This window comes from Chinchilla lanigera, unplaced genomic scaffold (assembly GCF_000276665.1).
Source record: "Chinchilla lanigera isolate Chin_1 unplaced genomic scaffold, ChiLan1.0 scaffold00056, whole genome shotgun sequence".
NCBI classification, from domain to species: Eukaryota; Metazoa; Chordata; class Mammalia; order Rodentia; family Chinchillidae; genus Chinchilla; species Chinchilla lanigera.
The window spans coordinates 10,628,451-10,700,539 of NW_004955457.1; the positions used below are offsets into that span (position 1 = coordinate 10,628,451).

Sequence of the window (72,089 nt, forward strand, 5' to 3'; positions counted from 1 at the left end):
CGGAGAACATCTGGGAGAGCTTGAGCATTTAGGTACCAAAAGAAAGTATAGATCTGCCCAACTCCGCCTCCTATGAAAGGACAGATGTGGGAGAGAAGGGTGGCCTTGGGCAGCAGGGGGGAAGCAGCACACACTAGAGTTTGGGGTCCCAGGAGCAGCATGCATCAAGAAGGGCTGTGTGAGGCCACCACGCAGCAGACAGATGCCTCCAGCCCAGGGAGCAGGTGCCTGGCCCCTGTCAGATCTGGATCTGGTTTCTACCTCAGCTGACATTTAGGAGGCATAATGGCAGTGCCAATCTTTGCCAAGGATCATGAGCTTGAGATTTATACAGCCTGTGCCCACTTACTCGCCCTATGTGGAAATCGCTCCCCTCTCACTGGCACTACCCAATTAAGAGACCAGGATTAAGGTCAGAGAGAAAGGTGGCTGTTCTTTTGCAGGTCATAAAGTTTGCTATACTGGAGCATTTGGGGTTGCCACCATCCTGGGAACCAGAACAAATCAAATATAGCTTCCTTCCAAATCTTTCCTCCAAAGTGTCATAGAGTTGGGAAGCTTCACTGACCACCACCTGCAAAATCACAGGCTTTCTAACCCCTGCATGATCAGAAATACAATCCTGTAAAAGAGTCAACAAAGGAGACAGTGTTTGGTGTTTTCTGAGACCTGGCATGAATGAATGGTGGAGGCTTGCTCTTCTTTGTTCAAAGCCACGTCAAAGTAAGCTTTCGAAGTACTTGACTTCACTCCAGACTCCAGAATGGATTGGTCCTTTCGGGCCATTCAAGACTCCTGCATGGAATTTCATTATTGGGATTCTTCAGGTCATTTCCCATGGAAGTCATTGCCTTAATGACAGCACACTTTTCATACTTGGCAGGGCTGACTCAGTGATGCCTTCCCACCCAGGGCTGAACAGTGCCTTCCAAGCTCTCCAGTGGTGACAGATCTGTTGGAAGAGAAGAGGTGCTATTTTTCGTGAAATAGAATTTGTCCCCCGGAGATATGAGTACCAGCATCCTGGAAGGGTCCTATGACTGGAACAAAATTCCTCTTAACAAAGACTCTGTGGGACATGGTGAGGAGATCCAAATGCGCCCCCTACGTCTTTGGTTTTTCACTCTGCTTAGCAAGTTCTGTGGGTCTTTTTACTGCTACAAGGAAAGCACATGGAAAACACACTGACAGAAGCACTTCCTTAGAGGCTCACTGAAACACAGTGTGACAAAATAGCAAAATACACGGCAAATTCTTCATAGTTTAAGGTTAGCACCCGCCCCAAGGCCACCTCCCTCCAAAACTTTGCACATGCAAGCCCATGAAAACGCATGCTTTCCTGACAGATGTGGCCTGGTCCATGGTCTGTGCTATTTGCCTGCCAGACACATCATTTGTTTAGCACCAGTTTTTATTGATGGGGTGAAATCTGTAGCTTGCATCTTAGCAGAACCATTAATAAGATGGACTCCAAGGGCCTGGGCAAAGGGAACTAAGGCTCCTCTCTGAGAGGTGCTGAGTGAACGTGCCCCAGAACACCTCCCTGCCAGGCCACTGCCCATTTGTTTTCTTGTACACACTGGAAAGAGTGACTGGCTGGTGCTGGTGGTTGACTTTTCAAGCTCATTTAACACCTAAGAGTCACCATGGCTTTTTAGAGGCAGAAATGTGTCCTGCCAGAGCTGGAGTTTGGGCTTGAACTGTGACTTCAAAGTTGCTTTGATCCATACAGTACCTGCCATCCCTGATTGGGGTGCTGAGTGATCAGGAGGGTGGCTTGTTCCTGGCACACACTATGCAGCTAAAGAGGCACCAGGATGGGTCCCCCTTGTGATCAGAAAGGCTCCATGTTCTGAAGGTCCCTAGCCCTTCAAGTGCATGCACTTAGGAAATTACTTTATGATTTTTCCCAAGTCTTAATGGAGAAAAACTGAAAGAAGCAAAGAAATGAACACGTCTTGAAGCCTCCAGTAAGTAATTTTTGTGCAATTTATAAAAATTATTCAGGTAGCTGTGAGTGTCCTGAGGATAAAAGTGAGGCCACCATCTCCCTGGTTTTTATCAAGGATACCCAATGATGCCAATGATAGCACCTGCTTCCTGTTCTGTGTTCACAGGGTGCTGCTTGTGTGAGGAATTCGTGCTTCAAAAGAATAACCCTGTAAAATCGTAAGCACAAGGACCTCTCAGATGTGACACATAAGACCAGCATTTTTGACTTGTTTGCGATCTGAATAAGGTACCAAATAAACCCAAACTAAAATGGCATTCTCATACTACAGATCTCTGATCCCTATTTAAAATCCCCTGAGGCCATTTGTGTTGAAATTCAGGCTTTTTTAAGTTTTAGGAATGGAATGAATCTGATGAATACATTATCCGTCACCTAACCCCCTCACAGTCAACCACCACCTCTCTGGAGCTTCTACTGCCAACCATTGATACATCTGCGGAGGCACATGTGCAGAGCTGCATTTGGCAGGGTAAACAGAGGTTCTATTTTTTTGTTTGTTTGTTTGTCTTCTGGTACCGGGAATCGAACTCATGACCTTGCGCTTGCCAGGCAGGCGCTGTGCCGCTGAGCTAAATCCCCAGTCCCAAGCAGAGGTTCTAAATAGCCTAGTGGCAGCTCAAGTCAGTGTCAAATGAGTTACAGGGAATGTTTATTACAAATTTTAGAATACTAGAATTCTGTGTAAGGAATTATAAATTAGTACAGTAGGTCCTCGACTTATGAACAAGTTCCGTTCCAGGAGAATTGTTCTTAAACTGGATTTGTTCATAAGCCCACAAAGTGACTCTTACATGGTACACCTATAAAAGTTCACGACCCAAATGCTTGTAAATCAGGGACTTGCTGTATTCTGCACAGAATGTTGTGTCTTCTACTCCAGAAGCAAGACTGTCAAAATTAGGAATGTTCTTCTATGCTGTTTTGTTTTTTTTTTTTTTTTTTTTGCTTATTTCTCCCTACTGAAATATCTTAAAGTACAATTTGAACTGAAGACTTTTTTTAAAACAAAATCTCCTCCAAGGAATTAGTTGGAACCTGAAGAAGTTATGTTTTAAGTTACATTCTTTAATCTGTAAGTTGGCTAAAGCAAGTTTCTATTTTCCAATGCAGGCCAATCCTCCTATTCATTTATTCACTCATTCGTTCATTTGGATTAAATGTTTATTTAACACTTGCTATGTGCAAACACAAGCTGGGCTCTAACATACTCTTTGAACAGAATGGAAGTGGTAGTGAGTAGAAACATCAGAATGCAAGAATTTAAACCACCAAGCAAAATATATGCCTGAGAAAGTAATTGCTTAGGAGATGGCCACTTTGAAACAAGACAGCTAGTAAAATTGACACAAAGGATCTGGCCACTTGTGTCACAAGTTCTTGGACCTCTCCAGATGCAAGAGGCTTTCACTGCACGCCATGGCCAGGAAGTCCTGATATCAGTGAGAGGTAACCTTTGCCATTCTAAGGAGAAAAGTAGGAGGTAAGAGTCACTTAGCTTCATGTCACCTTCCCACGGAGGCTCAGCACTAGAGTCCATGCAGGTTCATACCAGGGAGAAGCTGTTATTTGGGGATTTTTTAAAAATTGCCTGTCTCTGCTACTCGGAAGGCTTTGAGAGGCTCAATTAGATTAGGCAGAGCCCTCTTGTCTGTAGGAGGATATAAATTCAGCCCTCATTCCTACATGATCTTCATCGGCAGTGTGCTGCAATTAATATCTGTGTCTCCAAAACTCAGAAAGAGAAAGAGAGAGAAAAAGTAGAGAAAGGAGTCAAAGGACTTTTAAAATAGAAATAACAACTAAAAAAGGAACAGTTTAGAACTAGTATATGGGACCCAGAGCAGGCCCACATACAGAATATTAGAAAATATAGGGAGAGGGGCTGGGGTTTTAGCTCAGCAGCACAAGCCTGCCTGGCAAGCACAAGGTCGTAAGTTCGATTCCTGGTACTGGAAAAAAAAAAAAAAAAAAAAAAAAAAGAAAGAAAATGCAGGGAGAAAGCACACAGAAAAGATTAGAAATAAGACACTGACCTTAAAGGGGCACATGTACCAAATGTAACAAATTATAAATTAAACCCTCACTCTGTCCCCGTTGCAGAAATCTCCCTGGTTCTGTGAGGAATGCTGGGGTCACCGCAGTGATCCAGGATGGGTAATGACCAGGCAGCTGGTTCCCAGGCCCGGGTGCCACTCTGGCTGAGCAGATGAGCCCCAGCCGCCGCCCTCCCTTGCTGCCATGCGGTGGGCTGGCTCCATGAAGAAACCTTTGTTCTTCCTCTCAGTAACCATTATAGCTGTTCTGTGTCTTATTTCCAATTAAATTTCAACTAATCCCAACCTACAGAAAAACAGAGCTGCTGGCACTCCCCTCTCTCCCACCAGTGCTGCGGGCTGCAGAGAAACTGGTCATTGTACAAGCCCTGCCTTGGACACGCCATAAAAGACGCATATGCCACCAGTTTGCCGACAAGTGCTTTCAAAAAGGTGCTTAATGGGCCCCTGGGCCCTGGGCCGCCAAAGCAGCCTGTCAATGGTGCCTCTTGTCAGGGTGGTTGCTATAGCGAGCCCTTGTTTTTAATTCAGTCGCACAGTAAATAATACTTAATACACAGCGGGAAACAAATGGCCACTATAAATTGCCTGCTCTTCATCTGGTCGAAAGGGGGCATTTATGCTTTGAGGAATGGAGAGGAGCACCTGCTTCCTCAGCTTATTTGGATTTCAGCTCTCCCCCCACCTGGCAAGGTGCTTAGGCTTTTTGGGGTTTCAAATACTCACATCAACATGAAAATCAGATTTTTCACATTTTTTAAAATGATATTTTACTTCAACGCTTCCCAGTTTGTTTGGGCTGAGTCTAAGTGGGAAGTAGCCTTTCTACTCATCAACAGTCCTACATCCCATGACACTGAAGAGCTAGGAACCTGGGAGAAAACCGCAGTGCCAAAGGAAAGAAAGAATGTGGTTTAGTAAGCATCTATAGCACATGATAAATAGTTGAGAGCTTTGGGACTATCTGAGTGCTCTGGAAACAAGAAAAAATGGTAGTGGGCTGAAAGAAATCAAGGGGGATAAGGAAAGGAGCCCCCTCCTGGTGCGACACAGCTGGAGAGGGTGAGGAATCCAGCGCTGCTGGGGAATAGAAATACAGGAGCAGAGAGGTTAATAAAATGGGGACATATTCCTCTCTCCAGACACAGTGAGGTGAAAATTACTTATCACCTGCTGGAGTGGATGTGAGAACAGGCCAACGACCGAGTGTGTGTCGGGGAATATTTTGTAACAGATAAGCAGTCTCCAAGATGCCCTGCAACAGGCTTCCCGGCAGAACAGCATCTTGTGGCTGCTCTCTTCTCATTACAGGACAACAGCTGTTTCTGACTATAATTAGCTCACAGTTCAATAGTTAGCTCTAGTCTCTTACACCTGTACCACACACAACATGGAAATTACAGAAGCACATGTTGTTTTTTTCTTAAATCGCCTCCACTTACACACGTTGTTAAGCATCTAATAGAAAACAACCGTTCCTTCCCTAGTTCTTTTCCTCCCTGGCTCGCTTTTTAAAAGCAAGTTGGGAAACTCTTTGTTTTTATAGGCCCCAGTTCCCATTTCCAATCTCACCTCCATGCTCTACAGCCCCCCTGAATTAAAAAAAGTCTCCAGCCTTGTCAACCAACCCACCATGCATCAGGCCATAAAATCTTATTTCCAGCCACCTGCAGGATGATGGAGGGAAGAGGAGAGTGAACAGGGAAAGGGGTGGGGGAGAGCTCCAGCTGGCCGCTGAAGATGGTTTCAACAGATTCTTCAGGGGACGGAAGGGTGCAGATCTGGGGTCATTTCCTGCCGTGTCTGTGCTCTATGGGGGTGGCGGGGAGAATCCATAATCATGCTGCCTAGCAGTTCCATTAGTGTCAGAACTCATTAGGAGCCCAATGCAGCAGTGGGCACACAAAAGAAAGAACCAGCCAAAGTCTGCAGACTGGCTGCATAGCGGTTGTTAGAATTGGGGGCAGGCAGGAAGGAGGGATTGTAAAATTTCCGACTGGGTAATTAGAGTCAGCAGGGAGGCAGATAGGCAATAGCAAACCTCTCATTTCTCTCCTGGGGGTTTTAAAGGATTGGCAGGGGTGCTTTCTTCCAGGGGTGAGGTGGCCTGTGTCATCATTCACAAAGAAAAATGATCATCCATTTGCACTGTTTCTGGATGAAGCCGAGGAGATGGACTGTGGGTGCTGCTGGTGCTGGGATCTGGTTAGGGCAAGGAGAGCAGGATGATACAGGGTGGTTGCCTTGGGGGTAGTCAACCACAGCCACTTAGTCAACTAGCAGATATCTATAAGCTCATATGGATGGGTTCATTCTTTTATCACTGTGGAAGGACGCTTATGAAGGCTGTGGAGATGTGGCAAAATATGGTAGTATTGTTAGCTATACCAACTGGTTTTGGCACTATGATATGTCGTTTTGATTTTCTTCAGGTTCAACTACAGCAAAAGAGGTAATGTGATACAGGTGAAACAGGTACGAAACAGCTCACTTTACCTATTATGCTTGCTTTCATGTCACCTTTATACAATATAAAAAGTATATCCAGCCAAATAGGATTTTTTAAACTTTTATAACTGAGGTGTAATATGTGTGCAATAAAATGCACCCACCTGAAGTGTATGATTCAGTGAGTTCTAAGAAATGTATTCCTTTGTGTAATTAGCATTATGATCATGTTCAGAACATTTCTGTTTACCTAAAAATGTTTCCTCTTGCCCCTTTGTAGCCAGCCCCCTTCTCCTCTCCACCCTCATCCTGGCCCCAGCCAACAACTGGTACTGATTTCAGCCCTTGCCTTTTCTAGAATTTGTGATGGAAATGGAATCATGCAGTGTGTGGCTTTGAGTCTGGCCTCTTTCACCAAGTACAGCGCTTTCAAAATGCTCTACGTTGTGCTTTTCAATATCCTGTTCCTATTGCCTGCTGAGTAGTGTTCCCCTGCATAAATATACCTCAATTTGTTTTCCCAGTCCCCATGGGTGGGCATGTGAGCTACTTCCAGTTTGAGGTTATTGGGAATAAAGCTATCACTATGAACATTTAGGTACAACTTTGGTAGAGATGTGTCTCATTTCATTTAACGATTTCTTCCATTACCAGATAGGAAAATAAACAGAATCAATGGATGTAACTGATCATCCAACTAGAGAGAAATTGTGGCTATCAGCCTAGCTAAGATACAGGAGTAAATGTTATTTTGTGTTTTGTACAATGTGACAGTAGAGGAGAAAAAGGAGGAAAGACTGAGTTTTAAGTGCCATCTCTTATGTAGAGGCATTCAATTGGAACCTGAGTTTCAAATGGCCTTCCAGGGTTCACGATGGAGTCAGGTGATCAAATTCAAAGTCAGTGGATAGATACTTTGTGTGAACTGCAAAATAATAATATTCCATTAAACACCAAACTTGCAAACAGATTTTCTTTTGATAGTTTAGACTCTGAAAATTCTACACTTTATAATACTACACACCAAATATCAAATTAAAGTATTCCTCCACGTGAGGAAAAATACCTAAATAGATAGTACTTCCTCGGGCTTCATTAAAATAACATTTCTGAAGGGTTTGGGAAATGGACCACTGTACACTGATTAGGAAGCACTGAGATGAGGACCAACATAACAGATGAAGTACAGAAAAGTCCATCTTTGTGTCCCAAGGCTGACATTTACCTAACGAATGGGCTCAGCTTGTGTGCCAAAACACAATGGCACCCTGCCCTGGTGTGCTACACTTGACTCTTCAAAAGTCAGGTCTTGTTCTTTTGGTTTCTTGCAGCCATGTGGCCAAAGCTTTGGAACTGTGGCTATGTTGGCGTGTGAGTCCATGCACTACGGAGCAGAACGAAAGGTGCCTACTCTGGCTCCCTATGCCTGCTTGCTGGTTGATTAGCATAAAAACTACCTTTTTGCCAACATCAATAATTTCTGTCATTCCCAAAAAATTAGAAAAGTCCTGACACAAGGAACCATTTTAAGCCCCAATTTTTAAATCAACGCCACATTTTCTAGAACACCTGAAACCAAAATGATTCTGATTGCATTCTGTTTTCCTAGTTCTTTTGTTTAAGGTCCTGACCTTAACTTTGCTAGCATAAATTCTGAGATTTCTGGAGGCCAGCTTTACCCTGAGGGAAAATAATGATACAAATAAGCTTTAGAAAATATTTTTTACCTAACCCTACATCCTAGGGTCACCACTATAACACATCAGATTGAAAATCTGCAAGGTCTTAAGGCCAAGCTCACAGGAAAACTAGAAGCTGTGAAGGACATAGATCTGCTGAATATATTAAGCGTGCATATGTGTATGTGTGTTTTTTTCTAATCCTCTAAGGTAAATTTATACCAATCCATACAGATGTACTCTTTTCTGTTTATTATTCCCAATTGTGTAGTGGAGGTTAATGTCATGCAAAGGGAAAAAAATCTGGAGTTTGACAGCTCTCCACCTATTTTATTTTAAGGCAAAACAAAGAAAATGAAAGCTTGTCCTTTGGGCCAGCAATTCTCCCTCACTAATTCTACCCAGACTGGATCATCTTAAATCTGATTTGGGATTTGAGCATTATTTGGATTAGCTCATTAGAGGGGCACCGTTCTGACAAGCCACTAATCTGGGGCACTGGTGCGCAGCACCATGACAATATTATGCTAAAAATGAGAAATCTAATGAGATTAGACAGACCCTAGTTCAAATAGTCTAACGGGACTTTGTGTGGAGATCCATGAGCTGGAGAATGTAGGAGGGGACAGATTGAGGCATCAGTTGAGCCAGATCACAGCAACCTGAACACCCACCAGGAAGGGGTGATTCCATTTGGAAGGCAGCTGAGTCCCACCTTTTCTAGGCAGGTTCTGTGGAGTAGCAAACAACTATTAAAATGGATTAAAATGTAAGGATAATGAAAGGCAATTAATTACTTTGAGGGTATAGGTATGAGGGAGAGAGGCTATGAGCAGAAAGGGGCCTTTATGGTAAAACCCTGACGGATCTCACATCCGTGCAGTGGAACTGATGAAGTCGCAGGGTAAGGACCAAGTGGCAGCTGGGACCAGCAATCTCCTGTGCTCTGTAGTTACTCAGCGCATACTGGCTATCCAGGAAAACTCCACCGATGTTTCCTCCCTTCGCTTGTAATCTTAGTTGATTTTAAGCTAAGCAGAACATGCTGGTTCCCTCTTTATTTACAATGGGGCTCTCACTAAGACCAGAAAATGCTGGGCTCAACAATGCATGATTTATAATGTCCAGATGTGGATATGGGGCAGCAGACAACACATGGTGGAGGGGGACTCTGTGCTTCCCCCACCCCTTTCCCTCCTTGTTCACTCGAAGAGGAAAACAAAAGTTTCCAAGGCATTTTCTTGCTGCTAAGTGGAAAATCAAGCCATTCACAGAGCCTAGGAGTCATCCCCCCACCATGCAATTCCTTTTTCATATTGTGCTATTCTGCCACCTAGTGGTAACTTCTAGGACTCCATAAAGACCCGCTTGTCAACAGATTTCCCCTCAATTTAGTAATCTTCCTTAAACTGAGAAGAAAATTCAGTGTCAATTCATTCTATGAATCATTCTTAAATTGAGTAATTTTGTAAGACAAAATCAAATGCATTTTCAGTACATGTTAATAGGTCAAGCATGTAGTTCCTTTGTTATATCTTTCTTTGCCAGGCAACCAATAATCTAAAGCACACATTACCATTTAACTATCTAGAGTTGAATTCAAAAAACTGGTTCTACTCTTCTATCTACCTTTTCAAAAATGTTTAGGGATCTGGAGGAAAAGGACTTGCAGAAACTAATGAATGATCCATTTTTAAGGTAGTACCTTTGTTTGAAGTATCTTCAAGAGTAGAGGAGAACCTTGAAGGTATTAGAAAATAAGTCAAGAATGCTGGTGCCAATCTGAGACAAGCAGAGGATACAGACAAATTCCTGGTGTCATGGAAATATAAGAACTTTCTAAAGCAGAGAAAAGGATTCCACAGGAGAGATGAAGAAGATCTTTAGCTAAGAGATATATCTTCCAAAACATGCTTTAACCTTCACTGCCAGAAAACCAAAGGCAGGTGAAAAATAGTTTTCAGAGTCCCAAGTCTCAAAATACAGAATTCTAAGAATCACTGGGAGATGAATTTGGGCACTGTAAAATGTTACTTTTGAAAATGAAGCACAGGTGTGTCTATAGGGTTTCCCACTTTCTATTCAGGGGGAAAATAGGCTAGGAAAATGGACTATTCCCAAATTTCTCTATTATAGAGAGGAATGATTTACAACTCAAAAGATCATTTTCCTAAATGTAGTTGCTTACAAGAATCTAGGTAATGCAAGAGAGGTTTTTAACTTTCCCTTTCAACAAAATCCATTGTAGGGTTTTTCTTTTTTTGGTCTTCTTAAGATTCATGAAATCCCTTTGTCATTCAACTGTAGCTGAGCAGTAATCTATTATTTCACTTAGACACACACCAAACGAGGTGATGTTGATTAATCAAAGTAGAAGAAGCATACATGCTTTGGAAACAAAAACCCAGTGCTTTAGCAGGAACGCCCATGGCCCTCAGGAACTCTGTTGAGTTCAGTGATTCTTAGAACTCTGTTGCTAGGGAGATGGTTACCAGGCATAGGTGCTCTCCTGGCAGCTGCATTTATGGAGGGGTGACCCCTGACAGCTTGTTTGATACCCTTTGGACTCAAGGCATGAATGAAGGGTTTTCAAATATTGAATCTTTCCTGCGTGTGTTGGGAAGAAGGGACTGTGCTGTGTAACTGCTTTTTGAAAACGTGGTTAGGAGAAGAAAAAAAAATGAAAAGTGGGGAGGTGGAGAACAAGATCAGAAAGTCACGATGAAAATGGGAAATTGAGGAGACATGGACAATGATGGGAGCCCAGAGACAATGCAGCCGGATAATTTTTTCCTCTGATAATTTTGAACTGTGCTCTGAATTTGGTAGCAAGGCTGACCCACAAGGACAAAGAAACTCCTATGATGTGACTTCTATTTACAAGATTTTTGGAAGGGAGACCATGTACCAGCCACTCTGTCAGGGCTGACTTCCACATGCCGCCGTGTCATCCCCAGGCTCACCAACAGAAGGTCTTCCTCAGCATGAACTTAACATACCAAGAGTCAACATCAGAATGGTAGTGGTAGGCACACCAAATGCTCACGTCTTCTCTTTTAAACCCTTTTCTGCCTCCAAATGTGTTCTTGTAGAGGCTTTCCCAGGATTTGAAACTCTTGTGATTTAGCGTCAGATGTTTCCCAGTACCAGCTCTGCCTAGGGGACATCGTTGAATGGAGGATGGGTATATTAGCACCCTCAATGCAAGTACAGACAAGGGTCTTACATGTAGTGAATCTCAGAATTTCTGGTTGGGAAAAAGAAAATGATGAAGAAGTAATAGCACAATTTTTTTTTTTTTTTTTTTTTTTTTTTTGCCTGAAGAGTTGAGGACTGAAGAAATATTGAGGGTAGCTGCTGAGGAGAAACTTACTAAAAGCAGAAGATTGGACATACAGTCTGGAAGGTTTTCAGATACTTAAAGACAGTGTTCCTGATCTGGAGTTGGAAAGCAGATTATGCTGAATACATGAGTGAGTTGATTTTCGGCCAGTGAAAAAAATTAAGTAGTTTCACGTCTGTGCTGTCCAAGGTGGGTAGGCCAACTTCAGTGAGGGAATAAAATAGACCATTTTATCGTGGTAGAGTAGAAGGTGACATGGACAAAGGGGTAAAGGAGCAGGTAATTAATTTAGTTTTCTTCCCCTCTTCAGAGTTAATTAAGTTAATATATAATATACATATTCTTTTGTTGAAGTCTCATTTTTTAAGAAAAGAATGCCAAAGTTGTAACATAGCTACATTTGTTATTAAATTATGAAAGAAAAGAAGAATATCCCATGTAAACATGTCAGGTCACCACAAATAGAAAGAATCCATACTTTGCCAAATCCAGTAGAAGGCCAGCATCGCTCGGGGGAGTCACCTCTTCATCAGGCCGGCATCGAGTATCCACCAAGTGTTGGGTAGGTGTATGGGATTTGTAGGGTTGTAAGCACAGCAGAAGAAGATAAGAAAGCACAAGGCCATAAAGTCTCATGAGGAAAAGGTGGGACTGTGAATTAGTTTTATACACTGGGAACGACAGAGCTCACTCATTCAGTGAGTTATTTACCCTCTAGATTGAACACATGGACACATGAGCTATGCAAATACATCTTTATCTTTGAAGGAAGAGGGAAGAAGTTTATGCCACATGAAGAGAGGGAGGGAAAGGGGAAGAACAGGCTGATAAGAGATCCAAGGCTTCACTGCGTCACCAAGTGGGCGTGGTTCATGGTGGGGCTTTCACTTACCTCGGTGGTCTTAACCCCACACGTGGGGTTAGAAGCCAGACATGCTTGTCTCTGGTCTAAATACTTGCTGCATACACAAAACCCTGCAAGAGGCAGGCAGGGGTAAAGCTCATCCTACAAGGAAATTCAACCATTCTTCCATTCAAGGAAGAGAGAAGGCAGGGCAGAGACCATCTGCAGGGAATGAAATCTCTTTTGTACTTTTATTAAAATCACACCAAAATTAGACCAAGACTTTACTGAATACCATGTGAAGCCTGCCTATGTAGTGATACTATCTAGTGTCACATCTGGCTTTATAAAGCCACTATGTAAAGGAAAAAGGTACCAATAGTTTGTGTGTAAATACTTCTTTGCTGTATTTTGGTGTCTCAGTAGAAAATCAAACCTCTCTCTTCCTTCAGTCCCATTTAAATAAAAACATTCCCTTGCCTCCAACAAGTAGAATACATTTCCCAGCTGATTGATGTTTTTCCATTTATTTCATAATGTAGTTTTTCCTCAGCAAGGGGTTGTTCTTCAGAACCAGAATGTCAAGGAGGAAATATTTCCCAAATCATGTGCTGTGATTGGCTGGTTTGGGCCTAACAGATAGTGAGATGGGGAGGTGGGAAAGAGAAAGCTGTGATTTGTCACACAGTGCTCGTCCTGGATGCAGAGGTGCTTTATAATGCTAGCCTGCCAGATCTTGAACCACAATCAAATCCTCCCCCACTTCCTCCTTCTACCATATCCTTCCATCTCTCCGTCTCTGTCTCTTCCGACCCCTCCATCACTAACACACGCAAACACACACACACACACACACACACACACACACACACACACACATGCCTCACCTCTTCAGATCTATCACTGCCAGAACAGTTATTAAATAAAATCTCAGCCCAGGGAATTCATAATCTCAAAGATTTATTTCTTTATCAAATCTTGGGGCCTGAAGGAAGAGTGCTTTGTATTTGAGAACAACCAAAATACATTCATCAGCTGAGGAGAGAGGAGAGTTCTGCAATGTTTTAATATTTGTGGAATGAGCAGAGAGAAAAAGAGAGGGGTTTCGGGAAGTGTTTGTCAACATGAAGAGTTCACAAGCCTGTTTGCAGAAAGGGTCACGGTTCATGGTGCTACGGAGGTTTGGGAAGACATGGATGTGAGTAGGGGATGAAGGCGGCAATGCCATAGGCCGGTGGTGGCCAGCCATAGGTTGAAAAGCAAGGACCAAGAGTGTCACAGTGGACCGTTCCATCTGAGAGTTTGATCATTTCAGTGCCTTTGCAATCAGCAGTGAAAGGGCTGTGGACTGCATGAAGGTCGAGGATGTCAGGAAAGACAAGAGCTGCGGATGTGAGCGATCAGATACTTAACCGCATTACGAGTGTGCCGCTCAATGCTCAGCCCTGAGCTTGCGCTTATTTTGGCAGTAGCTGTCATCCCTCTGCATGCATTCACATGTGAAGGACGTGAAGTTTGGGCAGGAAATAGCTTCTCTTTGTTCCTCTTGACCTTATTCCCTGGGACACTTGTGACTTGTCACTCCTACGATACAGGAGGAAAGAGAAGTCAAGAGGCTCACGAGAGAACTAAAATCAATGCATCCTGGTAAGACGCGCGGGGCAGCCTTGCTCCAGCATTATCAGTACCACACATTTCAGTTGTCAATTTGAGCAAAACCATGATCATCATCACAAACAAAGGGCATCTTCATCTCGTGTCTGCGTTTCCTGTTCCAAATGTCTCATTATTGTGTAAAATGTGCTGCCCTAGAAGCTTCCTCCCTGTGGCTGGGCTGCAATTACAAATCAGAGCCACTTGTTCATTGTTCCTGCCATTACTATCATGCTGAGCATCAGCGAAGGCGAATGTCTGGGGGGCTTGCAGCCTGCAAGTGTTGGGGAACCCTCGCCCCAGAGATAATGCTTTACCAAGGAGGGATGGAAGCTTGTGATGAACGCTCCGGTCTCCAGCCTTTGATACATATTTCTTTACATTTCCTGGAAGTCCCAAATAAATAGAGCCTCCATGACCTCCAGCAGCAACTTTGAGAATGTACCTCTGTGTTGGTTTTATTCCCTCCCCACTCCCTTATGCATGCTTCTTGTGATTATCTCCCAAAGAAACCACCTTCATGATAGTTCTTGTTTTTGGCTTTACTTTCAGGTGAAAATAATTTCAGAAGGCAGCTGCTGAGTGCACACAAGCACGTCCACACATGCGACTGACTCCCCTTTACCAGTGCTTTCTTTCTCAAGCCTGAGACCCAGGCTGGCAATATTGGCTGTTAGCTGGTCACGTCCATTCCCAGCATGGGGAGCAAGAGGAAGCCAGCACCGGAGGTGGCACAAAATCCTGCCAGCATCCAGGGCTTGTGAGAATCTGTAAATCATGCCTGAAGTGTCATGGGAGGGAGCAAGTTAGGAACATCAGTAGCCCTCCTAGGTCCAAGCTGGCACCATTAATGGGGGTGAATTCACCCAATCATGAATTCTTCAAGTACATATTGGAGATACTGTTTTGCTCATCTTTATCTTGGGTTTTAAGTGTTTTGGGGTTTTATGTATTTAATTTAAAAATTTTAAAAATTAAATACACACATGTGGGAGTGCTTGCTCAATCTCAGTACTCATGGGATCCACAGAAAAAGAGCTTGGAGTTCACTCCAGCTATGGCTAAAGGTGCTGTTTCTGATGTGGGCTTGCTTATGTTCAAATCTTAGCCCCATAATGTACAAAGTAGATGGCTTTGGCCGCTGATTTAACCTCATTATATCTCTGAGTGCTCACTTCTTATATAGGAAGGATAAAAGTAATCAAAGGGATTGGGAGTAATAAACTAGATAAAACCTGTAAAGTATGGAGAAAATGCCTGGCATATTGTAAGTACTCAGTAGAGGTTAATAATGACTATTGATGCTGTTGGGTTTTGTTGAGCTTATGTTCAACCACATTACTAAGCTTTCTTTTTGGTTCTAAGAGTTTGTAAGTTGATTATTTTAACTTTCTTGGTAAACAAATGATTTTTCTATAAAATGATGACAATGAAAATATTTATTCAATATTTCTATGTCTTATTTCTTGTCCTGCTATTCACTTCCATACTGGGAAACAGAAGCGGCAATGGCAGGTAATCTCCAATTGATTTTTGTCCACTTATGATACTTGCTACAGAGCTAGGACGTTATCAAGCTGTAGAAGATTACTTCTATCCTTAGGTTGCTAAAAGGTTTTATTTTACCTGGTGGAGGGGAAATGTCAGTGCTCAATAACTAAAACAAGAAGCTGAAAAATAAAGAGTGTACTGACTCGCCACAGTCTCTCTAAGGCCACCAACCTCAGATAGGAATTAGGGCCAGCCGTTGCTTTGGAATAATGTTAGTTACAAAGGCAAGAGTGGGTTGACATCAAACTTCAATGTATCTTGGTTGGGGGAGTAATGCTTGTTGGTTGGTCAGGTTTCAGTAGTTCTCCTGGAGTAACTCCTCTACCACTGACTGGTTGGTACTCAGGTACTGATTCAGTGAAGTAAGTGGCCGTCAATCAACTAGGTTTTATTGAGTTGTCTCAGTTGATCAAACAGCATGTAGGGTACCGTGCCTGGAAAATATGAAAAACAAAACCAAACAGGTACTTGTGAAGACAAGAAGTTGTCTCTAGATATGTACAGATAAATATTAACAAGTGGAACACATTGGGGATGGTCTTTTAGGGGGGAAGTCCAGTGAAATAGAGAGAACATGCTATGTGGAGAGTATGATTAAACAAAACATGATTGTCCTGCTTATCTTAGCAAACCATTGTTTTTATGGATATACAATCAATAGTAACAAAACATAGCCTTCAAAAGGCAAGTACTATTTAGATATCTTGACAAGCATATTGAGAAGAAAAGTTTTCAATAGGTACTAGGCCCTTGGTAGCAGAAGGGACCCATAACATGATCCAAGCAGTACAGAAACCATTTCTTAAGGCCAACGCAAAATGATATACCAGACCAGTAACAAGAGTGACCCTATGTAGAGTTTTCTGTGTATTCAATCCTAAATCCCTGAACAAGGGTGGATGGGCCTTTTATCAGGTTGTCTTACCTGCACCTGCAGGAAACAGTTCACACAGGAGGTTCAAAGGAAGAGCTCTAATGAAGGAGCTATTTGCATAGGTCTGTGCAGAATTAAAGAGTAACTAAAGGATGGAGAGATGAGGGCAAGGCACACCTAGGGCTAACAGGGCAGGAGGAAGGAACAGTGGTATAGAACCCAAGTAAGAGCTGGAGTCTGGGAGGAGGAATTTTCTGGTGTGTTTTAGTTACCAAGGGGCACAGCTGCTCCAAGACGTGGTGCAAAGCTGAGGGGGTCTGAATGAAGAACAACCTGACCTCTCTGCCTCCTGCTACAGCCTCAGCCAATGGGCAAAAGGGATTGGCACTGCAGTCTGCAGGGGGCAGTGCTCTGGGGAACAAGGAGGGTGGGCAATGCCAGGGAATAGATGAAGGAGGTAGCTGAAGAAGGAACACCACATGCTCCCCATGTCGGGAGGAGGAGTCTAGCTATGGCAGACCATTGCTGCTTCTGAAGTGCTTTGGGGGTTCAGATGCATGGCATAGACTCCCAGGTAGATTGCATTGCCTCTGGTTTAGAGTACACACTTGTGTCAGGCTATGAGCAGAGTCTGTCCTGGAGCTCACGTGACAAGGAGAAGTAGTTGGAGAGCTGAAGCCACAATGATGGCTCTGTGTTTTTGTCACTGCATCATACCGTGGTACTCAGAGGAGGCAGGAAAGCGAGTGAACTAGGTTGTTTGGTGCTGTAGATTCCAAGGCAAGGACCCACTGCTCGTGTGACTCCAGTGGAGCCTCATTAAGACACAGCACACGCAGGCACTGCCCTCTATGCATAACCAGCTCGAGCCTCTGCCTCAGACCATAACCAGGGTTTTGTGAGCTAATGGTGTAGGACACTGAAAAGGAGTTGTGAAGGGAGCAAATCTCTTTTTAAAGTGAACATTTTATAGAAATCCCATTTTCTCAGGAGCTCAAAGCCAGACTGATTTAGTGGATTAAGCTCTGAAGTTTCACTACAGGGATGGATTTCAGGTCAACGCCAGCCCACAGATCTGTTGGGGGGATAGGAGCGACTCACAGTGAAACTAACTGGTGGCTTCTGGAGTGTCACCTAAAACATTCCCAGCCTGCATCACAGAACTGTTTTGAATTAGCGTGGGAAGTGGTGAGGAACTGAGAAAGGACGGTGCTGTCAAGCTGACACTTAACTATACCATATCTGCTGAATTTTTTCTTGGGGCAATTGCCCAGTGCCAGCACCAAGGAGGGAAGCCTCTGTGCATTGTGCCAGTCAAGTGTATTTTTTGTCAGTTCCAGACAAACTTACATAATTATTTCTGTCACCTCAGGATGATTTTTCCCTCCAAGTCACTACAAATGAGGCAAGAAGCAGGTGCTTCTTGCCCTCGCTGAATGGGTTTTGAGCATCCATAGCCCACAACATCACCAGCGGCCACATCATATGTGCGTGCATTTACACTCTATATGAGAGCATGCTTGGGAGAGCGCCCCAGGTGTTTTGAAATCAGTGGGAGTCAAGGGAAGGCTGCACAATAGGCGTGGCATAATTAAGATGGCATCCTGGCCTTGGAGCATTGCACACTACCTTAATTCTCCTTCACTTCTCAGCTCAGGGGATGTTTCTGCTCTGATGATGCGGAAATGGTATTGGGATCTACAGTTACAGGTTAAGGGTGTAATGAGTACTGAAGAGCCTTTGAGCTGTCTCCCTAACAGTGCTTCTATTTTCAGTCAGGGATCTGCAACACTTTTAACCTCATGGCAGACATACATATTAGAGCACAATCTCCAGATTAGTTTATTCTGATGTAATCAGGGACACATTCAGATTGCACAACTTATTTAAAGATATTATTTTTGTGAGTGTTTGTGGTTAAGATACTGAGCATTTTTCCCTACACCTCTTGCTTTGCCACCAGCAGCTCTGTGGGTGTGAGTAGAATCGTAGCTCATAGATACAAAAATTGAATGCTCTCTGTCCTCCGTGCTGCACTTCAAATGTATTGTGCCTGAGCTTGAATAAAATGCCTCATATTCTATCACACAAGTTGTGGAAGCTGATGGGAATTGTTTGATGTTCTTTCAGTGCTTGGATAAAGCTAAGTGATTTTTCTCCAGGGTCTGGATTTCCATCTCTTTTAGATATTATTATTCCCCTAATGATATGTTTATTCCTTCAACTAATATTTATTGAGTGCAGAGCTAGAGTTGAAGTAGGAAGACCAGTGGGGAGGTCACTGCATTAGTCAAACAGACAGATAATGGTGGCTTAGGCTAGGAAGTGGTAGTGGAGGCAGGGAAGGGAGCATGCATTTAGGGTGTGCTTCAGTGGTAGAATTGACAAGGGGAACTATGGGCTACAATAGTAAAAAACAAACATGGAAATTATATTGCAGCAGAGAAGAAAGATAATAACTATACACATATAAAACATACTATTAAATAATCTCCAGGAAAGAAAAAGGGTGATACACTGGAGGAGTGGGTGACTATTTAGATTGGGTGGTGATAGATGGCTTCCTTTAGGATGAGACTGAAGGTTGAGAAGGAGCCACACAGCCAGGGATCTGGGGAACCCGGTACAAGCAGACGGAAGAGCCTATGTGCTGGCCCCAGGGCAGGATGAGATGGGCATATCTTAGGATCTGTCATAAGGCCACTGGGCTTGGGACTGTCCATGGGATGATAAGCGGGTGACCCATGGAATCACCAAGTTCACGTAAAGTTGAATGCAGTGTTTAGGTTTTAGGCTAAATGAAACTAGACCCACTGAAAATTTTGGTATAGGGTATAAGATGAGGTATGGTTTTTTTGTTTGAAAAGATTCCCTTTAGCCAATCCATTAAGAATGGAGCATGAGGGGAGCTAAACTGAGATAGGGAGACCAACCGAGAAGCTTTTGCTGTCGTTCCAGCTATGGGCAATGGTGGCATGGACAGAGGTGCTGCCAGGGAAGACAGAAAACAGGATGCATTCAAGCCGTATTTTGGAGGTAAGTGGACAGAACTTGGTGGTTTCCTGGGTGTCGGGGGTGGGTCAAGGTATAGAAGGGGAAAGGGAAATGTTTCCACCTTATGTAATTGGGTGGAAATTGGCACCATTTAATACAATGAAAACTAAGGCAGATCAGAAGTTTAAATATTCCTTTCTACACACTCTGCATGCTCCTTTCTGATGTCATTCAGTGATGGAGTATTGGGAAGAATATTGGACTGAGAATGGAGAAAGACATGTTTCTGTCCAGCTACTAACATAACCTCAACTAATTTATTAATCAGTTGCTTCATGGCTGCTGTAGGTTTCAGCAGACCTGCTATTTCAACACTACCTCTTGTATCAAATGCAGACCAGGGGACACTAATCCTATGGCTCAGAATTAATTTTTGTAGTAATGGTGACACATGGAAGGGCAAATTCTTTGGTATCAAAACTAAAAGTAGCTGTTACTCAGCTATAAAAGCACTGGAAAAATCCTTAAAGATTCCAAATCAGACAATTTGCTGAATTTTATTGTTTTTTTAAGTACCTAAACCTGTGGCAATGTACTATGGGTCACTATTTAGAGCTAGCTATCATATACTTTTAATTGATTTGAATAAAATAAGTCTTATAAGCTCTTTGCATCTGTAGAGTGTATCTATGTAGACCCTTGTGTCTCTGGGAGCCTCTTAATAACATTTTGAAAAGTTTAAAGTGTTACACAAGTACAAGATGGTATTAATACTGACCTGGCAACTAATTAGGTGCTGCAGAACCTTGCTTCTATGGTAGGTACTATTTAAAATTCCAGGAGACATTAGAGTTTAAATCCTTACACACCGACAGCACAGGGTTGTATTGTGGCCTTAGTTTGCCCTAGATATGTCCTTTCGGTGGCTGATCTCCTCCCACTGAAGGGACAGCCCAGCGCTGGTGACAGGTGCCATTGCCCTGGCCACAGATCACTGACCGAAAAGAGGAGCCAGAACCCAAGGCTCAAATCCATGGATTGGCCGGCAACTGGTGAGGCACAAAATCAACATGAACTCCTAGAACTATTAATGCTGCTTTGAGGAACTGAGATTGAAGAATTCTGAGGAAATAGCCAAATTGCTGGTAGAGGGAATTGAAAAGTTGCACAACGAGAACCCAGAAGGTCAAATCAGTGCCGCTGCAAACTCAAGTCATGAAGTCATAGAAGTTCTGAGTAAATAGGAGCAATGTGGTAAGGAGCCCCTCCCCACAAGCCTCTTCAAATAGCTCTCATAAAAATTCCCAAGGGGCTGCTGATAACCATCTCCAACAAGATTTTGGTCCTCATCTTCTTCAGCCTCTTTGCAGGTTTGGATATTTTTGTGCTTTCTCTTTGAAACTCCCCTCTCCCTTTGCTCCTCCCCCTTTTCTGCCTCTATCTTTGTTTCTGCCTCATCTACTTCTGGTGAGTCACTAAATTGAGATGATATAAGCTATATTCTCAGGAAGAACTCAAGACCACATTCTTCTAACTCCTTAATTATCGGAATCTGCCCCTACATTTACTTTCCAGAACCTCAAGTTTTTTTCCCCATCCAAAGTGGAACTTATTTCTTTGCCACCCTTGCCTTATTTTTCTGTGGCACTCTAGTCCTAAAAAATACAGTCTTTAAATCATGACATTATCTTTGACTTAACTTTCTCTGTCTTTCTATGTAGTGCCTTTCTCAAATAATGACATCTGAAACTAATTACTTATGTAGCCAGTTAAAGACATTTATATATCTTTCTCTCTCTCTGTCATCTACCTATCTATACATCTATCTAGCTAGCTAGCTATCTACCAGTCATCTATCTATATCTACCTATCTCACATACATGTTCATAATAATATGTCTACACACATATCTCTCTATGTATCTATATTTCATACATGGATAAGGACATATGTATGTAGATGTACATTTATATACATATAGGTAGATTCTCTGCAACATATCTTGAATGTCTTTATGTCTTCTCTTTCTATTCTCACTGATAGCTCTCCTTTTCCTTAATTGTATAATGTTTTGTACTCTTCAAAATCTATCTTAAAAAGCTTCTTTGTGTTGTGTTAGAAAACCTCCTATTCATGTGGTCGTTCCATAAAGAAAGAAAGTCTTAAATATTATGGACTTTATCACTCCCCACTCCCATAACTGAGGGGTGGCACAATTTCTTCCACTAGGAAGTACTGGATAAGTATTTGTTGACATATGAAGGAACTTCACTGAATGCCTTTTGCAAATAATGGCATTTGAAACTAATTCTCTTGACTCTTTACCTGTAATTTTAAGCTAGTGAGCTATTTTTCCTTTGCCAAATACATACCTTTGTATTTGGCTCAGAAGTCTGCTCTATTAACACCTACTTGCAATCTTCAATCCTCTATTAAAACTTTTAATGTGTGCAAGTTTATTCAAGCAGGGAAAATTGTCAGTTGTAGTGAAGTAAAAACAGATCTTGTGAGGTTGTGCTACCTTGAGCATGTCATATGATTAAGAAATAAACAGGCTTCAAGAAAAGAAAAACATTTTTGGCTTAGAGCAAATAAGTTTGATAATGAAAAGAAAAAAATCTTGAAGGAGAGGGCAGGGAAGAAGGCAAGAATATTCTTTAGAAAACAGTTTGATGGAGATGAGGCCATTAGGATGACATGGAGCCTGGCCTGCTACTTGCCCTTCTTTGGATTGAGACTGTGAGCATTCTCAAAATGGTAAGATGTCAGCACTAATGAAAATAGAACTATTTTCCTGGAAACTTCTACATCAGATGTTTTTAACGTTGTTCTAGCCACAGTTCACAGGAAAAAGAAGTTACATGTTCCTGTTGGAAGGAGCAATTGAACTAGAGTTAGTTATTGATGAATATTCCCAGAGTTAACCCAAAGGAATACCACTGAACTATCTAAAGTCACTCACAATATAAACATTTCATGATTCTTCACTTTTGGTAGTAAAATTAATCTATGGAATCTGAATCTGAGTCAGATTCTCCCTGGAGAAGACCCAGAACTTCCCTGCACCAGAAGGGCTGCCCATGTCCTCTGAATGCTTAGCCTGCTCCATACCCTTCTACAGCAGCAGCTGCTTCTACACTGTTCCTACAAGGGCTCAGGGATCTACATGCTCAGACCCTGTGCTCAGGAGAGCGTGGGGAAAGGCACTAGCTATTGGGCAGGCAAGTCCCTCACCTCAACCATAGAAGCTTCATTTTCTTCTGTTTGATATAAATGTTTGTTTGAGGAGAGAGCTAAGCTACTTTAAAAGCATAAAAAAAGATAAAGGGCAAAAACTAACTTTAAAAGTCACAGATTTAGTGGCTTGTGAAGTAACCTGTGCCTTTTTACTTCCACAGCAAGCCTTCTAAGATCAGGTGGAACTACTGAGGGTTGCCCTGGAAATGTGACCCTGAGGCTCGCATTTTGAGCTATCTCTGGCCTCACCAGTAAATGAAAATCTTCTAACTCTTTTTTAAAACCTTGTGATATAGCAGTTTCTCTGCCACCAGGGTATTGGAGAGCCAGGGGAGGGTTGGCGAATTTATCACTATTTTACACAGGGCCTATGGTCATTGCAGGCATCAGTCATGAACAAAACGTTTAGGTTTGCTAAAAGAAAGATTTTCATTTTATTTATAGTTTATAAGAGTTATTTGCGTAGAATTTTATGTGTGGGAGAGTTGAGTGAGGATAGGGATAGATGTAGAGTGAGATAGTAATAATATATCTGAGATAGAGAATAAAGTTCCGTATAGGGAAGAGTGAGGGAAATAAAAATTATGCCTTCTTATCTTATTAAATGTTTTGTCTCTTTTAAGGCAATTTAATCTGTATAATTTCACTTGAATAAACAGAGATCTTATGTGCAGCAGCTGGAAGTAGGAAACAGTAGATCTTTCATTCTCTTTACTCTCTGTTAAGTCTACCTATAAACACCCTCATTGTCTGATTGGTCTCTTTTGTATGTGGGCTCTAAATCTGTTGGAGAATTATAGCCTTAATCTATGAAAAATACATATGTCCTCCTTCAATTTGACCAACTTCTCTTTTCAGTAATCATATTTGTCTTTCACTTGCGTGCTCCAAGGCTGCCTTTCCATATCAGGGCTGAACTTTTTTCCTTTCCCCATTGTAGGAAGTGAATGGTGGGTCCCCCAAAACATATGTGTACACACTCTAATTTATGGAATCTGTGAATGTTACCTTATTCAAGAAAGGATATAATTAAATTAAGTATCCAGATGATTAGCATCTGGGTAATCCAGATTATTATCTGGATAATCCAGATAATCCCAAAGTGAGAAAGAGAAAAACTTGAGACACATACATGGAGAAGTCCATGTGAAGACAAAGGCAGAGACTGAATAATGCAATCACAAGGAAAGAATGCTAGCAGTCACCAGAGACTGGAGGCAACAAGGAAAGATTCTCGCCTCAGACCTTCAGAAGTAACAAGTCCTTAAAAAGAGTTTGACTTTAGATTTCTGACCTCCAGAACAGTCAGAGAATAAAATCCTGTTTATAGTAGTCTGTTACAATAGCCCTGAGATACTGATATACTCCTTAAGTTCCTGCACTTTCCACCCTTCCCAGTAATGGATGGCCATGACTTCTGCTTTCCTGAAGGTAATAATGTCATTCTCAAAAAATAACCACTCATTCATTTTTCCTTCACTCTCATCCACCTCTTTCACACCCTACACCATTTATTCATTTATTTATTCCCCCTAGTTTACCTAAGGGTGAGACAGTAATAATATATTTCCTTACCAAAGCTGAATTCTCCATTCTGGCTCCTGAGTCCATCCCTTCTTGGATCTTGAGAGAACTGACTCTCACTTGCCAGGCCTTCTCAGGACAAGAGGAATAGAAAGGGTTCAAGGCTCTAGGCACTTCCTAGATGTGCACAGCCAAGGGGAACCATGATCAGAAGGGAAGTCGAGGTGAAGAGCTGAATCAGAAGGTAAGACAGAGTTGGAACTAGGGAGAGAATCTGGAGGGATAGTCACTGGGATCACCAAACTAGAAGAATGGAAGAGTGGAGAAATCAGAAAAGACTGAAACTAAGTAGAAAAGAAGACTGCCCCATTGTGAACATAAGCCACTCTGATTAATTTACCTTTCCTTCATTTTTCTATCTTCTCCTCAACTTCATTTCCTCTTGCCTTTACATATGCTCTTCCTTTCTTTAACCTCAAAAAGCACTTACATTTTCTAACTGCATGCAGTGAACACACCATTCTATCTGTCTCCCCCGCCCTCCTCTGTTTTAGAGGAATCAGCAATCTCTTTTCTTTGGAGAATACATTGTCTTCTTGTGCCTTCTTGACAATGGTGAGTGTCCAGTCAGTGCTGCTCTGGGATTTTTAACACTGGAACTTCTTTTATTCTTTATTTTGAAGAGGAAAAAAAATAACAAAATAACAACAAACACAAGAAAAAAACAACAAAAACAATAAAAGTGATACAGAATTACAAAACAAGATGATAGGAAGTTAACAATGCCTGCTTTATTACATATTATTATCTTCAGTGAAGTTGCTCAGATTACCAAATGTAAGAATGCAAGACTGACCAAACAATTAAAGAGAATAAAAATAATTTAAAGAATTAGAAATGATTCAGAGCTTCACTAAACAGGATGGTAGGAATTCGACAATAGTTGTTATATTGCATATTGTTATATTCAAATTAGTTGTGCAAATTACCAGATATAAGTATGCAAATTTGGTCATAAAGAGCTTAAGCATTAATGTTCCTTTCAATAAACCAATAGACATCAGCAGTACAATTATCCCAGGAATCCTTATATATTCATATATATTTTTTCTCTTCTTTCTTTCTTTCTTTCTTTCTTTCTTTCTTTCTTTCTTTCTTTCTTTCTTTCTTTCTTTTCTCCTTTCCCTCATCCCAGTTGTTCTTTCTCTTTGAGCAATTTCTTTCTCTTTTACAATGTCTATTTTACATTTTGGGTTTTATTTACTCTTTCAAGTTCTTATATTAGGGAGATGTTTGCATATGCAGGTCTGATTTATTTCACTTATGAGTATGGTCTCTGGTTGCATTCATTTACCTATAAAAGCCTTGAGTTTATTTTCTTTATAGCTGAGTAATATTCCATTGTATAAAAACACCATATCTTTTTTATCCATTCCTCCACTGATGGGCATTTGGGTTGTTTAGCTATGATAAATTGTGCTGCTATAAACATGGGTGCACATATATCGCTATGGTATGATGTTTTCAGTTTTTCTGGAAAAATACCTAGAAGAGGAATAGCTGGGTTAAGTGGGACCTCTAATCCTAGTTTTGTGAGGAATCTCCATACTGATTTCCACAATTGTTTCACCAGTCTACATTTCCACCAGCAGTGGAGAAGTGTTCCTTTTCCTCCATAGTACCCCCAGTATTTGTTATTGGTTGTTTTCTTGATGATGGCCATTCTTTCTGGGGTGAGATGGAATCTCAGTGTCATTTTAATTTACATTTCTCAAATGACTAATGATGTTCAATATTTTTTCATATATTTACTTTCCATTTGTACTTCTTTATCTGAGAAGTGTGTCTTCATCTCAGATGCCCACTTTTGGATTAGGTTTTTGAATTTTGGGGGTCTGATTTTTTAAAACTCTTTATATGTTCTAGATAGAAGTCCTTTGTCTGACAGACAATTGGCTAAAATGTTTTCCCAAATCATGAGTTTCCTTTTTACCCTGTTGGTGATTTCTTTTGATGTGCAAAAACTTTTCAATAAGATGAGATCCCAGTTGTTGATTCTTTGAAGTATTTCCCATGCAGTTTGTTTTTTGTTCATATGCTCTCTGCATACCCCTATGTCTTCAAGATTTCTATCTACTTTCTCTTCCAGTAGATTTAGTATTTTGGTTTTAATATTTAGATCTTTGATCCATTTTGACTTTGTTTAATGCATGGTGATAGACATGGGTCTAATTTTAGTCTTTAGCATGTGGAAAGTCAGTTTTTCCAGCACCATTTATTAAAGAAGCTATCTTTCTTCCAGTGAATATGTTTGGCCCCTTTGTCAAAGATAGGGTGACTAAGTGTGTTTGTAGTTGTGTCTGCCTCTTTGAATCTGTTCCATTGATCCATAGATCTATTTTTTTTACAGTACCATGCTGATTTTACCATAGTAGCTTTGTAGCACAATTTCAAGTTGGGGATTGTGGTGCCTCATGCCTTCCCTTTGTTGCCCACTATTGCTTTTGCTACTCTAGATCTCTTCTGGTTAACACTGGAACGTCTTTTAAGGAAACTTCTTTGGTGATAAGCCAAGAGGAAAGAGTGACCAACCATAATTTCTTCTGCCACACATAAGAAGGTAGTCTACAGTAAGGGAAAATAAAGCCAATACAGTAAATCTCTGATTTAGGAACATTTGAATGGTGAACTTACACAGCTAAGAACAGATCTTGCATTATGAACATTCACAGATGCAAACAAATTGTAAAAGTAGCTCATGTGTCTGCTGAACATTGTCACAATTGTGCTGCTGTGTGCTTAAGGTACAGTGTGATAGTGTACAGTACTACAGTGTTCAATCAGAGCCCAGGGCATCCAGAGGCAAAAGGTAAAGCAGCAGTGATGTGGGGGGGACTTCTAGGAAACATGAAGCAATATACATGCTATATTTGTGTCAAAGGTGTATAAAACTCACTTTGTCAGACTTTCATACACATCTGACTTACAAATGAATCTGACTTATGAACATTCTCCTGGAATGGAACTCATTCGCAAGTTGGGGCCTTACTGAACTCAAAGAGATGTAGAGATGGACCAAAGAAATGAGTCCCAGTAATAAGGTAGTCCCTGGTTAGGTCATTGCTGAAGTTACCACACCCCTAGCCTACCTATTATTTCAACAGGTGAACCAGTACAGTAATCCTATTGCCTCTGCCTGCGCAAGTCCAGTGTTTGCCAACAGGATACTAAAAAGGCTCTGACCAAAAGGCCTGCTCCAAAGCTCCCAATATTCTCTCATTCTCAATGACTACCACCTCCTATGATCTCCCATGATTACTGTCTTCATTTCAGAGTTCAAGCCACATTCAAGAGCCTTCAGTTGGTGCTCGCTTTGGCAGCACATATACTAAGAGCCTTCATTGTTCTAGACATTATTCCCAATAGTATTTTATTATCTCCTTTCAGATATGCTTGGGTCTTCATTGTCTCTTACATTGTATCTTATTCCCTCATTTCTTGGCCTCTTTTTACTGGGCTTGTCCTCTTTCTAACCTCTAAATATCAGCATCCCATAAAGGTTAGTTGATTATTTCTGACTACTCCATTTCTGCTTCCTCATTCAATCACAAGTGCATATTCAGTAACATACACTTTCTTTTGTTCAGCTCTCTGGGATTGACTGTAGTCTAAACTTGTAGCTCAAACTTTTGTTGAATATCCAAGAGCCAGAGGAGCTGAGTGACTTGCTCAAGGCTGCCCAGCTGGATAATGCTGCCTCGTTTTCTGAGAAGTCTCCCCTGGAACTCCCATAATGACTTTTTTTTAGTGCTTAGCACATTATGTACTGATCTATTTTATGCTTCCTACATTAGGGCTTTATTATTTATATTGCTGTGTTGCTATGTATGTGGCCAGACTGCAGCAAGTTGTTATTTCATCATTTTACCATAAGAATATATGGAATCCATATCAATGAACACTGTAATTTCAATCATAATTATATCACTATTCTGCCAAGAAAGTGTTTTTGAATCAAACTACATTAACTAATTTCATTATTTAATCAATTTTCAATATAAATCATTTAAACAATTTCTATTATTCTATTTTCCTTTAACCAAAATTATTTTTTCCAAAATCAATTCTTTCTCATGAATTTTAGGATGAAGATTTGATTTATTCATCAAGGTTTTCCCCCAAACATATCAAATTCTGCCCATCATACCTTCTTTTATCATGAGTTTTCCTTTATGACCCTCACTTCCCCCATGTATAATTGTCCAGGGTCAGACTTAACATGTAAAATTTTGTTTAGAAGATGTGGTTCTTCTGTCACCTTTTAGTCGAAGATAAATTTTTCCATTGGCAGTTTTAGCCATTGTCTATTCTATGTCAGTTACTTCAACCAAGTCTATTTCTCTTCAGATCCATTTTTTGAATTCTCAATGTTCCCAATAAATTTATTCTTTAGCCATTCTTTATTTGATGCTTTTAATTTTACTGCTTCCAAGTTTTAGCCATTATAAATTATGTTTTGAGGAGTTTTCTCTATGTTATTTTAATTAGAAATTACACGGAGACTAAAAATTTGCATATCACAAATTCAATCACAAGTATGGGAAGGTGTCACCACACAGTCAGTTTTCATTTAGGCACTTGGGATACATCTGTGGAAGCAGAGGAGCTTCTTCTTTTCCATGATTTCCTTCCTAGTGTGAGCTAGAAGATAGCACACAAATAAATGGGAAAAAGAATTTCATATTGAAATAAGGTCCATGCGCAATATTAGACAGCATAATATGGCTGTGACAGGTTAGAAGATTACAATAGATTTGGTTTCTCAGAAAGTTCTCTCTGCAGAGGTAATCTCTGAGTTGAGACCTGAATGATGAGATGACAGGCATAGAAGATGAACCTAAACTGTCACACTGCTAAAATTATAAAACTTTTGTGCACAATACCCTAAATACATTGCGTACCACTTTTCCATAACACACAAGGAACAAGGAGCAAGGTGTGCGGTCATAATAGCAGAATTAAAATATGCTATTTTTGCATATTGCTTTCTTGCTCATGGCCATATCTGGTAAGAATGAAATAATGTAAGTACAAATGTTTTGCCAGACTGATAAAGAGAGTAAGCATATTATTTGATCCTCAAATTATTCAATATTTTGCTTACAGCCTTTTCCATAGAAATATTTAATATATGTGCCTTGCATGCTAGTTTTTCTTTTTTTTTTCCTAGTGTGAATGTTGTCTGATCTCCTCTTTTTTTTTTTTTTTTTTTTCCGATACCAGGAATTGAACTCACGACCTTGCACTTGCCAGGCAGGTGCTGTGCCACTGAGCTAAATCCCCAACCCCTGATCTCCTCTTTAAAACTGAAAAATCAGTTGAAGAAACATGCTGCAGTTTGTTCTCCTTTGTTGAACCACTGAGTACTAGAAATTCAAAATACATGTGGATTGAGGGTTCCTAAAGATTTTCTATCATCAAATATAAATGAAATTTTAGGTATGCATTTTCCGGTGAAAAACGATATTTAAAACACTGACATATTTCTTCCAACAATCATAGGGAGATGAAGCCACTTGAATTCAAGTACATCCCTGAGATGGGCATTTGTAGGCTTTTCTCTTTCAGTGAGACTATTATATTTTTTAAGACTAGGAAATGTTTATTGGGGAATAAGAATGGGGAGTCAGGGTCTGGTATGGTCACACCTGCCTGTAATCCCAGCACTGTACAGGCTGAGGCAAGAGGATTACCATGAGTTCAAGGCCAGCCCGAACCACATAGTGAGATCCTATCTCAAAAGAAGACAAAAAATTAAAAATAGGAGTTAGGAATAGCTTCCGAGAGACAGGAGGGGTCCCCAGTAAATTGCCACTAAGGTCATTTCTCCCAGAATGTTTTATAGAGCAAAATCGTGAGGTGAATATAACACGGGTCAAACTATCATCAACCAATAAGATTAAAAACCTATAGCCACTTAGCTAATATTGATCCAATAGGGAAGCAGGGCATGTAGCAAGGGTATATGGATGATATCATTTACTTTGGTCATTAATCTATAGTCTTAGTCTTATCTTTAATCTTAGTCATTTTAGTCTTAGTCTTAGTTTTTGTCATAATGGATAAGAGAGGATGGTCCACCCCTAGTGATGTAATGGTCTGTCTCTGTAGGAAATTCAAAGGTTGGTGCCAATGACAGTATAATCTCATTCACCCCTTAGGGGGAGTATAAAAATCTGGCCATTGTGACTTTAATCTTGAGATCCTACTTCCTTCAGAAGCATCTTCAGCTACAGTTTTGATGAGTTTTCATCTTCTGCATTGAATCCCTCAAGGGCTTGTTCCTGTCTTACTGCCTATTAATTTCTATCTAACTTACCTGTCTATAATGTTCTCTCCTTTAAGGAGCTATCCCTGATTGTCATTTGTGGAGAATGGGTGAAGTTTCCATCTAGCTGCTTTGAGCTGAGAAGAATAAGAGTAGGGTAGACCATAGCCTTCTCTAAAGAGCTAATCTGAATGGCCTTGGCTAGAAGTCATGTTGTAGTTTAGCAGTTATTAACTTCCCCTACAAGGCTGATCTAGTGGATCCCAGTGAAAGGAGTCTGGCACCTTTGTCATTCATTCCATCTGTGCAATCACTTGGAACAGGGAGCAAAGGCAGTGAGAGGAGTTTGGCAGCCTCTAGGGGAGATTAAATAAATTTTCCAAGAGATTAAAGCATGTGTAGTCAAAACATGAGCACTAGAATGGAAAGTCAGATTGGGGAAAAGAGCTACATCCAGATACTGCTCTTAAAGGATTTGAATCATGATTGTAATCAGCTGGCTCTTAGACACCTCTGCTAATGGAATCTGATAATTTTTTGTCACAAGTTCCTCTAGTTTTAGCTGTGAGAAGATGGACAGTTCGGTGGTTTTGAAGGACAATTTTAGCTAAGGAATTTAAAGACTCTTGTTGAGCTTCTATTTCTGGCCTCATTGAACCATAACAGTGGTCAGCTACAGGTGCAGCTGGAAACAGGGGTCAGAGATTGGTGCCCCTTTCCATAGCTGGTCTTTATTACCATTGTATTATTCCTATAGAGCTTTTGGTTATACTTGGTTATACTTCTGATGGGTATTTAAGACCAAGTTAAATGAGAACTGTGTTAATCAAAATTAACCTCTCCCTATATATCAGGGTCAGTTAAGTCTCCGCAGGCATCACTTTTGGAACCATGTGCAGAGAGATGGTCTTTAGAATGGTGGAACTTTTCTTACAAAGTGACATTAAATCAACTCCTTTCTTTCCAAATAGGAAGGCCTTCTGGCTGAAGGGACTTGCCAAACAAGAATGAGAGAAGAGCAAGCAGCTGTTCACACACAGATTGAGGCAGTCAGGCCCATCTGCAGTTGAAATGACAGTTAGGGTTGTGCTTTCCCACAAGGACTAACGGTCAGAAATGTACCCTTTCTCCTGTCCACGGCCCAAATGGCTCCACAGTGATAACAAGGAGCCATGGAGTTTTAGCTGTATCTTCCTTTGAAAGAAATAGGGGTTGATCTTTCCCACTTCCCCTCCTCCCTTTCCATACTGTGATGTGTAATATGCATATTCACACCCACTAACACTGGTAACTTTGAGCAAAGTATAGGTTTTGTTTAGAGATCCTATTTTAAACAAACAGATGAAGTGCACATAATATTTTTACTACTCAAAATCTGGACTACTTAGCATTACCATTGAATCACTGAAAGAGCTCCAAGGAAAACTGTATAATGTGGCACATTCTGCCAATGCTGAAAATTTTTTCTTATAAAGCTACAAAAAAGTACTAAAACTAAATAAATAAAAGACAGCTACCTAGCCAGGAGTCTAGGTTTATGTAGCGTGCTCTCACCTGAAGCAATAGGCACAACCATACAGTACACCCTTTTGGTGTTTCATTCTCAGTGCAAAATAAGTCACAATAAATACCATATCCTAGAGAAATCATAGCATTAGAGTAACACTCCTATTACTGTGCAGGCCTGAGTAGACCATGTATCCCCGAAATTCTCACATTGTCTTTGTACACCAGGATACCATTTATTCATCTACTCATTCATTCAACAAATATATTTTGAGCATCTACCATATATCAATGATATTCAAAGACCTGAGAATATAAAGATAAAAATATGAACTAGCCATGGTGGTAGACACCTGTAATCCCAGTACTCTAGGAGGCTAAGGCAAAAGGATCACAGGTTTGAGCCCAGCCTGGCAACTCACCAACTTAGCAAGACCTCAGCTCAAAAATAAAACATTTTAAAAGGGACTGGAGGATACATCTCAGTGAAAAGGCCCTGCATTCAAGCCCCAATACCACAAAAAGGAAAAAAGGTTAAAATGTGCCTAAAAATCATCATTGGTTAGTAAAACGACAATCACACAAATGGTTATATTATACTATATTGAATATTATAGTCTCTGTATTGGTTTTTAATTGCTGCTATACTGAAGTACCACAACCTAGTGGCTTTAAATAACACAAGTTTATTCTTCTACAACTTGGAATTTGGAAGTTTTAAAATGAATGTATTGAAAAGGCTGTGTTCATTTTGGAGGTTTTGTGTGAGAATTCATTTCCATGACTCTCCTAGCTTTGAAGGGCTGTCTGCATTCCTTGGCTCACAGCCTCATCCTCCTACTTTAAAACATATAACACTAATCTCTGGCTTCACCATCACATCTCCTTCAGACTTAGACTCTCTTGCTTCTCTTCTAAAAAATCTTTTTTTTTTTTTTTTTTTTTTTTTTACTACATTGGCCCCTCTGAATAATGCAGGATTACCTCCCCATCTCAAGATGCTTAACTTAAGCACCTCCAGAAAGTCTATTCTGCAATGTAAGATAGCACACTCACAGGCTCTGGGGTTTAGAATATTGATGTTGTTGGAGGGCCATTAGGATGCCCACCATGGCATTTATTATATTTATTATAGTAGAAATGGCAGCCTTTGTACAAAGTAAAAATTTAAGTTTAAGGGAAGACATCCTATATCTAGTGAGACTCAAAGAAGAGATAACATTCAGCTTGAATTTGAAGGTTGAGTAAGATCGTGCATGATACAACTGCAAAATTAAGCTTGATTGGTTTTGGATCCACCTAGGAGATTAGCAAGGCACAGTTCTGGCTGTGCATGGATGGATAATGGAGGTATGACTTTGGGACCTATCCCCGGTGCCTGGCACCTTCTTCTCAGGAGCTCTCTCCAACTGGCTCTACTTTCCATGTGAATGAGCTAAACAGTTTGCTCCACTACATGCTTCTGTTGATGAGCCTTGTAGCCATCTCAGCATGGACTGAATCCTCTGAGACTGTGAGCCACATCAAGTTTTCCTCCTTTAAATTGTAGATGTCAGGTGTTTCATCTACAGACAGGAGCCTTGACTAATTCAGACATATCAGAACAAAGCTCTGTAGGAAAAGAAAAAAACAATATTTTTATCTATATGAAGAAAAGGAATTATTTAGATAACCAGAATTTATAAACTCTCAAGATAGAAGAGACCTCATAGAAAATGTAGTTGAGATGACCCCATTTCTATTGAGGAAAGAAGAAACCCAAAGAAATATGATGACCCACTCAAGGGGCAATGGTTGAAAAGTGGCAGAACACATGGGGACTAGGACTCTGGTCCCTTCCCTCTATTCAAGCCTTTGAGAAACCTTCCAGTGCTTAGGTACATGCTTAGGTCCATATGGTTGAGATTTCTGTCTACTTTCCAATTTCAGTAAAATTAATAAGAACTTAAAGTAGATATCGACCTACTGTTAACTGGCAAAGTACAATGTTAGAATTTTTAAATGAGAAACAAATTATTTTTCAAAAGAAACTTTAGAGGCTTTCTGGATTGATAGTTTAGAGCAGGAAGAGGCTATAAATAAAGATAATGAGACATATTCATTTTAAAAATGGCAACTCTATAAGCTCAGCAATTTCTTCTTAGAATATGAATTGGCAGGTGTCAGTAGCAAAAGTTGTGTGACTACAAAATGGATGTTTGTTGAATAAAACCCATTAATGCTTATAGAACTCACTGTCTCAGGGAGGAGTTCATGACAGCATGATGTTCACAAAGATGTACTAAACGGGCTTTTTATCCATTATTTTAGTCACTGATGGAAAAAGGGCCAGATTTGGCTCATAACCAGAAGCCCAAGCACTTCATAAATTCTGATTTAAATGATAGGCCATAAGGAGTCCTAATTGTGCCACAACACAATGATATCCCTTAAGCGTGACAACGTGAACATCTTGATTACTCGTGATTATTAGTATCTTTTCATGGAAATTCAGAGAATATCAATCTTTCTCCGTGAATTCTCCTTGGGAAAGTTATATATTCATCCATAGGGCTTTATTTTGCCTTACGTTTAGCTTACAGTAATGAAGCTGTGGATACTTTTGCCTCATTCTACATTATTGGAAGCTCTCCAACTTCTGTCAAAACAGCCACATATTCTCCCACGCTTTTTGTTTGTCTTGGGAAATTCCAAGATGCCCAGTGTCTCCTTGATTTCATATTGTATATCAGTGTCTTTGACATACATTGCACAGAGATTTGGAGTAATAGACACTTAACTGAGTCAAATATGTTAGAAGTTCTGAAGGGAAGACTCTCCTCCACCAAATTACTGTGAATTTGACATTTCAATCCTGTTTCACTAAAAACCCACAAGGTGATCACTTGTAAACATAGTTTTTTTGGAGAATGTCAATGTTTGAAGGAGATAAGAATGATGAAGCGGTCTCATAAATTCAGAAAAATAATTGGGTTCAGATTGCAGAACTTTTACATTGGTTTGCAGGACATATGTTGGCTAGAAAATTAGTTAGAAATGATGATCAATAGTTCAGGATATTTGTCAGGGTGAGTGGCCTAGGGAACACCAGGAACTGGGAACAAGGGATTGTGGGGCCTAAATTAGTTTTGTGCCTAACAACAAAATTGATAAGCTAGGAAGGACAAGACTCTAGAGCTAATGTTGAAGAGAAATACTAATATCTCCCCGTAGTGGTCAGGCAAGGGATATTAACAATCTAGAGAAAAGTGAACTATGGTGTTAGAGGACTAGGAGGCATGAACTTTGTTCCAAAATCCTATGTATAATTATACCCAAGAAATCGGACCAAAAATGGCTGGGTCCCACTGTCTTTGTTAAGGAAGGATGGGGAACAGACACTGGTATTTGTAGTAAATCTGGAAAGTATTACTTTTAAATAATATTTATACTACTTTTACTAGTATTAATAGAAGTATTTTGGGCTAGATTGTACAGCTGGACAGAGAGGGTTCAAAGCTGACCCTTTCTAATTAGGAGTCTGTTACTCTGTTTAATCCCTCTAGAATCCAGTTTCATTGACAATAATATCATCTTACTATCTCACTGGACTCACTGTCTCCCTGTTCTTGGTTCTTTATATCTTCTTTGATATTATTTACCTCTGTTTCTTATGATATAGAGAAGTATTACAAACTGACCAACTTTGAAGAAGATAAAAATATGTAATATAACAACCACTGTTAATCCCTACCATTTTGTTCTGAAACCCTATATCATTCTTATTATTTTTGCTTTGTTTTTTTTTCTATGTTGTTGACATTTTGCTATTGTTCTCTTTTCTTAAAATTCTCTTTAAAAGAAAAACAAATTTAAAAAAAGAAAAAATATCACTGATACACATGAATCTCAGGTACAAACTTGGGGAAGTACAACACACACACACACACACACACACACACACACACGCACACACGCACACACACACACACCACGAGTTGAACATCCCTAACTTGAAAGTCCAAAATCTGAAACTTTTTGAATCACTCATATTTGTAAGAGTATAAAATCCTGTACCTGATCTCGTGTGACAGGTCATATTCAAACCATAAGTAGGTACAGGGCTGAGAATGTGACTTAGTAATAAAGCACTGACCTAGCACATACAAGGCCTTCACTTCAATCCCCAGCCTGGCAGGAAACACACATTCACATATACAAAACACATATACACAGTGAATTTAAACCACTGTATAAACTTAACTTCAAGCAATATGTATAAGGAATATGTGAAACACAAATGAATTTCATGTTTAGACTTGGGTCCCACTCCCAACACATCTCATTATGTATGTGCAACTATTCCACAATTCAAAAGAATAAATCTGGTCTCAAATATTTCTTATAAGGGGTACTTAATTTATATATACCTGCCCCCTTATACAGATAGACCTACAAACAGAGGCCCCTGTGTGCCTCCGTAACAAGTTATTCCTGAAACCGTAGCAGCTTACAACAGTATGGTTTGAGAAGGGACCCTATTCTGTACAGTCTGATTGACCCAGCTGTTGCAGGCCTTGCCTTCTTCTAGCTATACTTTCTTGCCTCTAAAGCTACACAATCAAGAAAAGGCTGGAGAGGGTACCTTATCTATTGAATATTTCTGCTTTGATCATTTTATTCACAGTTTGTTGGCAAGAATTGTATGGCCCCCAACCTACATCCTGATGGAGGCTGGAAGGAAAGCTGGAAATAGGAAATGACCTACTTTATCTCCTTATCTGCAAGTATATTAGGACTTTTTTTGGTGATAAATGGCAGAAGAAACCCAACTCAAACTACTTCAAATAACAAAAAATATTTACTAGTTCTCAAAAGTGAAAAGGAAGTTTATTACTGAAGCATTAATGAATTCAGAGACTGAAATTAGGTAAAGACTTTGTTTCTTTCCATCTCTGAGCTCAGCCTATCTTGCCTTGGTTTCCAACTTTAGGAAATTTTTCTCCATGCGGTTAGTAAAAATGACTTCCAGCGGCCCTCATCTCCTATAATCTCCCTCAACTTAGTAACATTATTGGAATGAACCAGTCCTGAGAGGATTCTAACTGGTTCAGCTTGGATTCTAATTGGTCCAAGGCTATCTTTATAGTCCAGTGACTATTTCCTCTGATGAGATGGGATCCTCTGATTGGTGAATCTTGAGTCCCACGACACACTACCTCTAACTGGCCCAGTTTAGGTCACATGGTTTGGAGGAAGAACAGATATATCTCCTCTCAAGGCACATGATGCAGCCTTTCTACTGGAAGGTTGAGTTCTTTTAGAACTGTGAGCCAGTAGAGACCATCAGCCACCCATCACAGCAAGGAATACCCTCTAATGTGTCCCCTTTCCCATGCATCATATGGGGCTGGTAAGTGCATCTATAATGTATGCCCGAAGGAGTTACACTAGAAATGATAGGTACTGATGGTCAAATGGCCCTGCAAGCTTCCAATATTTTGTAGAAATAATGGTTATGTCTTTTGTAAATTTGACACAGAACACAGCTGGGAGATATCTGAAATAGAATAGCACTATGATCAATGATCTATGCCAAATCATAAAATAGTTCTTCTTTTAAAGTAAAAAAATAAGGATGCATCACACCAGCAGGAGGAATTTCTCATACTGGCTTTATGGTGCACTTTATGGCCAGCCTAGATTACCGTGTTGCTGCTTCTCAATCTTTTCTAGGAATCTGCCGCTCCATCTCCCATGCCCATCAGCCTGAATTCAATCCTGTGCCTGCCAGGCCTTGATCTGAGTGGCCATCTAACAAAATAACCAATTATATTAGTTACTGTGGCCTCCTGATGACTTCCTCAGTTCTGTTTCGAAAGCCCATTTAAAATACATCTCTCGTTTTACTACACATTCAAATTTTATTCCTCTGGTTATAGAACTATAAATGTCTGCATTTCATATAGACTCAAAATGAAGGGTATATAAGCATGCATAAATCACACTGCAAAAGTTGCATTTTCTTCATTGAATTGTACTCGATATTTGGCGAGATGAAAATTATATTATCTGGCAACTGCTCATACTTTTTCATATCTAAATATGCAAAAGAGGCCCACACACAATGCATTCTTCTCACAATTGGGCTACTATGGATCATATTTTAAAGTGAAATATAATTTTTTCCCGAGATCTAACAATGCTCTTGTGGGTATGTATATTCTCTATGCCCATATGATTGGAGTTAAGTTTCATCATATAAAAATTCGGGAAGCTCAATTGTTGGGAATTGAAAATTGATCTACTGAGCAAAATGTGCAAAATGGGAGCAATAATATTGACCCTGCCCAAGGAATGGGCCTTAAAACACAAGGACACAGCTTCTGATGACACATAGGGGTGATGGTGAGACTCTTCAGACTTGGGATTGGATAACACTACGCAGGCATAAGACCTCTGGGGCGTTGTGAGAGTAGGAAGGGAGTGGCTTTCCCTAATATCTAGCAGTAGATAGGTTATTTCTTTGTTCCCTTTGACAAATATTAAGCAAATAATAAAAATTTATTTTAAATAAACAAATAACCAAGTGTTAGTTATGTCACTGAACAGGGTGATGGCAGGGACTTCACCCTCAACAGCTGTGAATATGACCTAGCAAAAGGGCTCTAACATCTGTTTCTTCTGTAGCAAAGAAAACAGGTCATATTCTGAATTTTTTTTGAAAAGTAGACTTAGCATCCCTGAATTTCACCTTAGGTCCACCTAACAACTATGTCTATTTGACAGGTCCTTACATCACTCCTATGTTCATTGCTTCCCCCCCCCCCAGTCCATCTGTCTAGTCACCAAGGATTCTTCACAAACTAGCCAGGCTAGGGGAATCATCAGAATAAAAAATGTGTGAGCACCACAGGGAGTACCTGAAAGGAAATCATTCTAAAATTATCTCCTACTTCTATGCACTCCAACTTCTCAAAGACAGAAGACCTTTCAACCCACAGAGGTACAATTTCTGGCAGAGACAAGAGCCCTAGATCTGGAATCCATAACTCATTTCCTGAATAAGTGACATCTCTAGGGAATCTATTTCTATATGTATTGTTCAACGTAATTACTTCATTTGAGCACTTATAAAATATGAACACATATTAAGAAACAAATTAAAAGGTGATTGGAATATCTCTTCCCTTGTCTGGTAGCTGGCAAAACTGTATGTTTACAAGGGTTGCTTTCTTTCCTTAAACCCTGACAAGCCACATAGATTCTTAGCAAACCACAGAGCTTTCATTGCTTAACAAGGGGTTTTCTTTCCAGAAAAGGGATATGCAGTCATTACTATCTACACTGAATTTTGTCACTTCAAAAATTTACCTTGGCAAAAGTTCCATGAGCAGCATACTTGGCAGAGCAACAACACTGGGACTTGAGGATGGCTAAAAGGCTACATTTCTGAAAAGAGTTTCATTTTGGTTTTAAAATAATCCTAGCTTTGTACATAGATAGTACTATCTGCATCAGCGCACTGGACCTTTTTAGTTCTTGTTCTCCACTTTCTTTTCCTCAATGCTTCTGTTTCTTTCCTGATGCTATTGTAGACCTTCAGCCTTGCACCCAGCTTGTCACTCTAGATGTGGTCCATTCATTTTTTGTGCAATTGCATTTTGGGCATCCTCACCCAAAACTCTACAGTTATAAAAATGCCTGACTTTATGGTTCAGCTCCAGGCTCAGGTCAGGTGATCAGTTTCTTCTCAGGATGGCATGGTATGCATTTTCCAGGTTCTTGTTTGGCAGCAGTTGCCTCCCAAATTTATTTGGTCTTTATTTTTGGCATGTGTTATTATTTATATATATGGGTATCCCCTAAAAGCCTCATGTGTTCAGAGGCAGGGCTTATAAAAAGTGATTGGGTTCTGAGAGCATGATAGCTACCTTGGCAATGGAAGATCAGACCTGGGAGTCCCTGTCTTCCTCCCTGTCTCCTGCCTTCTCTCTCTGTTTCTTGGCTCCCAGGAAGTGAGCAGATTTTTTCCTCCCAGCCCCTTCCCCTTGGCCTTCCTGCTTTGGAACTGGCTAACTGTGGATTAAAAATGTGAGTCAAAATAAATCTCCCCTACTTTAAGTTGTGGGTGTTGTATATTTTGTCTTAGTGAAAAAGAAAATGATTATGACAGGTTTTGGTACCTGAGAAGTAGGGTTATTGCTATGATGCTACCTGACTATGTGGTTCAGAAGCCTTTTAAATTGGTTTCCAGGAGGAATATGGTAAGGTTTGGAAATGCTAGCTAGAAACCCCTAGAATGCTGTGAGCTGAGCTTGATGAGAGATTCTGTTTGGGGCTCAGAAGAACAGAATGCTAAAAAAAAAAATGTAAATAGTAAAGACCAGGCTCAGGAGATTTCAATTGAGCAAAGACCCACTGACAGTTAAAATTCCAGGCCATTGTGTTATGCTCTGATTAGAAAATGTGTCTACATTTTGCTCATGTCCTGATACTTTTCAGGAGACTGAGATTAAAGGTGGTGAACTAATCTGCTGGAGGAAATTTCAAAGTACCCCAATGTTCAAATTATAGCATGGATACAAGTTGTAGCATGCTGCTTTTAGCCAGGTTTATACTAAAAATTGAGGATAAAAAGCTCATTTGAAAAATTTTCTTTTTCCTCAGAAAGGAAGGGCCTCCAGAGGTTTGGCTGAGGAGGGTTTGGTTGCCAAATAGATCAGCATTAAAAATAAGCCAAACATTTTCCATAAGTAATGTAGGAAAGATGCCTTGGAGGCATGTGAGGAATCAGCAAAGCTCTTCACTGACTAAGAGGTGCAAAAGTTTTTAAAAAATGCTTTAAAAAGAGAGGCTTTGTAAGAGCTACTTAGGTAATTGGTTCCACAGGGTTTGGTTCAGTGTTCAGCCATCCAGGTACTCAGTGGCCTTTACAGCCATGACCAAGGGTCCTGGCTACTGCTTGGGCTGACAGCAGACATTGGCATCATCCACATGGTGTGTGTTTTGCAGTCATGCAGAATGGAAGAGTTGTGGGTCCAAGGAGGCTTCCACCTATATTTCAGAAAAGAAGGCCTGGGAGGCCAAGCAGTGTACCCTTGAGTGGACAGTGTGAAAAACTGTGGGAGTGAAGCTGAAAGTACTGTAAAGATCCCAAGAATTTTGGGAAATCAGGAATGTGGAGCATCTGAGAAAGCCTGCAACAGTGAGTAGAGTCAGCCTGAGAGATCATTAGGATTGTAACTGGCAATGCCATAGGGGCACAGGAATACCCAAGCCCTTTGGAACTCAAATCTGGGCACAACTTGCCCTAGAGGCTAGACATATTGCTATAGGATTTAACGTTTGCCTTGCTGGGTTTCAGTCCTGCTTTGGTCCCATTGGTCTCTATCCCCCTATTCTTCCCTTTTGGAATGGGAACGTTTACCCTGTGCATATCAGTAGTGTATAACTTTCTTTTTAATTTTTATAAGTGCTCACAGCTAAAAGTTTTCCTTAAGTCTTAGAGAAGACATTGGAGCTGGCCTTTTCAGCAGTGCTGGAACTATTAGGAATTTGTTAGCTGTTAGAGATGGACTGAATACATTTTGTGTAAAGAGGTGCACATGAGTATTTTGTGAACCAGAGACAAAATGTTATGGTTTATATCTGGATGCCCTCCCAAAGCCTCTTGAGCTCAAAGGTGGTGTTTATGGAACATGATTAGGTTATGGGGGCACTAAAGCTGGCTTGGCATCAGGAGATGGGCCTGGTTGGGATAGGCTGCTCTCTGGAAGGACATATACCTTCCCAGCTGCCATGAAGTAAGTAGTTTTCCTCCACCTAGGCCCTTCCACCTTGCCTTCCTGCCTTAAAGTTGGCCAACTATAGACTAAAAATGTGAGCCAAAACAAACCACTTGTTCTTTAAGTTGTGGGTCTCAAGTATTTTGTCCCAGAAATAGGGAAGTGACTATGTATGTATTTCTCCTTCACAACTAGATGGTGAACTTCAAGAAGGTGAATTTAAATATTATCTTTCAGTACTCCCAGCACCTGAATTGGCACCTTTTATAAGCTTCTTACATCCTAAATATTTCCTACCTCCTATCCAAAGAAGGCCAGCTCTTTTCCCTCCTTGCTCAACACAGATGGTTGCAGGACACAGTCTAAGATTAGACCTTTGCTTGCTCTAGACACCAATTAGAGACCAGCTATGAACCAACTTCTTATTGACTATCCTTCTTTCTGGCCTCACTACCCCTTATTTCTGCTTCTCTGGAATAAAATTTCTTGATAAAATAGTGCATAGAAGCTTTTTGCCTTAGGTTGTGGTGAAGGACTCAAGGTATGTTGCACTGTGACCTCTTTAGAGGACTTGTTGCTCTAAGCTGAATGGAGGTAAGGCAGGCAGCAACCTCAGCTGTCTGCCTCTCCAGGCTCTGCCTCAGCTGTGGAGCTGCTTCTGTCTAGGCCACATCCTTCCTGTGGCAGCTGAACATAAAAGCTGAGCAAATGCCAAACACAGGATACTTCATACAGGTGATATTCAGTCCACAGCACCTGCCCAGTTGCTGGAGGTTTTGCCAACCCAGAAAATGGAAAATTTGGCCTTTCTTCTCTATGTAGCCCTGATTCCTCTTCTTTCCCTTGATACACCTGGATCCTTAATAAGTACCCAGCACCCTAACCCCTCTCTGTGTCTGCTCTATAAAGCCTAGAGTCACACAAATGCCCAGCCCAAAATGACTTGGGCAAGGATAATATAAAACATGTACTAGACTCAGGGACTTAAATAGTTTAATTAACTCTTTCTCTCAGCTCTGCTGTCCTCTAGCTTTATTCTTGGGCATATTCTGTGTATAGTGGCCTCTGGAAGTTCTAGTCTTTCTACTACAGTGGAAAGAGCTTTATGTTCTCAAAAAAGTCTTGGAATCAAGTCTTACTGGTTTAGATTGTTGTTTTATTTGTGCAGCCCTAAACCAACCACCAAAACTAGATACACAATATGTAGATCCTGGTGCAAAAGGAAAATATGGTAAATCTTTTTCAAAAATTAAGAATTTCAAAATAGTGACAGCTGAGTATAAAATCAATCCTGGGACCCTCTTGGCTGCAGAGTCCAGGGAAACTGTACAGGTCACAGGCCCTGAACTAGTTCTGTCCATCTCTGTGGCCAGATGACATGCTCTCCCCCTAGTCACATCCTTAGGTTGAGATTAGCATTACCTACTGGGAAACTGGAGACATTAATATTGGATCTGGCAAAGCCATCAATGCAGCATCACACACTCACACTTATCCCACAATATCTGAAAAGGTATATGGAAAGAATAAGTTCCAGTTTCACAAAGGCTTGAGATTGAGTCCTGGATTTGGCATTTCTGGAGGTACTGGATTAGGCAAATTACTTAAATTCACTACAGTTAAGTTTTCTTTCCTGTATGGTGGGCACAAAAATGCCTCCTCACCTTGCAGGGTTGTGATGCATATATGAGAAATTATGAAATATGAAATTATCTGAGCACCTAGCAGACAGGAAAGCCCTGAAAATAGTGCTGATGGTGGTGATTTGTGGGGAGGGTGGTGATTGGTGCTGATGGTGGTGGTTGGTGATGATGGTGGTAGTTGGTGGTGAGGGGGTGGTGATGATGGTGGTTGGTAGTGAGGGTGGTAGCTGGTGGTAAGCAGGTAGTTGGCAGTGATGATGGTGGTGGTGGTGGTGGTGATGGTAGTTGGTGGTGTTGATTGGTGGTGAAGGGGCAGTTGGTGGTGATGGTGGTAGGTGGTGGTGATGATGGTGGGTGGTAGTAAGGGTGGTGGTCAGTGGTGAGGGGGTGATTGGTGGTGAGAGCGGTAGTGGTGGTGGTGGTACTGGTAGTGGTTGGAAGCAGGTCAGATCAATGTATAGAATGGAGTAAGACAAACACTGGGGTTCTGGCCCAATCTTGAGGCAAGATGCTCCTCTTTCTTATATGTAGAATCCTGAAAATGAAGTTCTTATTTTTTCTCTTCTCTTGGAGTTGTCTTGAAGATGAAAGACTTGGATGTAGAAAGCCTGACATCATTATCTGCTGTTCTTTGCTAACCAGAGGAGGCTTTTGAGGAGAGGTAGAGAAGGCTCTCTCCTCTCAGAAAATGAAGACTGTTGATTTTAAGGCCGAAAAAGAACATTCTAGCTATTGTGAGTAAAGTACAAGCTGGGAACAAGTGAGAACACTGAATAAAAAGCAAACCAAAATGATCTTTTGTTGTCTGGTTTAGAACTGGGTAAAATTCACGTTCATTAATATGTGAAATCTTCAGTGCTTCTCTTCATCTAATTTTAAAACTCCACTTTTCTCCTTTCCTTTCCTACTACCCCTAAGTTAAAATCATCAATGTCTCATGTCCTTTGGTCCTCATCTTCAGAGGCAAATTGCAATATTTAGTTCACATCCCAAATTGTCACCTTTACTCTAAGACATGGACCTTTTGAAGAAAATACCATAAAACAGAGTAGAGGGACTTTTAAAACAGAGGGTCTCTGCTGGACCATCAGAAAGATACTCTGATATCAGAACTGATTTATTTGGTGTGTCTTTACTTATCGTCTACTATTCAAATTTTCAAAATTCAGTGAGCATTTCAATAGAACATGTACAAGATGGAATAACTGCAGCATTCACTAGAAGTGCTTATTTGCTTATGTAGAACCAGTAGCTTTGGAATTAAGTTAGAATGTTATTGTTGCCTCATGCTGCGAATGTGATAAGCATGTCATATTCACTATTTTTATTTAAAAATGATAATAGTTGGAAATACCAAATGCTTGAGAAACATAGTAATTAGTAGTGTGCAGTACTTCTTTTGTTGGAGGCATTTTTTAAGGTTCATAGGAGGAAATTGGCGATGCTTTTTTCAAAGCATTATGCCCTTCTCAAGGATTGTCTTGAAAAATATCACACCTCTCCCTGTTGTAATGAGCATGCAACTAATGTCATTTTTCCTGGAACATTCACAGAAACCCTGAATTAGCTTGCCGCTTGTGGTCATGTCACCAGAGCTGATGCAGTCCCATAATCATTTTGTAATAAAACCAACAGTACCAGTCAGTTCAAGTTTGCACAGAAAATGCAACTGGAGACAAGGGAGTGACCCTCTGCCCCATTTTGATTCCTAAATTCATAAATGTAAGTTCTCCTCTGTTTTGGCAAACTAAAAATGAACCTTACACACTGTGTGAATAAGTAAAAAGGTGTGCTTCTAGAGGGAAATCTCTAAATTCCACTAAAAATCATTAAAAGTGAGCAACATGGTGGAAAGCAACAAGGAAGAGGTCCCAAACTAGAGTTCTGGTTGAATTAGAATTCATAATCAAGATTCTGAGTTAATTGCAAAATCAGGGTTATTTTCCTTAATTGTAGGATAATTAGGAGTACTCTGATCTGCTCTCTTATTTAAGCCCCCACACCCTATTTTGAAAGAGCCCTGCTCGCCCTCCACCTAAATCCCCAATCTAGGAACCATTGGCAGTGCTCTAATCCCGTGTAATTGCATTAGTCTCAATAGCAGATTAGCGCTAAGTGCCCCCACAGAAAAGGAGCTGTCAGCCCTGCTATTGTTTTTCATTTAATGTGATTCCAGCAGCAAAGAAGAAAGGCAGCCAGACCTCTCCATCTCACATTACAGACCACAGTTTCTAAACCAATTAAGGAAAGGGGATTTACAGTCCTCAGGATTAGAGACTCTGTTTATATTATCCTATATTTCTTTTCATAATACCCTCCATTTTCTGTCTCCTAACAGCAATCTCTGTCTCTGGAAAACTGCTGTTCGCTTGCCTGTACTTCCACTTCTCTGGATTTGCTATTAGAATGCAGTCACCAAGCTGGCTAATTCTTGTCGATTATTTTAATTATGTTTCAGAATCCTCACGTGTTTGCTATTTGGAAAACCCAGTAAAGAAAGTCTAGGGCTCTGCCCAAGCCTGATATTCAAGCTGACCTTGATAAAGCGGTATATTTCTACACAAGCAATCATCCCAATTAATTGAATAAAAACATCCTGTAGGATGTTTATCAGGGAAATAAAGCTTGGCTCTCAGAAGACAAACTGATCACAATTAGATAGTATCCTGGTATTGCAGCAAAAGGTGGCAAGTAGTTTGTTTTTTTTTTAAGAATTACACCTGATGTGGAAGATGAAATGAGGTTTCACTAAAGTGGGGAGCAAATGGGAAAATTCTGCTTGAGAAGGAGCTCTTAACCATTTAAAACAAACCATGGCCCAATGGGTATGTGCATAACTCTTGCCACAAAGAGTCCAACCGATTTTCTCCCACCCAAATGTATGTATAATTTTTCTCTTGGCTGGTGCTGCAACAATGAAAATCTCACTCAATGGATTTCTATTAGAACCAAATGGATTTGGAGAAGCATTTTTACTCTTAATGGAGCTTTTCTATTGAATTCCATTTTTCAGAATTTTATTTTAGTTTCAGTTGAATATTTAAACAGGTTTAAATTTTAAATATCTATGCTGAACAAGACCCAATATATATATTTTAAATTGCTGTAATACTTCACTGGGTTTCATTTTTAACCCAATACAATATGCATAATCCATTATGTTAGCATTACATAAGTTGGGGATCCTCTGACACTGGGCTAAGGGACCCTTTTACATAGTTAAGTCACACCACTGCAATGGGCTATCTTATCAAATTATTTTTATAACAGTTTTGTTACTAACAAAGCATAAAGGGAGTTCTAAAATTCAACTCAGGGCTCATTATTGTAGAAATACCCATTCTGATTAATGAAACTTTTATTTAAGGTTGTCCTTAAACTAGATTATCCTATTCCAGTCTTTTAACATCATCAGGAAGAAAAACCTAAGTCTCCTCTGGGGAGAATCATCTTTCTATGCCTACTGGCTATATAGGCTCAGGTTGTTATCACGGGTTTTCCTGGGATACCTTTGGCCCTTTGCTACTAAAGTATATTTGAGTTTTCTAGTCAAATTGAGGGGAAACAAAGACACACAAAAAATACCCACTTCTTAAGAAGCTATATTCAATAATACACTGCAAACGGCTTTAAAAGGTGTCCAGTGTAGTGGATAAATACTCTGAATGGATGCAGGCTGCCTGAGTTTGAATCTTACCTAAAGTATTTAATAGTTCTGACTTTGAGTAAGTCATTTCACCTCCAGCTGTATTTTCCTCATCTTTCAAATGAAGATAACAAGTGTAACTATCTCACTGAAATACTCATATTAAATTAGGTGATCTGCATAATGCAAAGAAAGAGCTCAACAGCTCTTATGGTAGAAGGAAAATCGTACAGAAACAGAGAACATTTCCAAATATAGAGCACAAGTTACAGATAATACAGTCAAGTAATAGTTTGAGCTGAAGCCTAGGCAGTAAACTTGAAGGTGGAGATAGGATTTCAATAAGCAGAGAGGAGGAGACCCTTTGCCCTGGGGTGTGGGGACAAGCTCTGGCAACGCCTCCCATCAACATGAAAATGAATCCACTGAGAAATTGCAGAGCAGCCCTTCAATCAGCCCAGGAAGATTGAAACAGGCATTTAGAAGGAGGAGGGCAGCAGGGAAACAGCTGGGACTTTTCCTCCTTCACAATATTTAACCTGAAGACTCATTGTACATTAGCAGCGCTTTAAGGAAATACTCCCTGCTTCATCCATCCAGCACAAAACCCACACTCACAATGCATTTGCTAGGTTTATAAGGTTCTCGGGCTATAGCAAATTGGAGAAATTGATGTTTACCCTGAAAACTTGTACCATACTCTACTTGTAGCTGCCATTGCCTTGGTACATGTCTGCCAGCGTGCCCAGTCTTAAATTCCCACATGATAATCTTTAACGTGCTGCTAGGAAGCAAAATCGATCCAAGGTAAAGCTAAGTGGGAGGACAGAACAGAGGAGAGGCATAGTAATCCAGGCATAGACACCACCTCTCTCTATGGACTTTAACATATTCTGGACACAGGTGGGAGAAGCCAGTCATGCTAAATAGCATCAATTTCTCAAGTCCTTCCTGTACTGATGTTTCTAAAGAGTTTCTGGTCAATGTAAGAGAAAAGGCATTTCTGGGAAATAAGCTGATCACATTGGGAAAGTTTTAAAAAGCTGAATAAGTGTATTTCTGAGATGTGCAGAGTACACTAGACCTATGTGAACTCCGTATGCATAGCTGATCTTAGGCAGCCACTGCCTTAATCCTGTTCTTTTTCTCTCCACCCTTCAGCCCTGCCCACTGCCTACTTTCTTTCCTTCCCTGCCTTAGAGAAGTTCCATTGATTAATGCCTCAGAAAGCCCAGGCGCTCTCTGCTTTTTAATGTGCTTCCTTATATTTGCTGCAGGTGTTTAACTGGCTGCAAGGACAGTGAGAGACATTTTGATGTATGTAAATTATGCCCATAGTTTGAGCCTAATCATTATTATAAAATTTATAGAGGATAAAACATAGGCAGTCATAAAAATAGAATTTTTCCTTTGATCATGGCAAAGTTATGGGTTCCCTCAGTGATTAATCTTTTATGGGTCTTAAAGATCACTGCCAATGTGAAGACTTAACAGGCTTCCTACTTCTGTCCAAATCACCTCAAACAATAAAGGAATAAACAAAAGCCAGCCAGGATAGTAATGCTAGGAACAAACTTACTCAGTGAGGGGCTTAAGACTATTTCAGCAGCCCAATGGAAACAGCATGGCAGAGGACACTGTTGAAGCTCTATTAGTAGTGCATTCTCCTCACTCCACTAAGTGACCCAAGACAGTGACCAGAGATAAGAAATTAGTGGCATCTCCCCTGCCCAGAAGGGTGGACCCCCTGACTTCCCCCAGCTTCTTTTAAAGGAACCATTCTGACATTTACACAGAACTTCAAAGTGATCCAAATTCCATTCCCTAGTACATACTGCTGCCCTTGTCCAACTCTTCAGTCCTTCCTTCCAATTTCAGGTTCGGGGGTGGATGCCACCCTCTTGACCTATTATATCCTCTTATTATGTCTTCTTTGCTCAGAATCTGTAAGTAATAAATCTTTCAATTTACGACCTGTGGTGGTGTGTTGAACTTTTGCTTAGGTTTTCCCCAGGATGCCAAGAAAAATACAAGGTCAGATTCCCAATGCCAAAGTCATGGTCAAGCCAGCATAAACAGGACATGGGTCAGATAAGGGTGACCAGGGTGTTTGCCAGTTCTCTCAGTATTGTTGAAGGAATAGGCACCTTTCAGTGGTTTGCAGGACAAGCACAGCATCTAGCCCAGTGCTAAGCACATCATGTGTCTGTAATACTCTTTAATCAAATGACACTAAGTATGGAGGATGTTTATATCACTGAATCCTCAAGCATCAAAAGTATCAAATATCAGAGTCAGAGGGAGGTAAGCAACCAGGGTCTAGTAAGATGAGAAAGCCATGGCTCTGCTTCCCACCGATGCTCTGGGGACCCAGTTTTGTGTTCCAGTGAGCCAGGGAAGCCCACACTCTTTCCTGGAAAGTCACAATTATATTGACATGTCAAAGATTCTGAGCAGCTCTGTACCCAATTAGCACATCAATGTTTCCTTCTATCCCCAAATTTATTTGCACCCTCAAATTATTTTGCTAACATTTACCAACAGCTTTGGAAAGGATGAGCTAAAAGACTGGGGGGACAGCTTTGCTTTGTTACTTACTTGAGAACCTCAAGGCCAGTTCTTTAACCCATCTGCTGCTGAGATCCCACTTGAGTAAATTTACTATGTTCATAGGACCAGTATGCGGATTAAATTAGGACATTTAGTTCCTCTTCTTTAGTCATTGCTGCAGACAGCCCCTGAAAACCTGTTCATAACCAACACCAAAGACCCTACCTCTTCTAAAACTTGAGTCATTCGTACACACATATATTTATTTACTTCTCTACCACCTCCTTAAGCCTCTGGGAAATAACTTTGTTTCAGACTACCGTCTCCCTGCTTCAACTATTCATCTATATCAAAAATATGTATTCAGTACCTGCTGCATGGCAAGGTACACAGTGCTGGAATTAGAGTTGTGAACAAGAGAAGCAGAAGATTTCTGCCCTCATGGAACTTCTATCCAGATAGGGATATAGGCAAATAAATATGAATTAAATTTTGGTACATTATGTAATAACAGTAAAAATAACTAATGGTTACAGGATACTTAGTGAATGCTTTGCGTGCATTAACTCATCTAATCTCACAACTACCAGGCAATGTGGACACTATCATATATTCAGCGTACAGTCGAGAAAAACTGAGTCAGAGGAAGGTTTACAAGAAGTATGTGGTACTAGCAAAGCATACAGCAGGTGCCTCAAAGATGTGTTTTCTGAAACCATAAGGTGAAGATGTGTCAGAGGAGTAGTCCATGGTAAAAATGGAACACTGGCAAGTGGGAAAAGAAGGGGGTGTTTTTCAGGACCTGAGAGAAGCCCCATTGACAGTATGCTGTGTTCAAATTGTGTGTGTGTGTGTGTGTGTGTGTGTGTGTGTGTGTATTTGGGTGGGAACTTAGAGTGGGTGGTATTGGTAACATGTTAATTAGTAGAGATGAAAACAAGCTAAGCCAAAATGTTATTTCAATCACTTTAAATGCTTCATTTTATATCTAATGCAAATTGAATTTAATAAGAATTCTAAGTAAAATACTCTTAGGATCGGCTGCTTTTGTAGAATTTTAGGAGGATCACTTCACTGCAGTATGGAAAGGGATTAGAAGTGAGCAACATCAGAGGATCTTTTTGGAGACTGATATAGGAATCAAGGCAAGAGAAGATAATGTTCTGAATTAGAACAAAGAAATTGGTAATGGAGGGATGCGAATGGGCTTGAAAAGCATTTGGAACATAAGACAATTGATTGGCTGTGGTAAGAGGAAAGAATCAAAAGCAGTGCTTGACTTCTTGCTGATTAGCTGAATAGATGAGAGTGCCATTCACACTACCAATGATTTGAGAGGTCAACGGGGGCAGTGATAAGTTTGAATAGAGACTGATGGATTTGAGGAATGTATGGGATATCTAACTGGACAAACATTCCTGCCTTAGCTACTTTTCTCTCATTGCTGAGACAAAATACCCGATGCTTAAAATTAATGAAGGAAAGGTTTATTTAGTTCACAGTTTGTGAAGATTTCAGTTCATAATGAGCTGGCTTCAAGGCAGGGTGGTATGGTTGAGGGGCAACAGTTCAAGGCAGCAGAAGACAGCAAAAGCATCAAGAGCAAAAAGAGGGGCATTGGAGAGCAAGCCTCTTTTCCTCCCTTATATTGTATGCAGGCTCTCAGTCCTACAGTGGTGGGTCCTTTACACCCATACCATTTTCATGCTCTCCTCTTAAACAGGCTCAGGATGCTAACAAAGTGAGGACCCTGGTACCCTGCTGAGTCACTTAGTTAAACTTCTAAACTTCTCAAATTGATACAATGTATCAACCATTACAACTGGAATTACTTGAAATGTTTTTCCTTTTGTCTTTTTGAAACAGGGTCTTGCTATGTAGTTTGGGCTGGTCTTGAGCTCAGTTTGCAGCCCAGGCTGGCCTCAGACTCACAATGATCCTCCTGCTTCAGCCTCCCGAGTACTGGGATTACAGGCGTGCACCACCACAGCCAGCTGGAAATGTTTTGAAGCACGAGGGATAAACTAAACTAAATATAGCCCTTTGCCTGGCATACAATACCACAAGTATACCACTTTTAGGAAACAAAAATTGCAGGGAAAATAGTCCACTGAAACAGTCTAGACTGAAGAGTTGGATACAGAGTGGCAGAGAGTGGCAGTGAGAATGGAGTTTCAGTTTGATTTGCAATAGGATCTGCCCTCAGAGTTGGTGGAGCTCATCTCTGGGTGTGTCTGGGTGGGTCACAGAGCATGGGCTTGGGTGGCTCATACCCTTTCGCTTCTGGCACTCTTCCTGAGCTCTGTTTCCCGGCCACCATGAGCTAAGCATCTTTGCTCCACTATATTCTCCTACTGTAATGTCTCTGAGTTGTAGCCAGGTGTGTATGGACTGAAACCATGAGCAAATTAAACCTCTGTTTCCTTTAAGTTGTGGGTGTTGGGTATATGTCTTAGCAATGAGAAAGCTGGCTAATAGATTCAAACAGGAAATAAAGGAAACAAATAGAACATTATGGCCAGGTAGGCAATACAGGAAAGGAAAGGAATACCACATTTATAATCAAAGAGCTACTGACTTTACTTTCCCAACATAGCAAATGCTCTTTTGGCCTTGACCATTACCTCCTTGGCTCACCTGAAAATGGGCATGCTAACAATTTCCTGTCCTGAGCTCCTAAGTTCTGCCTCTCAACTAAGCGTTTTCTCCAGCATTCAAGGGTCTGATCATCTGTATCTAGAAGAGTCAGTGTCCTAGGGCAAACCTCACCAGAGGAGAAAGTAAGGTGGATAAGTATTTAAGTTGCTTACTTCCTCAATGTGTCTACTCTCAGATGATTGCTCTGTTCTACAAGATTCCTCAGAGGCCTCCAGGGCTTTGAACCTCAGTTGCTCCAAGGCAAAAGTCATTAATTAACATTTTGGGGGCTTTTTTTTCCTTTCAAGTCTCTACTTCCCTATATCCTCCCTGTGGCATCCTGGAACTATTTTCCAAATAATTTACCTACAAACAACTCATTATTTCAAGATTTGGGAAACCCCAAACCAAGATTAACACTCCAGGTTAAAAGTACTTCCTTCCTTCTTTATTTTGTCTTTCTTGTGTCATGTTAAGATGAAAAACTGTTAAGGAAATACTTAGTAAAAATTTAACCTGATGTTAAACAGGTATACCTAGAGCTTCTTATTGGGTGGGAAAGCAAAGAAGCAATCAAAAATCAATAACATCAAAAGGACAAAGAAGACAATTTGAAAGAGCTCCCACTGGCAATACTTGCAATAATTAAAAAGTAAGAAATTAAAATTGAAATTTTAAAAGTGTGTATGTCTATAATACTAAAACAACATGAAGGGATATACTAGTTTTCTGTCACTGTGACAAAATACTTGACATAGTCAACATAGAAGAAGGAAAGGTTTATCGTAGCTCATGCTTTCAAAATCTTAGTCTATGGTCAGCTTGTTCCATTGCTGTGAGTCAGAACATCATGACAGAAGGGAAGAGTGGAGGAAACTGCTCGTTTCATGGTAGCCCAGGAACAGAATGAGGGAACGAGACACAGAGGAAGGTTCAGGGAGAATATGTGGCCCCAAGTTAATGCCCCATGAGCTGCTCCCTTCAGATAGGCTTTGCCTCCTGTTTCTATCAACATTCAATAATGCTATCAAACTATGATCTTATAAATGGATTAATCTACTTGAAGTTAGAGACCTCATGATCCAAGCACTTTCTGAAAACCTCATATGAGGAAAACATGAGGGTTTGCAGGAATTTTTTATCTAAAACGTAAGAAGGATCCCCCCGGGGTGTCCAAGGTAGCAAAGGTGAACAGAATCCTGCTGGTTCTCCAGGTTTCCAGGATCTGCCTGGCCCTTCAGGTCCAACTGGTGAAGTTGCCAAACCAGGAGAAAGGGGTCTCCCTGGTGAATTTGGTCTCCCTGATCCTGCTGGTGCAAGAGGGGAATGTGTAGCCCCAGGTGAGAGTGGTGCTGTAAGTCCCTCTGGTCCCATTGGAAGCCAAGGTCCTTCTGGACCCCCAGGATCTGATGGAAACAAGGGTGAACCCGGTGTGGCTGGTGCTCCTGGTACTGCTGATGCATCTGGTCCTGTGGCCTCCCAGGAGAGAGAGGTACTATTGGCATACCTGGAGGCAAAGGAGAAAAGGGTGAAACTGGTCACAGAGGTGAACCCAGTAACACTGGCTGGGATGGTGCTCGTGTGTTCCTGATGCTATAGGTGCCCCTCATCCAGCTGGAGCCACAGGTGACTGGGGTGAAGCTGGTGCTGCTGATCCTGCTGGCGCTGCTTGTCCTCAGGGCCTGGTGAGCATGGTGAAGTTGGTCCTGTGGGCTCCAGTGGATTTACTGGTTCCTCTGGTGCTACTGGTCAACCTGGTGCTAAAGGAGAGAGAGACACCAAGAGGCCTAAGAGTGAAAATGGTATTGTTGGTCCCACCAGCCCTGTCAGAGCTGCAGGACCATCTGGTCCAAATGGTCCACTTGGTCCTGCTGGAAGTCATGGCACTGGAGGTCCCCCTGGTATGACTGGTTTCCCTGGTGCTGGTGGATGGAAAAGTCCCCCTGGACCAGCTGGTATCACTGGCCCCCAGGTTCCCCTGGTTCTGCTAGTAAAGAAGGGATCCGAGGTCCTTATGGTGATCAAGGTCCAATGGGTCGAGCTGGAGATACAGGTGCAGGTGGCTCCGCTGGCTTTACTTGAGAGAAAGGTCCCTCTGGAGAACCTGGTACTGCTGGACCCCCTCGTACCCCAGGTCCTCAGGGTCTTCTTGGTGCTCCTGGGGTTCTGGATCTCCCCTGCTCTAGAGGTGAATGTAGTCTGCCAGGTATTGCTGATGGCTTCGGGTGAGCCTGGTCCTCTAGGCCTTGCAGGCCCTCCTGGGGCCCATTGTCCCCCTGGTAATATGGGCAGTCCTGGAGTCAAGGGTGCTCCTGGAGAAGCTGGTTGTGATGGCAATCCTGGCAGCGATGGTCCCCCAGGTCGTGATGGTCAACCTGGACACAGGGGAGAGTACAGTTACCCTGGCAACATTGGGCCTGCTTGTGCTGCATGTGTACCTGTTCCTCACTGCCCCGTGGGTCCTGCTGGCAAACACAGAAACCATGGTGAACCTGGTCTGCTGGGTATGTTGGTTCTGTTGGTGCTTTTGGTCCAAGAGGTCCAAGTGGCCCACAAGGCATCTGAGGTGACAAGGGAGAGCCTGGTAATAAAGGGATCAGAGGTCTTCCTGGCATAAAGGGACACAATAGATTGCAAGATCTCCCTGGTCTCGCTGGTCAACATGGTGATCAAGGTGCTCCTGGTCCTGGGGGTCCTGCTGGTCCGAGGGGCACTGCTGGTCCTTCTGGTCCTGCATGCAAAGATGGTCACTCTAGTCAACCTGGTGCTGTTGGATCTGCTGGTGTGTGAGGCTCTCAGGGTAGCCAAGGACCTGCTGGCCCTCCTGGTCCCTCTGGCCTCCTTGGTCTTCCTGGCGCAAGTATGGTGATTATGACTTTGGCTTCATTGGAGACTTCTACAGGGCTGACCAGCCCAGCTCACTGCCTTCTCTCAGACCAAGGGATTATGAAGTTTATGCCACTCTGAAGTCTCTCAACAACCAGATCAAACCTTTCTTACTCATGAAGGCTCTAGGAAGATCCCCATGCTCACATGTGGTGACCAGAGACTCAGCCACCCAGAATGGAGTAGTGGTTACTACTGGATTGACCCTAACCAAGGATGTACTATGGATGCTATCAAAGTGTACTGTGATTTCTCTACTGGTGAGACCTGTATCCAGACCCAACCTGGAACCATCACACCCGAGAACTGGTACAGGAACTCCAAGACAAAGAAATACACCTCGGTAGGAGAAATTATCAGTGGTGGTAACCAGTTTGAATACAACACAGAAAGAGTGACCTCCTAGGAAATGGCCATTCTATTTGCCTCACGTGCCTGCCATGCTTCCCAGAACATCACCTACCACTGCAGGAACAGCATTGCCTACTGGATGAGGAGACTGGAAGCCTGAATAAGGCTGTCATTCTGCAAGGCTCCAATGATGCCAAGCTGGTCCCCGAGAGCAACAGCAGGTTCACTTACACTGTTCTTGTGGATGGCTGCTCTAAAAAGACAAATGAATGGGAGAAGACAATCACTGAATACAAAACAAACAGGTCATCTCACCTGCCTTTCCTCGATATTGCACATTTGGACATCAGTGGTGCTGACCAAGAAATCTGTTTGGATGTTGGCCCAGCCTGTTTCAGATAAATGAACTCAAAACTAAATTAAAAACCAAAAAGAAGAAACCTGAACAAACTCTCTCTTTGCCATTTCTTCTTTATTAATTGAAAGCGGAATTCTTCCACTTCTGAACAATCTACTTGCTTAAATTGTGAACAATGGAGAAGGCTCATTCAGAGCATTGTGCAATACAATTCAATTAGCTCCCTCCCTACAACCCCTCCCCAAAAGATTTAGAAATTTTTTTCAACACTCGTACACCTGTTGTGGAAAATGTCAACCTTTGTAGGAAAACCAGAATAAAAATTGAAAAGTAGAATAAAAACCATGAACATTCATACCACCTGTGGCTTCTGAATATCTTCCATACAGGGAAGTTTAAAACCCGATCTTCCAAAGGTTTAAACTATCTCAAAAACTTTCTTGTGAGTGTGATCCTCACCAGTGCTGACCTAGACAGACATAAACTGAGCTACTTGTTTTGTTCATCAACAAAGGTACTAATTAACAGTATTTCAGATACTTGAAGAGTGTTGATGGTGTGGAAGAATTTGAGAGTAAATACTCTTCTGTATTGTGTTGTATTGTGTGGTTTTTAAAACTTGACTTAACATCCATATTTGCCATCATATCCCCAACTAAAGATATGCATATAATTTGCCCCAAGTTGTTCTCTTCCTTACATTCAGCATTTCCTCTCTGCCAGTCTAATTTTCATTCTCTTCCTTGGTTCCAAAGAAGCCTTGTTTCTTGAGCAGGCAGAAAAGTTAAATTGTACCTACTCTGTATATGTGAGATGTTTAAATAAATTGTGAACAAATGAAATAAAATACGTTTGGTTTAAAAAAAAAAAAAAAAAGAGGAAAAATATTTACCACCATGGAAGGTAACTCTGACATCAGTGTCTTAATATGAAATTTTGAATTGAAGACATTGAATAGGCCACATGTTTAGACATTTTGGTTAATGAGCTAATGAGGAAAGTTCTTCAGAATTGTTGACTAATAAAAAAGTAATTCTAAAATTTTTTAAATACCATTTTTTACTTTCCAGTGAAATAAATTAATTCTGCCAAAAATAATATCACATATTAGTCTTATGAAGTGAAAAATGGAAAAGGAACTGGGTATTCTCATGATGCCAAACATCATCAATTGACAGTTGTTGCAAAAATACTTTCCAGCTAAAGTGAACAAAGTCAATTGCAGCATCAACTATAGAACTGTTGAGGAATAGATATAGCAAATACATTAACAAAATATTAACTGTTTATTAATCTTTGTTGTGGGCATATAAAAATGTACAATGTACCATTTTTATTTCTCTGTGAATTTGAACATTTTCACAGAAAGGTTTTAAACTTGTGTTTTAACTTATTTTTCCACTAAAATATAACTTGCCTTTTGTTATGGTTTATATCCAGAAGTGCCCTTCAAATCCTCATGTGCTCAAAGGTTCAGTTTTGGGGAGTGACTGGATCGTGGATGTGTGATACTGGATCATTGGTATGTGGCACAGGATTAGTCCACTGAAGGGTTTAGAATACTTGTATGCGTGCATGATAGATTTGCTAAAGAGGGAAGACCCACCAAGCATATGGATGTCATCAACCAATAAACTTGTAGCCTGGATGGGATGAAAAGAGAAAAAAGAAGGTGATGCTTCTTCCTGCCTGCCCTGCCATGGACTGTTTCTCCACAGCCATGTACTTCTGCCATGCCACCCTATCTTGCATCCAGCTGACTATGGACTAAAACCTCTGTGAACTTTGAACTGAAATAAACCTTTCCTCCTTTAACTTATGTGTGTTGGGTATTTTGTCCCAACATCAAGGAAAGAACTAAAAGACCTTTAGTGAAGTTGGAGTTTTGAATTCCTCTTTCATTTTGATTTGCATAATTTCAGGTACATTTAAAGACTTTCTCCCTCTCTTATAGAGGGCATGTTTACAAGTCTATTTTAATTTTTGATATTTTAATCTCAAATATTCTCTTTAATTTGGCCTGAAATGGCCCTGATGTTTTCTGTAACTAAACTCTTTATTTCCATTACTGAGATAACTATGGTTAAATATGATTTTTATTGACATTAATCTTCTGGTGGACATTGGGTAGTGCAATATATATTTCCTGAATTATTTTCTGGCAGATTACCTTTCAAGTGGATAATCTTGAGTATGTGTTGAGGGAGGAAAGAGGTGAGGGTTCAGGGATGCATCTAGGTGATTTGAAGCCAGAGCTTGCGTTTTAAAGCATAGGTGCTCCTCTCTAAGACATTAAAATCCAGTGTAAATGGTTATTTAACTGCATGTAAAGATGATATTAGGTATGGCTTTTAATTAGGTTAAAATATGTGCAGTAATATATATACAATATTTTATTGTCAATACTTAAATATCATTACAAGTTCATATATTCTGAATGCTTTTGTTCCCCTGAGATTTATGTGTGGAAACTCCAAGTTCTGAAGGTGATGGTAATTAGAAGGTAGAGTTTGGGGAAAATGCTGAGGTTGTAAGGGTAGAGCAATCATGAATAAGACTTGTACCCTTATAAAGAAGGCCTGAGAAAGACCTCTCATACTGCCACATATCAAGACAAGGAAAGAAAGTGCTTTCTATATAAGGAAGCAGGTTCACATCTGACATCAAATCTGCTATGCCTTGATCTTGGACTTCCCAACCTCCAGAAATGTGTGAAATAAATTTCTGTTGGATATAATCACCAAGTTTACAGTATATATATCAACCATACACATTATAAAACATGCTCTATAAGTGGTAAGAGTAATATTTTTTCTCTTTTGCCTATTATATATTTTTATACTTCCTACAAATAAATTTGTATTTATTTCCATTTGTAGTTTATTGCAACATTTACACATAAAGCTATAGTGGAATACTTAAGTAACTAAATAAAGAAGCAGAATGAGAAAATGATGTGAAAGAAATTAGTACTTTTAGATGAAAAGGAATAAATATTAAGAAATAAATTTTAAGAATGAGAATTTAAGTGATATTGAAGATGACTGAATCAGAGAGACCAAATTTTGATGGGTTGAGCATTCAAGGTGAGAACTAGAGTCAAGAATTTTCAGACCTTAGACTTAAACTTACTTGTTCCATCCATTAGTATATCAGTATTGCTATTCACAAATTTAGAATTTGTAATTTGGCTAAATCTCTTTAATAAAATCATAAACGTTGTATGAATTGATTGAAAAAGAGACAAGCAGATATGTTATAGATTTTATAATTTACAATGCTTATATGTCCCAAATGTGAAAAGTGATATTTATTTGTGAGGTACATAAGACTCCAAATTAGAAATATGTTCTCAGAGTTTAAGAGCTGGCAAATAAACAGATGGCCTGGGAACCTCAGGTCCCAGGGAACCTTTATAGAAGGGGAGTGGTGGTTTTTCTGGGGGCATTTGAGATATTGGAAAATGTAAGTAGTTTCAAATGTCAAGGATTAGATAACCAGAGAAAACTAGTCTTGCTTTGCAAGTCATGTATCCCTTGATGCTCAGCTATGGGAGACAAACTCTACCGTGAGGAACTTAAAAGAAGGTAAAAGACTATACCTTGGGCATTTGCTGTGATCAACCTTGGCTGAAATCTCATTGCCATGATTTCTAGGTCATTTCCCCAGGGTCAAGGATTAGACATAAAACAAAGCAAGAATCAACTTCTCTCAAAGATGAGGTGGCTCATTAAAGCTGCCCAAGCATGCAGACCAAGACAAAAATGCATTACTGCAGAAGTCAATCTTCTTTCTCTAATGACATTTTTATTTTAGATCTTTTTTCCCCCAGATAATTGGGACAATTATAATTCCTTGTATTTTCTAAAAAAAGAATCGTATTTTCCTCCTTATTTGTGCTGAACTAGCTGCAGCCACTAAGTTATATTTCTTTTCCATTCACATTACATAACATATTCAGATGTTAGATGTTTCTATTATAATAAGCTATACATATGTGAGAAAATTTCACTGTAACAAGACCAACAAGGTACTATTATCATGAGCCATTGGACAGAGCACAGAAATATTTTAATGGAATAAATTTGGGATTTCAGTTCTATTCCTAATAGTGTTTGTTTTATAATAATAATGTACAAATCCCCCATGGTGGAATAAAAAGCAAATTGAAAATACGAATGTGACTTGAAAATACCAATCTGAAACTTCTATATTACCAAAGGCTGCTTGTGTGTATGTAAGCCAATGAAAAAGTTAGTTCTAGATGAAAAGTGTTCCAGAGAATCTCAAAGGAGTTGCACTTGTTTATTCATTCAATAAATTTGTTTAATACCTATTATGTGCATGGCCTCCTTATACAGTTTGGGGATACAACAATTAACACAAAAATATTTCTGCCTTTGTGAAGGTTATTCCCTACTAAACACTAATAAATAAATCTAGAAAATGAACAAAGCACTCAATTTATGATGGTTTGACCTAACAATCTTTCAGCTTTATAGTGGCTCAAAGTATATCTATGTAGCCATTCTGTTTTTTACTTTAAGTATAATATTTAATAAATTACATGATATTTGACAATTTATCATAAAATGAACTTTGTGTAAGATGATTTTATCCAACTGTAGGCTACTGTAGGTATTCTGAGCACAGTTAAGGTAGACTGGGCTGAACTATGATGTTTGGTAGGTTAGGTTTAGCAAATACATTTTCAAGTGACAGTATTTTCAACTCATGATAAATTGTTTTGTTTTTTTTTTTTTTTGGTTTTTCTCCGGTACCGGGAACCAAACTCACGACCTTGCGCTTGCCAGGCAGGCGCTTTTGCCGCTGAGCTAAATCCCCAGCCCCAACTCATGATAAATTGATTGGGATGTTACCCAATCAAGCAGAGGAGCATCTGTACTATGTTACCCAATCAAGCAGAGGAGCATCTGTACTATGTTAGAGAAAAATATGCAATAAGGGAAGTAGAAATCAAAGTTTTTTCTGGTGGAGTGTAGTTTTACATAAATTGGAAATGAATTTCTGTCTTAAGAATGTAATTTTTCAACAAACACCAGAAAAGTAAGAGAAGCAGCTATGAGAATATCTAGGGGAATCAAACTCCAAGCAGAAGGAATACATAACAAGAGTGAATGTTCTGAGGTTTTAGCATAGCTACTGTGTTTATAAAAAAAATTCGGGGGGCTGGAATAACTGGAGTTAACTGTCCAAAGAAGAGACTGTAAAAGTTAACTCAGGTAATGTCCAGGTAAAGTAGGGTGTTTTAGGTCACTGTTGCAAATGAGAAGCCCCCAAAGTGTTTTGAGCAGTAAAAGGGCAACTAAACCTATTGGTAATGCTATATATTACTACTCTGACACGAATCAAGTGTTATGATGTGTTTGTGTCCCTCTGAAGTACTATCCCCCAACATAATAATACTAGGACAGGGGACCCTTGCAAAATGATTAGAACATCAATAAGATTAATGTCTTTATTAAAAAGGCCTGAAGGAGATCCAAACACCTGCTGTCATGTGAGGACACAGCAAGAAACCATTAACTATGAACTAAGAAGAGGACACTTACTACACACCAAAATCAACCAACAACTTGATTTTGAACTTCTTAGCCTCTACAACTGTGAAGCATAAATTTCTACTATTTACAGACTGTTTCTGAGTCTATGATATTTTGTTAATGCACCTCAAATGGGTTAAGACAACAAATTACTTAGTTTTATAAACTATCACACAGTAATCAGAAAAAAATTTAGATAATAAATGTACACCTTTATTAAGAAATTATTGCAATTTATTTCTGAAACTGAAAACAACATTTACTTTAAGCTGTAAGTTTCTTCTAATTGTTGACAAACTTAAATTGGTTAGACTGTCAGAATTCAAATGTGCTGATCTCAGATATTAAATGGAGACCATGGTATAGACAGTAAGCATTTGTAATGTATTTATGATACTTCTTTGCTTTTAAGAAAATATCTCATTTTCAAAATACAGATGAGTGAATTGAGTAATAATTGGGTAGCCTGGCTAAACTATTTCTGTCACAGAAATAGTTATGATATGTGGGAAAAAATACACACACATACACAATTATCTAAAGGCACAAGTAACTGACTGAATGTGAACAGAAACTGGAAGAGGTGTTTACCATGAAGGAGTAATTGTTAATGATGAGATTAGTAAGTTTGAGGTATTTTGTCTGAAAGTACTGCCTGGCCCAGTGGTGGTGAGCCTAGGGTGTGCATGCCACAGAAGGCTGTTTGCATCATTGAAAGTCTAAAATATTCACCCTCACTGGCTTAGTCCACAAGAGGCCCAGGTGACAACCACAGCTTTACAGAATAAATACAAAGGAAACCAGACAAGGGTACAACATAGTCAAACTACCAGGGTCAAGGGCGTGGAACAATAAAGATAGAAGAGGAAATCTTGAAACTAGTTTAAGAAAAATGATGCTTTACATACAAGAGCACAAACATAAGCCTAACTTATGACTTTCCCGAAGAAACAATGGAGGACAGAAGACAATGGTATAATGTTTTATCAGTCCTGTGAAGATAAGAACAACAGTGCTAACCCAGAATTTTATATAGAGTAAAAATGAAAATATCTTTGAAAACTGACAGCTATAAGAAGACATCTTATGATGAACAAAAACAGTGCATTTGTTGCCATCCAAATACAAAATTGCTAAATAAAATTCTTTTGACAGAGGAAAAGTGACACTTGAGTCTGTAAAAACGTAAACATTTCTAAAATAGAAAATATATGGGAAAATCTAAATACTCATATACATGCATATGTTTATATAGATAAAATATAGGTGATTCTTATTATTCATGGCAGTTCTGCTAAATAAAGTAAATATAAACACTAAATTAGTAAATACAGGATCACTGCTCTTGGGAGAAATATAGCATTAAGTCACTGCAAACCTCTAGTCATAATATTTTCATCAATCAACCAAGACATGACATAATTTTATGTATGATTTGGTTTAAAGACAAGATATATATCTATATATCCATTTATCTTTATGGCCATATATCTGTGTGTGTATCTATCTAATTGCTTAATTAACATTACACTTACAGCCAACAGCAGTATGAAGTCCTTGGAGTTTGTCTAATCCATGTACTTTATCATAGCTTTCTTGTACTTAAGGATGCTAGACAGTACTTCAGGCTTAGCAAAATTACCCACAAATAGCACAAAAATTCAAAAATATGCTTTACATAGACTATGAAAAGGACATTTGTTTACAGTGTGAGAGCTGAAACCAGAAGGCACAGGCTCACTGTTTGACCTCAGCAGAGAGTACATGCATCAGGTGAGTCAAACTTTTTGGCTGTCTTCACTGTAAATGACCATGAAAGAGCTATTAGCACTGATTTTGGAGGTACAAAAAAGTCTTAAAGAGAAAATGAGTTTTCAAATAGACAAACCATAAATACAATTAATTCTATTGATGTATGTTTTCTCTTAATTCAAAAATATATGTGATTTGTTATAATTTATAAAATTTTGAATTTGTAGTAGGACTTGTAATACATGTGAAGTTAATTTAAACAATAAACTAACAGAAACAAAGAGAATAAATAGATCTATACTATTTCAAGGTAACTTAATTTAGGTTAAGCAATATACTATCAATTCTAAGTGGATAATGAAAATTTAGCACACATCTTACAATCCCTAGAGAAACCTCCAAATAGATGGATGGATGGGTGGATGGATGGACTGATAGACAGATAGATAGATAGATAGATAGACAGACAGACAGACAGACATCAAAGAAATATAGCTAAAAAGCCAGTAGCAAAAATGAAAAAAGAAAACAGGATAGAAAAATAAAGCAAATAAAATAGAAAATTAGTAGTGAATGTCAAAACTAAATCTAATCATATTGATAATTAACATTAAGTTGGAGTGAATAAACACTGCAATAGTAGTCAGAGAGTGACAAAATAGATTTTAACAAAATAGCTACCTCAATATTGTCCATATTGACCACAAAAGATGCAGTTCGAGGCAACAAAATACAAATAAGTTTTATGTAAAATGATGGAAAAAGTAAATCATGCAAAAACCAATCAAATTAGAGCTGCAGCCAGGTGTGGTGGTACACACAGGCAGGGGTAGGAAGATCAGCTGGTATTCTAGACCAGTCGGTCATATAGTTCAAGGCCAACCTAAACTTCATAGTGAGACTGTCTCAAAAAAACAAAAAACAAAAAATTACAGCTGGAGTAACTATATATTTTAATAACAAACAATATAAACTTGAAGAGGAGTATTTTTAGAGATAATACATAGTATTTCATAATAACAAAGGGTCAGTTCATCAAGAAGGCATAACAATTTTAAATGTGCATGAGCATAAACTATTTTTTTATTTTAAAATACATGTAACAGAAATCCATGCAAGAAACGGGAGAAATAAACAAATGAAGAACTTTAGTTGGAAATCTGAGACACTATTTTCTCAGTAATTGACAAAACAACAAGAAAAACCAATCAGTAAGGATATAGAAAAATGAATCATAATTGACTATCTTGACTTCATTATATTCATGCAATGCTATCCACTACAATGTAACATTCACTAGACCATAGATCAGACTTATGAAAGGGTCTCAGTATAATACAAAAGATTGATATAGAGTACATTCTCCAATCACAAAGCATTTAAATGAGAACTCAATAACTTTAAGCTATTCTGAAAAGCCAAAAGGTTTAGAAATTAAACAATAAATTTCTACATAATCTGTTGATCAAAGAAGAAATCATGAATAATCTTTACCTAAATGGTAATGAATATAAAACATCAAAAATTGTGGGATGTAATTAAGACAGTGTTTAGTATATGTTAAGATTTTAAATACTTAAGAAATAAGATCAAATTTCAATGATTTCAAGATGTTACTAAAGATGAGTAAAGTGAATCCATATTAAGTAGGACTAAAAAAATGACGAGCAGTTATAAATAAAGCAGAAAGGAGAAAAGATGGAAAAGGCCAAGTTAGTTCTTTGAAAATTTTAATAAACTTGATAATCCCATAAGAAAACATGGGAAGATAGGAAGTACAAATTACCAATATTAAGAATAAATAAGGTGTCATGGGACAAGATCAATATATAAAATTCAATTGTATTTCTAGAAACAACAAAATGATATTTTAAAATTAATTCCACTTGTAATAGCATCATATAACCTAAAATATTTAGTGATTAATATAACAAAAGGTAAGCAAAATTTTTGTACTAAAAAGTATGAAACAGCATTAATAGAAATTTTAAAAGACCTAAATAAATAAATACACTGATTCAAAGACTGGAAAACTTGGGGCTGGGGATATAGCTGAGTGACATAAGCACCTGCCTGGCAAGCACTAAGTCCTGAGTTCGATTTCCAGTACCAAAAAAAAAAAAAGACTAGAAAACTCAATATTATTAAGATATTAGTTCTCCTCAAATTAATATACAGATTCAATGCAATTAAAATTATGATGTCAAGGATTTTTTAATAGAATGAGAAAGCTGATCCCAAAATTTCTGTGGGATAGCAAATAACTTAGAATATTTATTAATAAAAAAATAAGTTCCAGGGTTTACATATACTATCTGCAATCAAGACTTCCTACAAAGCTACAGAAATTGATAGAGTGAGGTACTGGCATAAGGGCATACAAATTGATAGAATAGAATGCAGAATCCAGAAATAGACCTATAGTCACATGATCATTTTATTTTTGACAAAAATGTCAAAGCAATTGACTGAGAGAAAGGAAATTGTTCTTAACATGGTACAAGAACAAATGAATATACACCGGGCAAAAGAAACTCAAGATCCTTCTTAGATTATTCAAAATATTAATTTTAGATGATGATAGACCTAAGCAAGGAAGCAAAACTTAAAGCTTTTTAGAAGAATTGCTATTAGAAAAATAAACATGAGAATGGTAGTTTTTTATAAAGTTATACATTCACTTGTTAAGTTACATATATTGGCTCAGCAAGTGTATTCCTCATTATTTATCCAACTGAAATGAAAACAAATGTCTGCCAAAGGACTTATATAAAGAATGTTTCATTGCTGCCTTTTTCGCAAGAGCTGAGCTGGAATTAATTCAAGTGTCCATCAACAAAAGCCTTGATATACCAACTGTAGCATATTCATGCGATGACATACTACTCAGAAAAAAGAACCTAATGAACTTCCTATACATGCAAGCATAGGGATAAATCCCAGACATTTTGGAAAGTTAGTAATTTCTATTCTCAAGTATCTTTGAGGAAAAAATTCTTCAGGTTGAAATTTCTTTTATGGCTCTACCCTCTGCGTTCCATCAACAAATATTGGCAAGCACCTTGCTGAACACCTCTTAGAAAAATTCTCAAAGAAGTGGGTGTCTCTGGCAATGGGAAGTTGAGCAAGTTTTCTTGGGAAAGAGATTAAAGTGTTGGGATTAAGCCACATTGGGGCTTCAAAGTGTCTGATTTCAGAAGGTTTTCATCAGGGCACACATGGAGCAGGTTAGCCTGAGACAGGACTTGCTGCATCTTGTGTGTTCCTTGGATTTCCTCTGCAATGGCTCCCAACACAGCCTGCTCACAGGAAGGGTGAGATTCTTTTGTACATGTGTTCTTGGACCCGTATGGATCCCTGTGTTCATTAACAAAATCTTGTGAGGATAGAAAGGGTACTTGTCCTTTGAAAGAAATTTTTTTTAACATCCTTAGAGCTTTTCCTAAGAGATTTTCTGGAAAAGGTAAGGTGGTAAGGGATAAGGCCTTTTCTGTTGACACAACAACAGTTAACAGCTGGAGCTGAGCTCCTGGGACTTTCTTGTCCATAGCACACAGAACCAGGCCCTGGCTTCCTGCACGGGGTGAGAGGGCGTGATTTGTAAGCTCCACCCTCCCATGTTTCCATTGGGTCATTGCATAGTGAGGATATGAATAATAGACAAAGGGACACACATGGTGACAGGGTTCAGGACACACTGCCCCCCTTAAAGATGGCAGCTTGGCTTTTGAGGAAACAGCTGCAGCAGCAAGTTCCCTCTGACTGTCTCACACCTCACTCTGAAGCAGGTGAGGAAAACCTTTCCTGACCTTCCCTGCAGTAGGTCAAAGGACACTCATTTCAGAGGGAAAGAGGAATGTACGGAGACAGGAGTTAAGACACTGAGACAAAGAGAACAAACTGAGCAAACAAGCCTTGGTATTCTTCGCCTCAGTTGTCACCTTCAGCTCAAAATACCTAAGAAAATCAATTTAAAGGAGGAAAGGTGTTTATTTTGTTTTGTTGTTTGTTTGTTGCTTTGTTTTTCTCATTGTTCCAGAGGTTTCAGCCTGTAGTCATCTGGCTCCTTTGTTTCTGAGATTGGGGCAAGGCAGAACCCATGGAAAGAGGAAGAAAGAGGGTGCTTACCGCATGGCAGCCAGGAAGAAGAATGCAGTTGACAGCTGGAGCTGAAGGTGCCAGACAATACATGATTCCCAAGGTCATGTCCCCCATGATCAACTTCCTTTAGGTAGTCCCCACCTTCTAAGTTCCTAGCAATATAGGGTAACTATAACTCCCAACCTGCTAGGTGTCAGATGTGCCGAGTGCGTGTCCTCCAAAATCAAAGAATGAATTCCAAGGGACAACAGGTTGAAAATAGGAAAGGTTTATTGAGAGATCACTCCTGAGAGATAGGAGGGGTCCTGAAAGTGGGTTGCCACCAAGCCCCTCCATCAGGGGTAATTTATACAGCAAAGTCACAATGTGGGTAAAACATGGCTCAGACATCCATCAACCTATAGCATTACAAGTACAGTTGTTTAGCTGATGTTGATCCAATAGGGAAACCAGTCACATAGCAAGGGTATATGGAAAGAATGCAGGCATTGTGGGAAAGGGTGGGTCCAGATCCTCTGGTCTCCTACTTGAATGGGAGTTATAGTACAATCTTCAGTTATTGCTTATCCCTCCCAGGCCTAGTCATTCCATCTTTATCTTGAGCCTGACTCTCCATGGATGCACCTCCAGACACAGTTGTGACATGTTCTAATCTTCTGCCCTGACTCCCTTGAGGGTCTATCCCTGTCTGACTGCCATTAATTTCTATCTAACTTAGTGGCCTATAATACTAGTACCTCCCAATAATGCCAGCAAATTACGAATCCATCAATGGGTCATCCACTGATTAACTCAGAGCTCTCATGATCCAGTCACCTTCCAGAAGGCCACCTCTGAACATTGCTATACTGGGGATAAAGTTTCAATCCATGAGCTGTTGGGGGACATTTCAGATCCAAACCATAATGGCAAAGTGGGGTAAAACAAGGTTTGATCCAGCTGTCTGGCAAAGTGGGTATTAATTACATTCACTCAAGGTACAAAAGTATTATATAAGTTTGAGTGTGATAGAACAGAGAAACTCACTCTCCCTCCCTAGTAGTAAAAACATTCAGTTTTCTAGGGGACTTTGCTTTCTTGAGACAGTATGGTGAGAGCAATTTGTAATGGAAAAGAACTGAAGAGCAATTGTTTCACCAGTACATACCCAGAAATCCCTGAAAGAGAGAAAACCTTAAGAGGTGGAGTTTTGCCTTTTTCTTAACATGCTTCATCTCTCTTTTCCCAATCTATCAGTGATTATTTCCTCTGTAATTCCATTTACTTTGAAAACAAAAGTTCAGTTTTTATAGCAAGGCGGCTCCGAGTTTATTGCTCTTTCCATCTGCTGCTCTCTCTCCCACATTAAACCTCAAATACTTTAGTTAAAATTAACTTTACTTCTGTACGAAGGTTAAGGAAATCAGAAGAGGGAAGGACCTAAGATAAGGGACTAGACACCCAAACAGGCAAAGAAAATTGTTGGAAACTAGATTGAAACTGTCTAAGTCATTTCCTCTTTTCTTACTTTTTTCCCCTGCCAAGTAAACCTTTCCCTGATTACAGTAAACACCTTCTTAACAGATCAAAAGGAACTCTTTTAAGTGAGTGGCTTACTCACAAAATTCATTACGGTCATGCCCATCATGTTCCGCTGACCGACTCCCCTGCCTGCTTGGCTCTGATCTGCTGCTCTAGCCCTGTGTCTGTTCCTGCAGTTAATCTACATTTTGTTGGCGTCAGACTTTTTCAGCACTTATACCTCGGGTGTGCAGAGCAGCCTGCTAGAATTAGAAGAGCCAGGCTAGAGAGATTTTTCTTTCTCCCTTCGCAGCATTTTAAAAACATACATTTTGAAACACCCATAACAACACATGTTGGATATTTTACTCTTCATCACTGCACCTCCACAAAAGTGAATTCATCCCTTTTACTGTTTCACACCAAAGCCTTCACATCCGCAGTGCGGGTTTCTGGCAGAACGCTATTTATTATTAATGATAGAACAATTTATAGGAGGGCGGCTTCCTAACCCTCAAAGCACTATAATAAAGAGTGCCGGGCCACCTAATGTTCATTACTAACAGTACACCCCAACCTGAAGGGAACTGTTTCTTAAAAAGTGATTTTGCTGGTGTCTGCTAGTACTGACCAGGGGCCACTGGTGCCAGTGTGGAGGACTGAGGACCAGGGCCTCAGACTCCCTAATTGGCAAATAATATGAGTTTGACCTTTGGGAAGACAGAGCATTTTGATCTGATTTCTATAAATGATTTAGGTCGAGTGTCTCTCTGTTGTTCAGTGTCCTGCTCAATAAAACTTATGGAAAGTAATCTGTTTCATTTTACCATCTGCCTGCATCCCTTGAGTCATCAATTTTCCCACTCAGCCTCCTAAATGCTTTCTCTCAGTTCTCCCTCCCCCTGATCTCTCTGAAGTGTTTAAGACTGTTGACCAGACCTCCTCCAAATGTTCAAATCTCTGTTCCCTACTGGCTCCCATAATGCTAGGTAATTTGTTCTGTTCCCCTCATCCCCATTCATTTATCCTGTCAGAACATCCAGGCAAGGCTGCCCATTTTCTTCTCTTTCTTTTCTGTTCCTCCAGAGCCATTAACAGAATTTTCTCCCTCACTAAAAATAAGGATGATGATGATCGAGTAAATCCCTGTTTGGCCACGATTTTATAATTCCAACATTTCCGCATGATTTATCCCTCAGCACTCCTACAAATTGCATGAGAAACGGTATCATATTTCACTGTTACCAACTTTTATGTCCTGTTTGTTGCACTGTCTTGGCTGTATCAGTTACCACATGGCACATAGTAGGAGCTGAATAAATGGGTATTATCAGCCTTATTTTATATACAGTACTGCGTTTTACAGATAACCCTGAGGTTTTCAGAGATTCGCCAAAAGTCACAAAATACGGGAATGCTAAATACTGACTAGATCTCTGACTCTAACTCCATTAATCGTTTTTATTATACCAGGGGCAAAATAGACCAAAACTTTTCTTTCTCTGCCACTGTACATAACTAACACCAACATTTACTTTCCATTCTTTCCAGATTTACCTAATCACAACCATTGTTAAGACATGAGACAGCAATGCAGGTTTCTGGACTCTACTCTAGTTCTGCTGCATTTGAATATCCAGAGGAATTCGATGTTTAGGAAACTGGATGATTATAGTGGTCATTCTGTCTAAGCAATTTTTTTATTAATAGTAAATTTATTGAGATATCATGAAATTCACACCAGTTAATTTTGGCCTCTACAATTACAAGTGGTGCTCAGTGGTGTCCATTAACTTCCAGGTATCTACTAGTACAGTAAACTGTTGAAGTGTGTATACATTTTTTTTACAGACCCTGTGTGTGTGGCTGTGTGTATATATAAATACACCCACACACATATATACACAAATAAAGAGCAAAGGGAGTAGAGAAGTTCAAATAATTTCCAAGTTACCTATTCTATTGTTTTAAAAATATGTCCAAGTGACAGTCATTGGGCTGCTGGTCCTTACTCCAACTCCAAAGGGAAAAAAAGAAAGCCAAGGCACCCAAAGTTGATTCCATTCTGAAGCAGGTGTAAAGGAAGATAAATTCAACTCTAAACCTGTAGGTGATGCTCACTGATAGAGATATTTGGGAAACATTATGCTTATTAAAATATGGTCTCAGGTCCATCAACATTACCTGGGACTTGTTAGAAACGTGTAGAGGATTGACAACTGGTGGTCAATTTATAACCCCCCAGCTGAACTAAGTAAGCATGGTGCTGGGAGTGGGAGGCCCACCTGGGGATTGTTGCCAACAGCATAAAAGGCAGAACTTGAGAAGAAGTGAGGCTGTTGGGAACTGAAAAAGGCTGTTGGGAGCTGGTAGAAGCCGTAAGGAGCTGTTGGTTCTCTTGAAGGAGCTTATCGTGCTCGCTTTCATGATGAACTTGGCTGTTTTCATCCTCGGAGGAGCTCGGGACCTTGTTGGTCTGAGAATAGCTCTCGTTCTTACTTTAAGCATTGCTTCCTGGCTCCAGTGCAGATCCTTCAGCCTGCTAACACAGATTCTTCATCCTGCTGGCACAGAATTTCTAGATTCCACCACTGACCTTTGGGTCTTTCCAGTGCAGATATGTGAAACAGGCCTGCATGAGATGTTGTCCTGGGCTCTGGGCCTCCAGTTGGATTCATGGGAAGCATTATTATGGGCTCTAGGTATTCGTCTGAACTCATGCAGGACATTATTGTCGGATCCAGGACCTTAACCGGATTCCTGGTCTATAGTGTGTGGACAGATTTCCTGCACTCTTTTGTATATCATTCTTTGGATGACTATTCTAAATAATCTTATAAACTATGAGTCCTATACTATATTGTTACACCTTGCACAATAACCCCCAACCAACACAAAATGCAAATTCTCAGGTCCAACCCAACAGGCCTCTTGAATCTGAACTTGAATCTGAATTGACTCTGAAGATGAGACCCAACAATTTGTGTTTCTAATGCACCTTAAAACATAACAGTGCTGTCTCTGATACCATTCTAAACAGATGTGACTGGTTCTAGTCTGCAGGAAATAGTACACCTTCCTCAGTAGTCCACGGCAGCATTTAAAAGTGACTTGAGGCCCTTTTTTCATATTCTAAATCCAGCCCTTTGTAAATTTAGGGTATATATTTCTTAATGAATCAGACAGTTCATGTTAATATTTTTTCTGAGCTATTTGCAATGTCTCACTGCACAGAGTATTTCACGAGAAATCTCGTCATCGTATTGTTACATTCAAGTAAGTCAC

The 72,089-nt window shown here is 40.0% G+C and overlaps 1 pseudogene; it reads left to right on the forward strand.

Moving 5' to 3' along the window:
* The first annotated feature begins 19,420 nt into the window (after positions 1-19,420).
* LOC102030155 lies at positions 19,421-55,931 on the forward strand (annotated as a pseudogene).
* Positions 55,932-72,089: the final 16,158 nt, after the last annotated feature.